This window comes from Schistocerca piceifrons, chromosome 1 (genome assembly GCF_021461385.2).
Source record: "Schistocerca piceifrons isolate TAMUIC-IGC-003096 chromosome 1, iqSchPice1.1, whole genome shotgun sequence".
Lineage (NCBI taxonomy): Eukaryota > Metazoa > Arthropoda > Insecta > Orthoptera > Acrididae > Schistocerca > Schistocerca piceifrons.
Window position 1 is genome coordinate 208,851,080 of NC_060138.1, and position 72,089 is coordinate 208,923,168.

General features: G+C 41.2%; 1 non-coding gene across 1 annotated transcript; it reads left to right on the plus strand.

The window, feature by feature from the left end:
* Positions 1–44,627: 44,627 nt before the first annotated feature.
* Positions 44,628–44,700, plus strand: Trnat-agu. Its single transcript has one exon. It is a non-coding gene; the product is annotated as a tRNA-Thr (tRNA).
* The last annotated feature ends 27,389 nt before the right edge of the window (positions 44,701–72,089 follow it).

Below are 72,089 nucleotides of genomic sequence, written 5' to 3' on the forward strand. Positions count from 1 at the left end.
TTTTATTTCATCTGTAGATACAACTAGGTTATTGTGAGGAAGTGTATCCCAAGTATGAAAAATGCGAACGTTAAACTACCACAACGGTACATACTCCCTGAATCGGACAAAGCTATTTCGGTTTTCCTTCAACAGGAGAATATATAGAAATCAGGACATAAATGGGATGAAAATAACGTGAACATCGTAGAAAACGTCAAGCTCCTTGAAAACACAGTTACGGAAGCGAAAGACAGATCATTTGTTCCAAGAAATACATTACGTGATGTACGAAGAGCACAATAAGCAATGCGACAGGTTTTTTTGCTGAAAGCAGAATCGTTTTATTCAAGATTTCAATACATCATATTATTCCCCATACTTTTGGCTACAAAACACCAGTTTTCAACAAAATCTTCGTTCAGTGCGACGGAAATTACACCACCTTATTAGGACGACCTTTATGGCCGCAATAAATGATAATTAATTGAAGCCCTTAGCTGCCGTCAGGCGTTGTTGACATACCTTGATGGGACAGCTGGAAATGTGTGACCCGATCGGGAAAGAACCCGGGATATCCTGCTTACATGGCAGACGCTCCATCCATCTGAGCCATCGAAGACAGATGAACAGTACGACTGCAGAGACTTACCCCTTGCACGCTTCCCGTGAGACGCACATTCCCAGCTGTCCACAATCTACATACGTAATGCTACTAATAGATACTTTGCCCATCCACTCATTATTCGCGCCCACTAAGGTGACGATTCCCGTAAGAGCACAGATAGATATAGGTCAATCACCGGTTAGTCATTTAGCTATATATGAAGATAGTAACTGTTCTCGAAAGAACAGATACCATTGATGACCGTGCAGTTTCTCTAGAATAAATGATAATTAATTGAAACTCTCAGCTGCCTACAGGTGTTGTTGACATACCTTGAGGGGGACAGCTGAAAATGTGTGCCCCGACCGGGACCCGAAACAGGGATCTCCTGCTTACATGGCAGACGCTCTGTCTGTCTGAGCCACCGAGGACACAAATGAACAGCGCGACTGCAGGGAATTATCCCTTGCACGCTTCCCGCATGTTACTACTCTGCTGGTCGACGTCGGAGCCATTGTCTTATTGCATCAGTAACCTCCCCATGATCCACGTATTGCTACCCGTGGAACGCATACTTCATTAGGCCCAACAGATGGAAGTCAAAAGGTAACGCGGGAAGTTCACTGGCATTTTTGTGGCGACGAACACACAGTAGACGTTTCTTCAATTCTCTGACGACGGAATAATACACTTCCGAGACGATCGTTGCACCATGACGGAGGACTTCAAACAGAATTAGCAATGCTTCATCATTTGTGACGATGTCCGACCAAAATTGTCACGGTCAGCCATGTAATGTGCAAGCAATTCCGCACAAATGGTTCTTCGTTGCTCTTTATGATCTCCCGTTAGGTGGCGAGGAACCCAGTTTGCGCAGTCCTTTGAGTACACCTAACTGGTGGATGAGTGCGTCAGCTGTTCCAACAGAGACTTTCAGTTGAGCAGCGAGGCGTTTTATTGTAATCTGTCGATCATCTCGGATGAGACTGTCCACACTTTCGAACATTGCAGGAGTCGCTCGCTGCTGCTTCAAAGCGGCCGGCACGCCCTAGATAGGACAGGTTAGTGCGACCTTGTCGCGTTGATAGAAGCCTCGGCCAACAACTCATCGTGCTTTTGTTCACTGCCAGGTCTCCTTAGACATTCCGCAAGCGCATATGAATATCTGCGATGCAATGATTTTCCGAGAAAAGAAACTCAACGACAGCTCTGTGCTTGGAACGCACTCCGTCAAGAGCGCCTTTCTGAACGTTACACCGGTGCCGGCATCTATCGGAACATTCTGAAACTACAGGGGCTGAAGTCGGAATATTGCACTATGTCCCACTACAAATTTAGCATTTTTTAACATAAACTGTCCAAAAAAATGTGTTTCATTACTTATTGTACTCGCCCCGTACTCCAAGCTTAGTGAAAAAACGCAAAGGTGACGGTAAAACCTGTTTTAAGAAATAAGTTTCCTTTCCGAGAAAATTCAGTCATGAACAGGAAACAATTCTGGACAAGCAGTGAAGTCTACGAAGAATGCTGAATTCAATGGCAGACATGTGAGGGTTGAGGCTATGCGAATTATGCCCGTATTGAGCTGAACAGTATTTACTGTCCGTATATAGTGTATCATTTGAGGGTACGGATTATACAGAAAAATAAGTTAAGAGTGCACCCTAGGTGCAGCCGTTATATCTCTGCTTTGACAGTCTGCCATCCATATAACCTATATTATATTGGTTTAATGCGTTAATAAAATTAACCGTCATATGATTCAAAGCCCCACTTTGTCGATGATGTTTTACTGAAGTTGATGGAAGATCACGTACGATGTGTGTTAATTACAATACAATAAAACCAGTCATTGAATGCATTCATCTTCCTTAAGTATTTTGTAACGAAATCTTGACCTGTAGTACAATTAAAAATACAGAAAATCACGCAATGTGCAAAGTTATATGAAGACCATTCAGCTCTCTTGAGAGAATAGCACTGCAATATGTTCTGCATCGTAATCATTCCTGATGGATTTTTCACGCAATAAAATATAATTCTCTGATTATAGAAAGTGCAGGTTTTGACTAGTATCGATGATTATTTACTTCTCTGACGCTTCAGCGACACTATTTACAACCTGAACTTAGTATACTGATCTGATAGCCAAGATTACGTTTATTGTCATTGAAATTCAGATTTTATACATGCGATTAATGCGAGATAGTACTGATGGCGTATGGGCATACTACTTATGATAAATGATTCATTAAAGGATAAACTAATATTTTGATTTAGGTTTAGTCTTTTACAAAATTTCATAACCGGATTATAAATTTTCCTTTATGAGGGTCAAGGTTTATCCTACGTGGAAGCTTAGTACTAACATGTGTAACTTGCAAGTACCTCAATTTAATGTTTATAAGAAATAGTGAAAATTAATTTTTTTAGAAATTAAAATTTCTTAAGAGATACAATCGCACAAAAATATAAACGACCGATTTGGAAAGGGCGTGAATACCAAAAGAACTTCAAACATAGATTCTTATTATTTAAATTTTTATTATTTAAATTATTATTTAAATTATTTATTATTTGAATTAAAGAGACCTTTGGAGAAAAGAGAGCCACTTGTATGAATATCAAGAGCTCAGATGGAAACCCAGTTCTAAGCAAAGAAGGGAAAGCAGAAAGGTGGAAGGAGTATATAGAGGGTCTATACAAGGGCGATGTTCTTGAGGACAATATTATGGAAATGCAAGAGGATGTAGATGAAGATGAAATGGGAGATATGATACTGCGTGAAGAGTTTGACAGAGCACTGAAAGACCTAACTCGAAGCAAGGCCCCAGGAGTAGACAACATTCCATTAGAACTACTGACAGCCTTGGGAGAGCCAGTCCTGACAAAACTCGACCATCTGGTGAGCAAGATGTATGAGACAGGCGAAATACCCTCAGACTTCAAGAAGAATATAATAATTCCAATCCCAAAGAAAGCAGGTGTTGACAGATGTGAAAATTACCGAACTATCAGTTTAATAAGTCACAGCTGCAAAACACTAACACGAATTCTTTACAGACGAATGGAAAAACTGGTAGAAGCCAACCTCGGGGAAGATCAGTTTGGATTCCGCAGAAATGTTTGAACACGTGAGGTAATACTGATCTTACGACTTATCTTAGAAGAAAGATTAAGGAAAGGCAAACCTACATTTATAGCATTTGTGGACTTAGAGAAAGCTTTTGGCAATGTTGACTGGAATAATCTCTTTCAAATTCTAAAAGCGGCAGAGGTAAAATGCAGGGAGCGAAAGGCTATTTACAATTTATGCGGAAATCAGATGGCAGTCATACGAGTCGAGGGGCATGAAAGGTAAGCAGTGGTCGGGAAGGGGGTGAGACAGGGTTGTAGCCTATCCCCGATGTTATTCAATCTGTATATTGAGTAAACAGTAAAGGAAACAAAAGAAAAATTCGGAGTAGGAATTAAAATCCATGGAGAAGAAATAAAAACTTTGATGTTCGCGATGACACAGTAGTTCTGTCACAGATAGCAAAGGACCTGGAAGAGCAGCTGAACGGAATGGACAGTGTCTTGAAGGGAGGATATAAGATGAACATCAACAAAAGCGAAACGAGGATAATGGAATGTAGTCGAATTAAGTCGGGTGATGCTGAGGGAATTAGATTAGGAAATGAGACACTTAAAGTAGTAAAGGAGTTTTGCTATTTGGGGAGCAAAATAACTGATGATGGTCGAAGTAGAGAGGATATAAAATGTAGACTGGCAATGGCAAGGAAAGCGTTTGTGAAGAAGAGAAATTTGTTCAAATGCTCTGAGCACTATGGGACTTAATATCTATGGTCATCAGTCCCCTAGAACTTAGAACTACTTAAACCTAACTAACCTAAGGACATCACACAACACCCAGTCAACACGAGGCAGAGAAAATCCCTGAACCCGCCGGGAATCGAACCCGGGAACCCGGGCGTGGGAAGCGAGACCGCTACCGCACGAACACGAGCTGCGGTCGAGAAATTTGTTAACATCGAGTATAGATTTAAGTGTCAGGGAGTCGTTTCTGAAAGTATCTGTATGGAGTGTAGCCACGTATGGAAGTGAAACATGGACGATAAATAGTTTGGACAAGAAGAGAACAGAAGCTTTCGAAATGTGGTGCCACAGAAAAATGCTGAAGATTAGATGGGTAGATCGCATAACTAAGGAGGAGGTATTGAATGGAGTTTGTGGCACAACGTGACAAGAAGAAGGGACCGGTTGGTAGGACATATTCTGAGGCATCAAGTGATCACAAATGTAGCATTGGAGGGCAGCGTGGAGGGTAAAAACGGTAGAGGGAGACCAAGAGATGAATACACTAAGCAGATTCAGAAGGATGTAGCTTGCAGTAAGTACTGGAAGATGAAGAAGCTAGCACAGGATAGAGAAGCATGGAGAGCTGCATCTAACCAGTCTCAGGACTGAAGACAACAACAACAACATATTCTTATGTCATCGAATTTAATAATTCCGTTAAGTAACGTATCACAGAATTGTTTGATGCGAAGAATGTTCCAGTACAACCTTTAGAAATAATTATTGTATGGAGGAAAAAATAACTTTTCGAAAACTACCTGACCTTTCTCTGCATATGCGCACTAAGACAAAAAAAAAAGGAAGCAAAACCACGCACAGTGAAGGAATTATCCGAATGGGTGGAAATCGGTAAATGGGATGTACATATGTAGAGACAAACAAATGATTACGATTTCAGAGGGATTGGATAATTTATTCAGGTCCTTATGCAAGTAATTATTCGGCTTAGCATTGATTTATAGAGATTTTATGTCCTCCAGAGGTATATAGTGCCAAAATCTGTCCAATTGGCGTACTAGATCATTAAAATCCCGATATAATTGGGGGGCCCTGCCCATAGCGCACCAAACGATCTCAGCTGCGGAGAGATCCGGGGACCGTGCTGGACAAGGTAGAGTTTGGCGCTGATGACCTCGATGTTAAGCGCCCAAAAGCCCCAAGGTAGAGTTTGTCAAGCACGAAAGCACGTAAACAAGAAGTCGATGTACTTGGTGTGTGTGTGTGTGTGTGTGTGTGTGTGTGTGTGTGTGTGTGTGTGTGTGTGGGCAGGCATTATCTTGCTGAAATTAAGCCCAGGATGGCTTGCCATGAAGGGCAACAAAAAGGGGCGTAGAAAATCGTCAACGTATCGATGTGTTAGAAGTGTGCTGCGGATAACAACCAAATGGCGCAGCGGTTCATCGTTCCTGGTTGATGGGCGGCATGGCGGTCTAGTCACTGGAGCTCAGTTCGAAGAGGTATTCATCAATGAAGTTCATCCTACTACAGTCAGTGAGATTCCAGATCGAAGAAGTCTCCGTAGTAATTCCGGATGTTGTTGGTGTACCAAGCCGATTGTCGCCCGCCATACGGCGCTATAACCAGGAGTGGTGGATTGGGTGGCCGTTTCATTTCATTGTAGGACCTCTTTGGTTGTCATCAAGAACAACCTTACAGCACAGCCGTACGTCGACAACCTTCTAACCTTTATTTTGTTGTGTCTCATGGTAAGTCATGTGGGCTTACGTTTCAGCAACATTATGACAGCCCAAAGAACTGCTCGTCTTCGTGCTTTCTAAACTCTCACTTGGCCAGCAAGGTCGGTAGATCTCCCTGTAACTGAGAACGTTTGGTGCATTATGGGTAGTTCCCTCCAAACACCTCGGAATTTTGACGACCTAACATGCCAATTGGAGAGAATTTGCCACGATAGCCATCAGAAAGATATCGAAAAACTCTGTGAATCTACGCTGAATAACTGTTTGTATAAGTTCCAGAGGCGAATCAAGATGTTATTGAATTGCACGTTCTCCGAAACTCTTCCTGATGAATAAATAATCCAATTTTTCTGAAATTGTAATCATTTGTTTGTACATGTACATCACTTCTGTCGATTTACACCACATTCGGATAATTCCTTCGTGGTGTATGGTTTTTCTTATCTCAGACTTCACTATTTTGGGTAAAACAAGGTATTAATTGGGTCAGAGCAGGTTAGGGGGCGTCGAAACGAACAACATTTTCCGGATATTCACAGGTGAGAAATGCACCGTTGTGAGCTTGAGCCACTGATCGCCAAGTGTACAAAAGCGTGTTTGGTAAGCGAACGTGTTTGAGTGTGTCTAGCAGTGTGGTTTTGTCCGGCTAAACAGCTGCTATGATACCCGTTGCATTGTGTTACAATTAGCATATATGATTTGATAGACAAACCTTAACAAATAAACAACTGATACAATGCACGACTAACGTAACCTGTCGTAGATAGGTTTGCACAGCTCTGGGTGGTAAGTGTACGAGGGAGAGCTGAAGAGTAATGACTGTAAGGCTTTTATGTGAAATTTCTTACAGCTTTAAAAATAAAACAAACGTTCGTAACATTTTAATTCTTTATTCTTCATGTCTGTATATTTGTACCCTCTTCTTTAGCATGACAATGCCAGATAACACACTAGAGCTGAGACATCTTCAACAATACGACACATTCGGTTCGCTGTCTTCGATGATCCTCCATACAGTCTCGACTTGCCCCCACTCGACTTTCATCTGTTTCCAAATCTTAAAGAACACCTTCGAGTACTTTGATAGAGACGAATCGGTACCAACAGACGTGTGCTTGTGGCTTCATTAACAAAGTCGAACGTTTTACAGTGACTGTACCAACAAACTGCCGAACCAAGGCAGAAGAAGCAGAAGATATTCCACCAAAATTATTAATATCCTTAGTACGATCGGTAATGACAGAATCGTTTCATCTGGCGTGTGTGGCATATGAGACAGGCGATATATCATAAGACTTTAAGAGGTATACAATAATCCCAGTACTAAAGAACGCACTACTGACCAATTTCCATGGATATATTGATAAAAATGATAAACACAAATTTTAATATTAAATTTTCAAATTTTTAATTCTTTAAAAAAATTGAAGTGTTACAAACTATTTATGATTACGCGTGTGTTTTGTGGAGTTATTACATAGGTCTGCTTATATCTTCATTTAATATCTTCGGTGATTTGGAGTGCAATGTGATATAGCAAAATGTTATAAATAATATTAGTGGTTTGGATTGTATAGAACTGGTTTTGCTCATGCTATCAAAAATTTTTATATGAAATTTAGTAACTGTTAATGTAGTGTAGGCTAATATACAAGTAAAATTGCCCGACATGTGTTGTTAGTACATACGCTATCGAAATGATGTCTCGCAGTTTGTGAACAGTAATCGTAAGAGAGGCTGGATTGCGTTTGTAAGAGATTGTTTAATACTGCACACAATCTCTGGTCTTGTCAGTGTGCGTCACAATTCACGGAAATCTGAAAAGAGTGTGTAATGAAATTTTGATTTATACTGTACGACTGAACTGAACAGGTTTCACTGTCAACAAAAGACCTGGGGACTGTTAAGTACATGGAGACGGACGAAGGACAAAATCCACTCTGCGTCATAATACGAACTCCGGTAACTTCATTAGACACAGTAGTTCAGTTTTACGCTCTACCGTAAAGATTAATCAGCTGGTGAGCAGCTCATTCATAGCTCATTTATAGCCCAGTATCCTTGGCCGCCACATCAAAATCGTATCGTTCCCTCCTTGCATATGTGCACCGATAAACTTGTGCGAGACATAAATATGTGTAATAACTGCAGTATGCACCTTTCTTATCGGAAATGTAACCATCTCATCAAACCCTTAATGTTATCCTTCACAATGGCGATGTGCTATTGTCAGCAATCGTAGTAAGCATTCTGAAAAGATCTTTCAAGTGCCTCAAGTACCTGACAATATTTCATACCTCGTTATTTCGATATCCGCCTGAAAACCTACAGTAACTTTAGACGTAAGCAATAGCCATAACGTACTCACACAACTATTCATTGGAACAAATGACACTTTTCTTTACTTAAAATAGTAAAAGCAAGATCACATGAAAACGTATTTTTTATCAGCTTATCACATAGGCATGGAAATAATGAGGTCTCATTTTGGTATCATTAGGTGAATATGTTCATTGTATGACACGCTTAACGCCGTTCATCATGCAAACATTATGTCAGCTTGTAACCTCCCCACCGAAATTTTAGAAGAAATGTAAAGACAATAAAACTGATAATCGCAATCTGACTCAAATATAAATCCTTCAAAAAAAATTAAAGTCCATTCAGTGACAAGAAAATTCAATTAAACCGAAATATCGGTCTTTGGCCCTGTGTAAAACAATCAGAATTAAAGTCTTACCTCAGAATAAATGGATGTCACATATCTGCTCTTGTTGTTGCGCACCGCTTGGAGGAACTGCATTGCAAATAATAATATTCTCTTTTTTTGTGATTTTAGTGGAATTTTTCTTCAAAAGAAGTGGAATGAAATGGGAAGTGCAACGAAATCTTGAGTTCAATAAAAAATTAAATTTTTGAGAAAATGCTTTTGAAATAAAAAAATTATTATTGGGAGACTTGTTGGAGAATAATTACAATAAATAAAATTTTTCATTATCTAATGATTATATTAATTAACAGTATACCTTATTCCTCATCTTGACCAGTGTTGCCGACCGCCTACATCACACAACCGCACTGGGCTGCTACTACTGACCGACCGCTCTGCATGACGACTACAGACTGAGTACTGCTCTCAACTAGACAGAGCTACAGACTCGCAACGACTGACTGACTGCTACTGACAGACTCGCAACGCTCGCGCGGTCAAGCGCAAACTCTCTGGTCACAGATGCTACAATGCCTCGCCATCGCTGCTGCGTTACATACGTGTTTCATAACCCTCCACTGGGGGGGCAAAAATTTGGCAGCGATGGTGAGTCATTTGGACTTGCCAAGCGCGGCAAAATTTTTCTTTAATTAACAAAATTCTACAACTTACAGAATATTTAAATGTTGTGCACACGCACTAAGTACAAAATATATCAGACAAAGACAAAATGTGAATACTAAACATAGTAGCAAATCAGAAAAAAGTATATACAAATTATTTGACAGATAATAAAGTGCACATGCACTGAAAAAATTCTTTAGCATATGCAGAACAAATAAACAGACTGGCAAGAATAATTAGATGTAGTACATAAAGTAAATGTTGTGCACACGCACTAAGTACAAAATATATCAGACAAAGACAAAATGTGAGTACAAAACATAGTAGCAAATCAGAAAAGTATATACAAATTTTTTTGACAGATAAAGTGCACAGGCACTGAAAAAATTCTTTAGCATATTCAGAACAAATAAACAGACTGGCAAAAAATATTATGTTGACAGGTGACATAAGTGTACTCGCATTGGAGTTCAGCGAATCGAAAAATGTATAACCTATGAACATAAATGATGTTACCAAAAATTTTTTTTTTCTTTTTTTATGTGACAAGAATCAGGATAGGAAAGGGAAGGATTGCATCATGGTTGTAGCACTTTAGATTGCACACAGCTGCTCTGAAAGTCCATATCTTTCCACAGAAGTACAACACCAAGTGACACAACTTGAAGTTCTTTTCCCATCAGAATTTATCAGTGTAGCCAAGACACTGAACTGTCGTAGTAATGTTCCATGTTTTCATTTTGGCAGTACATTAGGTACACCAAACAGTGGGACCATAATAATGTCTTCATCGCTCATGGTGGTGGACAGCATGTCGTGTCAACACCACACTCTTACAAGGCACACCAACGTAGAATTAGTGCAAAACCAAAGATAGTGCTCCATGATCACTAGGATAAACAGGACAAATGGACATTGCAGTAATTCAGGGTAGTCAGCTTATGAGGTGAAGGACATCAAGTCACATAATATTGATAATTACAGACTTAATTAGTAGTTTGTGGCAGTCATAGCCCAGTTATTGAACATTTCTGTACCAAGTATGTAGTATTACAGAAAAATGTTCATTGATTGTTTTACATAGAATCAGTAGCCTTCTTTTCCTGGTTACAAAGCATTATGAAATAATCGCATTCTTTTCATTTACAGAGTATAATTAAGAATCATTAACCTTCTCCTAATTACAGTTAATTAATCATTTGTCATTCCAATAATCATTAGCCTTTTCCTAATTACAGTTAATTAATCATTTGTCGTTAATTAATCATTTGTCTAATTACAGTTAATTAATCATTTGTTTAATTCCAGTTAATTAATCATTTGTCGTTAATTAATCATTTGTCTAATTACAGTTAATTAATTAATCATTTGTCGTTAATTAATCATTTGTCGTTCTAATATAGTAAGAATCATTAGTATTCTCCTAATTACAAAGCATTATTAAACAGTACCATAGTTAATTAATTATGTGTCATTCCAACGTAGTAAGAATTATTACCCTTCTCCTAATTACAAAGCATTATTTAATAGTCACATTCATTTCAAATTACAAAGTATGAACATAGAAAACAAGAACTAATTAATGGCATAATTAATAACAATTCATCAAGTGACATTAATTATTGGCACTCAGTGGCCATCAAGTATTGAATAGAATAAAACATAGTTCATCATTCAGTATTATTCAGATCATTACAAAGTCATTATTAAAAAATCAGTTAATTACAGTCAAATCATTAATAATCACAGGCATTATAAGTGGTAACATTACAATAAACAGTGTTCCTCCTTCAGTAGTATTCAGACCATTACAAAGTCATTATTAAAATCAGTTAATTACAGTCAAATCATTAATAATCACAGGCATTATACGTAGTATCATTATAATAGACAGTGGCAGTTATTAGCTAGTGACAAAGCATTATTTTGAATATAGTCTCATTAAGAGGTCATTACTCAAGTGACATGCTATTCAGAGTTGATCAGTATTATTCAGAATTTTCTCAAACTGGTATCACTATTTGGGACTGTTAATACATTTTATTTTTTTTTTTTTTTTTTTTTTTTTTTGTTAGCAATGCATTGCGTTGGGATCGATAATTAATTGCTGAAACATAACACTATTTGTTTTTGACCTATTGCTGCAAATGAGGATAGGTAACGTCATTCGTCATGAGTCAGCTGTAGCAAGGTTATGTAACAAGGCAGTACATGTGATCACATTTATAACCGATAGACACAAATGGGTAAAAAATAAAAATGCAAGTACTAGAACAGGTATAATAACTAACAGGTTTAGTAAGTATCATGAAAAGCTTCTCCTGGAAAAAATACAAAAACGGATTATTGACCTGAAAGAAGAAACGCACACTATGCTGAAAAGTAGTGAACTTCGAATTAACAGGTAGTGAAATGTGTATAAAAATGTGTTTCATAGCTATCCTTTCCAAAACTTTCAGTCATCCTACTATGCAATGTAACACCTGCTGTCAAAGCAAACTGCAACAAATACTTAAATAACTACGTAGCATAAATACATTACTTCAACATTATCCTCATCTGTAAAGAAAAAAAAACTTCATTATCCATATCATCATAACTTCACCATTATCATCACCTGTAAAGAAAAACTTCATTATTCATAATACCATTTCCTTCATCATTATTCATCAGTATTCACTATCATCTGCAAAAAATCACTTCATTACTCATTACATAACTATTCCTTATCTCTAGCATATTTCATCACTAAAACTAAGATGTGTAGTTCTCTCTGACAGCCTGCATCAATCACCTTGTATTCTGAAAGAAAAAATTAGTTAAGACTGCTATTCTGCGATGAGTATAGTATATTCTTGTTAATGTTTGTTAATCCTGATCCATTTACTCTTCCTCATGAAGTTATTGCATCTCCTTTCGTTTATTCCGTAGGTGAAATTCCCATTTATGTTAAATTTATTTCTTAGAATCATCATTCCTTTCTGAAATTGATGAGCAGAGATTAATGTCTTGCATTTAAATCATATACCCACTAAATAATGACTGGTTTATGGTGACACAATTAACCATACAGCATAACATGACAGAAAACGTAATATGTCAAAAACATTGACAGTGTTCAAAAACAAAGATATACACAGAATAATACAATGCAGCAGCAAAAAAATGTGAAACAGTCACGATGTTGAGATGTCATAAGGCAAAAAAATGTCAAAGTCGACTGGTGTGTGTTATATCTTAACTATTTCATAGTCCATACAAACAAAACTGGAGTACAGTCATATACACAAAAAAATGGAAAATGTGCACGGTCTGATGTGTAACGACAAGAAAAGCGACCTGCTAACCTCACCTTGCCGGGCACTTGCCAAGAAAAAATACGATAATCATCAATAAGTAGTCACATAAGTATAATTGCAGAAATAGTCATAAATGTGTAAATTCATCTGGAAAAATATGCATGGTCTGATGTGTAACGACAAGAAGAGCGACCTGCTAACCTTACCTTGCCGGGCACTTGCCAAGAAAAAATACGATAATCATCAGTAATTAGTCACGTGAAATAATTGCATTAGTAAATGGCATCATAGTGTGTTGAATCATACAGTGGTTTCACTCAATAAACGGTTTAATGTTTGATATATGGTGATTGCCTTTCGATTTTCTAGTTCTCAAAGTTTCGACATGTACAACATTGGGGTGAGGGATGCTGCGAATCCGATATGGACCTGCGTATAGAAGTTCAAATTTACTGCACTTACCTTTTAATTTACTGGATAAATAATGTGTACGTACTAATATTTTCTGTCCAACGTGAAAGTCTCGGCGTCTACAAACCTGTTTTTGCTGTCTTCTCCGGCGCTCTGCGGCACTTTTGATGTTGTTCAGCGCAATGTTAATTATTTCGTGGTGTCGTAGGCGACGACTTTTGGGAAATTCTATTAATTCTTTAATTTTGTTCGGTGGTTCAACGTTTTTCAGTATAACAGACGGAGATAGCATAGTGGATTCATTTGGAATGGAATTAATTACATCTTGGAATGAGAGTATGTGTGTATCCCAATCAATATGTCTTTTGTGGCAGTATATTCTACACAGTTTACCAATTTCCTTCATTAATCTTTCACAGGGGTTCGAAGAAGCGTGGTACTTGGATATATAGATCGGAGAAATGTTTCTAGCTCGTAACATGCGTGACCATACGCTACTACGAAATTGAGATCCATTGTCAGAAATTACTTTCATTACATGCCCTACATGAAATAGAAAATGTTTTACAAATGCTTTCGAAACAGTTTTAGCAGTAGCTTTACGTAACGGAGTGAAAGTAACAAATTTTGAAGTGAGTTCAACAGCGACAAAGATGTAGCAAAAACCTCTGTTAGTTCTCGGAATCGGACCAAAAATGTCTACTGCGGCCATGTGTCTTAATTTCACAGGTATAATGGGATATAAAGGAGGAATATGTGAAGTGGTGTCTGATTTAGCTTTCTGGCAAATTTTACAAGACGCTAAAACTCGTCGTATACGTTTCTCCATGTTGGCAAAATAACAGTTCTGTCTCAGTATAAGAAAACATTTTCGTGCTCCGTAATGTGCGTAACTTAAATGAGTGTACCAAATTAATTTGTTAACCAGTTCGTCAGGAATGCATAATAACCAATTGTTGCTGTCAGGATGAGAGCGGCGAAACAGAATGTCATTGCGTACAGTGTAGTGGTTTCTAATCGTAACATTATTCTTATCTAGCCAAAGCTGTTTAATTTCTTTCCACACATTGTCTTTGTTTTGTTCTTGTGCTATGTCCTGTAATGACGATGAAATAAAGTTTTCAAATGCAACTTGCTGAATGTACATGACACTGAAATTTGTTTTGCAGAAGTTGGTTGCTACGTCTTGCTGATTGTTGCCGAGAGAACGCGATAGTGCGTCTGCTATAACATTTTGTGTGCCGGGAATGTGAACAATCGTAAAATTAAATTCCTGTAAATATAGTTTCCATCTGCTTAACCTGTCGTGAGTGAATTTAGCTGAAAGTAAAAATTGTATCGCTCTGTGGTCTGTGTAAACGGTGGTATGTCTGCCATAAAGAAAGTGCCTAAATCTCGTAAAAGCCCATACAACACATAATGTTTCTAATTCTGTAACGGAATAATTTCGTTCAGCGGGTGACAAAATGCGACTTGTAAATGCGATGTTTTTAATTACTGTAGAGCCATCTTCTTCAATTTCCTGAAAAATGTGTACGCCTAAAGCGGTATTGGAACTGTCGGTGGCAATGGAAAAATTTCTAGTAAGATCTGGGTGCGATAAAAGTGGAGCATTCAACAAAGCATGTTTCAGGTTCATGAATTCAGAGTGTGCTTGCTTATCCCAAGACCAAATAGTGTTTTTACCCGTTAATTGGCATAGTCTAGGTGTGTCTAAAGCAGAATGGTGAATAAATTTACGAAAAAAGTTAATTAACCCCAAAAAACTGCGTAATTGTTTCTTCGTCGTAGGAACACTAATGTCACGTAGAGCTTGAAGTTTTTCCGGATCAGGTGCAATGCCTTCTGCTGAAATTACGTGTCCAAGAAATTTTATAGAAGTTTTGCCAAAATGCGATTTACTGAGGTTAACTGTAAGTCCTTGTGCATAAAAGGTTTGTAACAGTTGTTCAAGAACCAGATTGTGTTCAGACCAATTAGCTTCTGCTATAAGAATGTCGTCTACATACGTCGTGATTCTGTCCTTAAGTTCTGTCGGAAGTATTGTGTTCAAACCGCGAATAAAAGCTGCAGAAGAAATAGTTAAGCCGAACGGTAATTTGCAAAATTGATAACAGTCGCCGAAACAGAGAAAAGCTGTATATTTTCTACAATTCGGATGAAGTTGAATTTGCCAAAATCCCGATTTCAAATCTAATGTGGAATAAATAGCAGTGCCGTGAAATTTCTGTAAAAGTTCCTCTAATGTCTGTGGTCGATCTGTTTCATTAATAATAATGTCATTAATGTGACGTGAATCAAGTACAAGGCGAAGTGACCCATCTTTTTTCTTAACAATATGTAGCGGGTTTATGTACGGACTAACTGCTGGTTCAATAATTCCTTGATCAAGCATATCCTGCAATTCTTTTTTAACTTGTTCTCTATGAATATACGGGATAGGATAATGCTTAGCTTTAAATGTGTCGTGCTGTTTCACTTGAAATTCATACATAAATCCGGACATAGTACCAGGAATGTTGTCAAAAACTGGAGCTTGCTGTAAAAGAATCTTGTGTAACTGCGTTCGCTCGTCGTCTGTAGTTGCACTGCTCTCTTTAACCTTATCAGAAATCAATTGCATTACGTCGAAGTCAGCTTCGTCTGGAGTATTATAGTTGTGTACGTACGTATCCGTGAACAATGTAGGATTACAGTCTATGTCACGTGTTGCGGAAATGACCTCTGTGCAGTTAATTGTTTGCTCTTCCGCAGATAGTGAGTGCTGAAATTCTAAAGCTAATTGTACGTTTTCATCCTTTAACATTAAATAAGAATTCTGAAAATCGATAACTGCGTCGTGTTGTACCAGAAAATTCGTGCCTAAAATAATGTCTGTTGTCAATAAAGGCACAATCCAAAAATTAGAGTGAAAAGTATAACCTCCAATACAAAATGATAAATGCGTCTGTAATTTAACGTCTACACCTTTACTCGATACTGCTCCTTTTACTTTCGTCTTGCCTAAAGGTAATGTCGGATACGCATTCTCTTTGTTGCACTCGTTGAAAGTCTCCTCATTTATTACTGATATAGGTGATCCGGAATCGATTACTGCTGAAAATTTCGATGAACCAATTTTAATTTCGATAACAGGATGTGAAATGGTTTTCTGAATAACTGGTCTTTCCTGTAAAAGAGTGTCTCTGATGTCGTCAAAAGTAATTACATTTTCGTGAACAACATTTTGCGTGTCTAAGGTAGTGCTTGTGCTATTAGAAGATGCGTCCTGTGCAGTATTTAGTCAGATTCTATCTGACGTGTTATTATTATTAGGAGGATTCTGTGGCATTTCGACTATTTGAACTGTCCTATTACTTCTTCCAGGCGTGTTACGCTCTGGATGGTACCTACTGTCGGGTTCATTCATGAGAATATGTTCTTGCGTATGATTTTGCTGTTGGTATGACCGACTGTTGTTAGATGTTCGCTGAAAATTGTCCTCATTATTTTTACGTCTGTCGTAATAGTCATTCCTATACGGTGCATTACGATAGGAATTGAAATACTGTCTTCTTTGTACGTAGTTGTTTCCTTGCTGACGTACGTTACTATTTGTTGGACCAGGGGCTATACGTCCACGCGGCGAAACATTAAAGCCTGGTTGACCTTGTGTATTCCATTGTTGGTTAGGTATGCTAACCGGCTGGTTTTGATGTTGTTGTTGTGAAACACCTCTATTGTTACTAAAGTGTTGTTCCTGTTGCTGAAAATTTTGACGGTATTGATAATTAGAATTTTGCCTGTTATTAAAGTTTTGGTAGTTGTCGTTCCTAAAACGTCTGTTATCTTTCCGATTGGAATTACGTCCCTGATCATAATTGCAGTACTGTTGTTGACCTTGGTTGTTACTCGAAAAGTTTTTGTTTACAAAAGAATAATCGGATTGCTGTACTTCCAAGAGCTGTAAAAGATCTCTGAATGCTGAAATGTTTTCTTTTTGCTGGCCCGTTAGAAGTGACACTCGTAATGACCGTGGTAATTTAGAGATGCATAGTTGTATAAGTGCGGATTCACTGTACGGTTCACTTAGGTACTGGTTTTGTTGTACCATATGCTCAAAAAATTGCGTTACACTGGGAAAATTTGAGTTTTCATAGTTTGGCAAACTAATTAGTTGGTCTTTAATTCCGCGCTGTGTCGTCTTCGACCAGTACGCTGACAGAAAAGCATTCTGAAATTCCTCTACCGAGTAACACTGTCTCGCGATCGGTCTCATACGAGTTGCCGGTTCGCCTTCCAAAAAACTGCAAATAAATTCAAGTTTATGTGTTACAGGCCAAGTCGGTGGAAGAGCAAAACTAAACTGTTGAATCCAATCCAGTGGGTGAATCTGCGTTCTATCGTTTTTGAAAACCTTAAACTTTCTCACTGACAGAAAATGTTTGTAGTCGAAGTTATCATCTCTGCATGATGGAACAGGTTCAGGATCGTAAGAGTATCTATTGAACTGTGGTTGATCAGAATCTAAGTCCCGCACTCTCTGTAGATTACCCAAATTATACGCGCTGCGTGAGTCTGACACATGTTCATAAAGTGGCGTCTGTTGCGGTATGTTATTAACTGAAATGTTTTTCATCTCTGTTACTTCTTGTTGTAAATTTGACAACTTCCTACGTAACGTGTTGTTAGATGAATCGATCTCATTAATTGTCTGCTGTAAATTTTGAAATTCAGGCGTTTGGATAAATGAAACCGGTGCAGTATCGTCTGATTTATTGTCATTAGTATTTTCGATAGCATCAATACGACTGGCCAATTCATCACATTTTTCAGTCAGTATTTTAACCTGATCATCGGTTTTAGAATCGGACGCATTAATCTGTTTTTGCAACTTGCGCGTAGTTTCGCTCAGTTTTTTAACATCACCTTTGATAACATCGCAATCCTGTGTTAGATCTAGTTGTTCGAATCTATCTGTCACTGTTTGAATATTTACTGTGTGTGTATCTGTTTTTGCTTTAAGATCAGAAATTTCATCCCGTAATTCCGCGTTCAGTTGTTCTATGGTATTAATTTTGTCGGACACTGTAGTAATATTATTGTCTACATACGTTTTCGCTTTCGCGAATATTTTACGTTTGTCCTCTTGTCTTTGTGCAGTGATTGTTTCCATGACTTGTCGTTTTACTTTGTTTTGATCCTGAATAAATCTGCGGAAACGCGTATCACTGTTCTGTATGTGCTGATTAAAGCGCTCGTTAATCTGAGTGTTCTGCTGTTCGAATCTCGCGTCTATCTTTGCGTCCATAGTGCGCGAAAGTTCTATCGTCATTGCTCTAAACTCGTCCCGTAATTGTGCAGCTTTTTCAGAGCATTGTTTAGCGACTCCGCTAATTTCGTCTCTGAGTGTATCTGTTGCGGCTGTTTGCATTTCCCTTAATTCTTGTGCAACAGACTTTATTTCTTCGCTATTTTTTCGTGAACAAGCCTCAATTTCCACGCGCAACTGTTCCTTAGTGTCATGGCACTGCGCGGCAACGGCTGTAATTTGTTCACTAAGTTGTTTGAAATTTTCGTCATTATTGTCAAGTTTTTCATTTAAGTGTTTGTTATCTTCCCTAAGTTGTTTGACCTGTTCATTGAGTTGTTGTTTGAGATTTTCGTTATCTTGTTTGTTCTGTTCCCTAAGTTGTTTGAAATTCTCTTTAAATTGTTTGTTATCTACACTATTTTCATTAAGTTGTTTACTCATTTGTCGCAACAAAGCCATAATTGGATTCGACTCAAGGTCAGCATTTCTATTCTCTGTGCTGTTCAATAGTGGATCTGGAATTGTTTCACTTTCTGTAACCATTTGGTCATTTTGAGATTTACAAAAAGGTTTGTCAGTCAAATGTATACTATCAGTCATTGTTTCGGAATTAAATAAATCTGTCCTACTTTGTGTGATCTGTTCATTTTCATTAGACAAATTTGTCTGTACATTACTTAAGTTTTCCGAATCGGGTGTGTTAAGCTGGGCAGCGCTCATTACAATAGAGCGTTCTGCGTCATCAATTGTCAAATTAACAGACGAGACAATTGAGTTCGTTTGTTCATCATTAAGGTAAAAGTCATCATTAGTGGTTGGAATGCACTGATTGTTAGTGAACGCAGGATTGTCATCATTACGCTGCGTATCACAATTACTATCGGTCACGTTGTTTAAGTCGGTAATTTCATTCACAATACTTCGCGATACACTATTCACAGTCTTTCGCGGCATTTTTGCAATAGTCACAATTATTCACAAAACAAATAAGCACAATGCAAAAGCAACACACAAATACAACAAAGCAGCAAATTGCCGTTGACCTGTAGAAAGAAAGTCACAATATTATTAAAAGCTTTGCGCCAAATCCTAATTATCTAAGCAAATAAGAGCAGATATCTGACTGTCGCTCAAAAGACTCTCAACGAAATTCGATCCTGGACTGGGTGTCGCCAAGTGTAACCTCCCCACCGAAATTTTAGAAGAAAGAAAAATGAAAAGACAATACCTAATAGAAATGGGAGCCAAGTGTAACCTCCCCACAAAAATTTTAAAAGAAAAGGACGATACTAATTAGAAATGCTGATGGACATGGCTCTATGCGTAACCTGCCCACAATGAAATGTACTGACAATGGCAACAAAAACGTGAAATTCGCAATCTGACTCAAATATAAATCCTTCAAAATTAAAGTCCATTCAGTGACAAGAAATTTCAATTAAACCGAAATATCGGTCTTTGGCCCTGTGTAAAACAATCAGAATTAAAGTCTTACCTCAGAATAAATGGATGTCACATATCTGCTCTTGTTGTTGCGCACCGCTTGGAGGAACTGCATTGCAAATAATAATATTCTCTTTTTTTGTGATTTTAGTGGAATTTTTCTTCAAAAGAAGTGGAATGAAATGGGAAGTGCAACGAAATCTTGAGTTCAATAAAAAATTAAATTTTTGAGAAAATGCTTTTGAAATAAAAAAATTATTATTGGGAGACTTGTTGGAGAATAATTACAATAAATAAAATTTTTCATTATCTAATGATTATATTAATTAACAGTATACCTTATTCCTCATCTTGACCAGTGTTGCCGACCGCCTACATCACACAACCGCACTGGGCTGCTACTACTGACCGACCGCTCTGCATGACGACTACAGACTGAGTACTGCTCTCAACTAGACAGAGCTACAGACTCGCAACGACTGACTGACTGCTACTGACAGACTCGCAACGCTCGCGCGGTCAAGCGCAAACTCTCTGGTCACAGATGCTACAATGCCTCGCCATCGCTGCTGCGTTACATACGTGTTTCAAGCTTTATAGCATAGACGTTAGACACTCTCCTACTTGTTCGTGCTAGTCGTCACCGGAAGATGATTTCATTGACATGTTCTTTTTCTGAAAGTGGCAAAACGATCAGCAAATGACTTCATGCAAGAGAAAAAGTATATTAAAACGTCATACCTGCTAATATCGACATTAGCCTCTCAACGGAAAATGCAGAAACTTACAAAATAATCATTGAAGTTGAAGATATTGTAAACAACACATTAATGTGACTATTGCCAACGTTCGACGCCAACGTGCAATAACCACTCATGTTCATAAATTAAGGATAGTGCTGATACATGGTGAAACAACGCTCTGGTGGGCCATTTGCGGGTTTAAATCACCTCGGGGTATGACCATGCGGTGCATTTGACCTGCGGTCGTCGCACGGTGGCGCTGGCAGCAGTCCGCATACGCAGAGGTGTGTTGGTGCATGTCAGAGTACGGTGCAGCGAGTAAGTGTGGAGACGTTTTCAGACGTTCTAATGGTGACTGTATGTTGAAAATGGCTCAAAGAACACATATTTATGACGTTATGAGGGGTACTAGAGCGACTGGAGGCAAGTCAAACACAGCAGGTCGTAGCACGGGCCCTCCGTGTGCCACCATGTGTGATCTCACGATTGTGGCAACTATTTCAGCAGACAGGAAATGTATCCAGGCGCTACAGTACGGGACGTCCACAGCGTACAATACCACAAGAAGACCGATATCTCACCATCAGTGCCCGCAGACGGCCACCGAGTACTGCAGGTAGCTTTGCTCGGGACCTTACCGCAGCCACTGGAAGAGTTGTCTCCAGACACACGGTCTACAGACGACTGATGGTTTCTTCGCCCGGAGACCTAAAACGTGCATTCCACCAACCCTGGTCACAGGAGAGCCCCTAAAGCCTGGTGCCAAGAACACTGTACATGGTCATTGAAACAGTGGTCCCAGGTTATGTTCACGGACGAGTGCAGGTATAGTCTGAACTGGGATTCTCGCTGGGTTTTCTTCTGACGTTAACCAGGAACCAGTTACCAACCCCTTAATGTCCTGAATGGAGGTCGTGGTTTGATGGTGTGGGGTGGGATTATGATTGGTGCACGTACACACCTGCATGTCTTTGACAGGGGAACTGTAACACGTAAGGTGTATCGGGACGTCATTTTGCACCAGTATGTCAGCCTTTTCAGGGGTGCAGTGGGTCCCACCTTCCTCCTGATGGATGATAACGCACGGCCCCACCGAGCTGCCATCGTGGAGGAGTACCTTGAAACAGAAGATATCAGGCGAATGGAGTGACCTGCCAGTTCTCCAGACCTAAACCCCAACGAGCACGTCTGGGATGCTCTCGGTCGACGTATCTCTGCACGTCTTCAAACCACTAGGACAATTCAGCAGCTCCGACAGGCACTGGTGCAAGAATGGGAGGCTATACCCCAGCAGCTGCTCGACCACCTGATCCAGAGAATGCCAACCCGTTGTGCGGCCTGTGTACGTGTGCATGGCGGTCATATCCCATATTGATGTCGGGGTACATGCGCAGGAAACTGTGGCGTTTTGTAGCACATCTGTTGCGGGACGTTTTTCTCAACTTATCACCAATAACATGGACTTACAGATCTGCGTCGTGTGTGTTCCCTATGTGCCTATGCTATTAGCGCCAGTTTTGTGTACTGCTACGGTGTGTGGCACCACATTCTGCAATTATCCTTAATTTGTGAGCATGAGTGTAAAGAGTGCCGAGAGAAAGCGGACAAAAGTGCAGTCGTTGTCGTAATGTGGAAACTGAGAGATTTGTCTGATTCCCAAAAGGGAATGACCACTGGCTTTGGCGCCAAGGATGGAAGCAAATCGTAAACCGTTCGCGTGCCGCTGTGGTTAACGTACACCGTTCGTGTCAAAAATGGCACCATCCAAAACCAACGCCGAGGCATCTGTGGTGAACCACGGCCCGTAGATGTCAGAGGTGAACGACAGCTGCAGAGACGTGTATGGGCCAGTACACGTGCTGGTCTCCTAGATGATCTAAGGGTTACTAACGGTGTCTCCTCAACCACCGTTCAGTGAACGTCGCTGTATATAGGTCTCCGCACCTGGTGTCTGGTTCATGCACCCATGCTGATTGCTGTTCATCGGCGATGAAGGCTGGAATCTACATGTCAATACCGCAACTGGACGTCCACTTGAGTAGCAACAGGTGGCTTTTCCAGATTATCTTGTTTTATGCTCCATCATATAGATGGCCGTTAGCGTATAAGGTGTGAAACACCTGAAAATAAGCACCTCTGGATAATGTTTTCGTAGCATTCTATTAGTGATCTTGTCATTCTGGGGGGCACAATGGACCAACCGAAGTAGTAATCTGTCCTTGGGGACCAATTCCATCCGTCCATGCAGTTAGGTTTTCCTCGGCATGATGGCATCTACCAGCAGGACAATGCAACGTGTCACTCAGATCGCAGTGTATGTGCTTCGTTCGAAGAGCACCGGGATAAGTTTCTCGTACTTACCAAATCGGTAATGCGTGGGACTACCTCGATCAGGTATTTCGCGCCGTGGATCCTCCAACCAAGAAATTTAGAGCGGCTGGCAAGGGCACTGAAGTTGGCGTGGCTACAAATCCCTGTCGGTACCTCCCAGAAGCTTATTAGCTCTCTTCCTGCACGTCTTGCAGCGGTCCACGCAGCGAAAGGTAGTTATTCAGGTTTCCACACGTGGTCACATTAACGTGTCTGGACAATCTGTTATCATGTACACTGGCCTTGTATATCGAACTGTAAACTGGTTGCAACGATCATATGAGTGCTAACTTGATCGTCGCTGCCTACATATTAACGGCACGAAACGCCATTACATTTATAATAAAGAAAGAGGAGGGACACAGATAAAGAATAGAAATCGAACGTGTTCTTTTCACAAAAACTATCCAGAATCGACTATAATCGGCGTAGGAAATCACCGAAAACAAAATTTATTTCGATGGATGTTATTCAGCCCCCAGCCTCTAGATTGTCCGCAGCTAGTGGTCTCGCGGTAGCGTTCTCGCTTCCCGAGTATGGGGTCCCGGGTTAGATTCCCGGCGTGGTCAGGGATTTTCACATGCCTCGAGATGGCTGGGTGTTGTGCCGTCATCACCATTTATCCTCATTACGGTCGGAGGAAGACAATGCAAACCACCTCCTCTAGGATCTTCCCTAGTACGGCGGTGCGGGTCTCCCGCATCGTCCCCTACGCTCTGTCATGGAGTATGGGACCTCCTCCTCCTCCTCGTCCTCATCAACATCATCATCATCATCATCATCATCATCATCATCATCATCTAGATTGCGACCCTACCCCATAACAACTGCCTCTTTCCGCTTCATTTTATTACGATCCCGTTCGCAGCAAACTCCTTGTATTCTCTTCAAGCCGTGGTAAGGCACCTGAAAGGGGTTAGAAAAACAAACGAACGAATGAAAAGGACAGCGGACGGTAAAACTCCGAAATGGCGCAGGGGAACTCCTACGACCCACTACACAATTATCGTAGCGCTTAACGAGTTTGTTGTAGTCACTAAAAATACATATGGTTTCGAGTCTCATTAGCACGCTTCTAATTAAAGCCGCCAGAAAACACACAAACGGCTCCGGGGCTTAAAGGTGCGGCAGATGCGCAGACGTATTGATTCGATTATAATGAAACAAATTTATATTTCAATTAATGACGAAGCAACATAACGACTGTGACACATATTTCATTTGCAGGACAAATTATTCGACATTATTAAGTGTTATTGAATTTACGTGTTTACCACCAATTATCAGAATATTTACCATTGAGTTCGCAATCGCGAAAACACTAGCAAAGCCCGGTAATTTGCTTAGTTTCGCAAATTAGGTAAACGAACTTTCTGCCAGCAACCATGTGGAATAGTGTTCTAAATTCATGCATTTTGACATCGTCAAACACTTCGAATTGGTGCCGGCCAGTTTTGCAAGTGCATTGGTAGATCGATGTATAAAAATTCGGCCATGTAAACTGTATGAAGGAAGTCTGAATTGCAGTCAGTGTGGCTGAAGCCTCTTGTGATTAATTACGCCCCAAGTCTGTCAAATGCGGGAGTGAAGGTAATCGTCATATGTACATTGCTTCGATATACATTTTCGTATCGGGCATCGTGGCTGTTAAAATCCCAGTGGGGGAATGATGACCTCAGATGTTAAGTCCCATACTGCTCAGAGCCATTTGAACCATTTTTGAAAATCCCAGTGGAATCATCCAGGTCTCGGTTTTCTATCATTTCTCTGAAACTCTTAAGTCAAGAAACGGAATTATACTTAGAAAGGCTAAAACAGATTTCCTACCCTGCCCATCTCCGAATGTAAGCTTAGACACCGTTTCTGACGACAATCGTCGTTGACATGAGTTAAATTAAACGTCCTGTCCGTTTTCTCTCTTCTTTCCATTCGTACCCGCTGGGCTGCATTTTGCCGGCCGCGGTGGCCATGCGGTTCTAGGCGCTGTAGTCCGGAGCCGCGCGACTGCTACGGTCGCAGGTTCAAATCCTGCCTCGGGCATGGATGTGTGTAATGTCCTTAGGTTAGTTAGGTTTAAGTAGTTCTAAGTTCTAGGGGACTGATGAGCTTAGAAGTTAAGTCTCATAGTGCTCAGAGCCATTTGAACCATTTGTACTTCAATGGCTCACCATCATTTCCGGGTACAAACTAACAAAATTATATTTCTTTCGGTTAATGAGGAGCGAAAACGACTTCATACGTCAACGGGCCAAGTAATGAACAGATTATGTGTAGAGAAATAAGTATAAATAAGATGAGGCAGACTGCTAATTGTCGTACGTTATGAAATCTTAGTTCAATCTGGTTATAATTAATTAGCTGAATATGACTATTTATTAAAGAAATTAGTCAGAGTGAACTAGACAATTGTATTGAACTAGTAACCACCCTCCCACACCTTCAACTCTTCAAAGAATCGAACTCCTGTGTATAAAACTCTTTTTCACTCATTTCAATGTTTAAGACGACATACCTCGTGATCCATGTGTCCCACAGTGATATAATTTTGCATGTCCAATCACTGCTGTATGTGGATACCGTCTGCGAAATGTGTTGCGATTAGGTTTGGGAGTACATAAGTAATAAATTATGACATCCTACCTGATCCTGAAGTTTTACTGCATGAATAACGAAAATGCGGTAAACGATAAACCTGTGTGCTTCTGTTATCATACGGGGGGAGTAGGCGAGCAAAAGTGTGGAACAGGTTTGAAATTATGTGTGAAGATTGCTCGATGTCGCCAAGTAGTCTCTTCCTCACATACTGGATGAGATTAGTCTGGGTAATTTGCGCGTCGTGAGTTATGATATCTCAAGGAACATACACACATTATAATTTCAATAACTGACTTATTGTCTTAAACCCTTAACGTAAGATTATACAGGGTGTTCGGTAATTCCCATTACAAACTTCTAGGACTTTTAGAGGGGGGCGAGTAGACAATGTTTTGAATAGGAAGCTATGTACGGAAACATACCGTTTCGGTTCTAGGATGTTTTCAGTTTAGATGTGTAACGTGTCCACGTCCATTGCGGGAAAGAGAAAAGTCTCGGAGCTGCTTGACCTGGTATGCAGTAGGGTAGACTGGATGACATTTAGAACGTTTGTAACGACGTTGTGGTCTCCACATGAAGCCGCTGTTGTAAGGCATCGGTGCTATTCTGTACGCATAATAAGTAGTGTTCTTTTTTGTTTGGAACAATGTAGACACATAATGTTTAACTGTTAAGCAAATGTAGTTAAGTGATAAATGGACGTTTCGTTATGTTTCCTTTCAAATACTTGCCCTATAATTCTACTGCGTCACGCCTAATTCACTTCCTCAAGCAGAAGTGGAAGAGTTAAACACCTGAAATGAAACCGTTGTAGAAGAAATAGTACATTTCCGGATATGGGTTCCTACCGAAAATATTATAAAATCATTCCCATCTACTATTCCTGGAAGTCTGTAATGAGAATTTCCGCATACCCTGTACCTCTTTGTGAGTATCTTACGACAGTAAATTATATTGTAAATTCATAGAACAATTATACGAAAAATTAAAAATCCTATTTATGTTAGCCTGAAGGCTGTTCGATAGGCAACCTTCAACTGATACTGAGTGACAATATTAGCCGTTTCGTAACCCAGATACGGATGGAGGCACCTCCTTCCTTAGCCTGAATTTACCTTAAACAGGCCTATAGTGTGTAGTGAACGGTTTTATCTGTTACAACTAGTTGAAAAACGAAACAAAAAAAAATGTCGCTGCAACTTATGCGAAGTGTAAAAGCTGTTATTCAGTAAATCCCGAACATATAAAAATTTGATAGACTGTTCCAGGCTGATATAACTTATTTCAGTATGAAATATAGCATCAAGTACCTGTCAGAAGGATTACGTCGGGACAAGGGTACTGAGAATTTTTTGGGACTGCCATGGCGTGGTGCCAACATTATACTCGAAAGGGACAAACCGTTACAGCGGCGTACTACCGAAACCTCGTGATGAGAATACGGAAGAAAGCCAAGACAAAGCTTAGGGAAAAACTGTCCAAGGACTTTTTCCTTTTTTTTTTTTTTTTTTTAAATCATTCTGCACAGGACATTCATGCATGCTGCTTCTCTGGGATATCAAATTTCCTCTCACTCCGCAGATTCTCCTGGCACGGCACCCAGCGTATACTTTCCCTTTCCGCTGGTGAATTAAGCACTACGTAGCAGCTATTTTCAGGTAAAAAACGAAGTGATTTTCTTCGAGGTTGAACGTATGCTCAACTATCGAAATGTAGTCTTCTGTAACCAATGTCTCTGTCAAGTCACATGTCGTTCGGAAATAGAAAGATGTGGCACTGAAGGATGAATATGTAGAGAAGGGCTAATGCCGTTTTCGAGTATTATGGTCGTAGCTTTAATTTTCGAGCTAATTATTAACAGTTTGTAACACCTCCGTTTTTATCCCGACCTGATCTGACCGAATAGCAGCCCAATATTTATTATTAACATGACCGTGAACCTAATGGGGCTTGTAATCGGAATTGACTGCTACGGAAGTTGTTACTTTCCAGTTCGTCCTGTTCAATACTATATTACTGAATGTATGGTAATAAGGAACTCCAACATAGTTTTACTAATTACGAACTTATATTCTTCTCAAAACACAAAAAGGAGACAGCCACTGCCTTCGTAATACATATCTAATTACGGATAATCTCAGCACAGGCTTTCTTCATTTGCCATTACCGTCACACGCTAATCCATCACTGCATCCAACACTGCAATCCAAGGTTAGGCCGGCGCGGTCGACGCGAAACTAAATATCGGCACTAGTAACGTCACTGATCACTTTTATAAAGATACTTCATCACTTTCCCGGTATTTATTTATTATTTAGGGGTCTAACCACGGCGATGGTGACAGCCTTCTCGGTTAAAAACCCTGTATTCCAATAATGGCCTCCACACACATACCATTCCCGCCAAACACTCTGGCGCATCTCGACACTCGCTCTCGCAACGTCACAATCGATTGTTCGCCCTATCAACCTGTGCCGAGTACAAAGTTACAGTAAGGGCATACGGACCCCTTACAAGTTTATTGCTACCATTCGTATGCAGAGTAACGGTAGAATAGTTCATTCAAATATACTGAAAGATGTACTCCTATTACCATTTAAGAACTCGCGAAGCGTCGTAGACGATGCAAAGACAAGTAATTTAACGTAAGACATATGGGGCCGCAAATGTTGGAAAATACCCGAAAAGTGGATGACAAATGTTGAAGATGTGACGTCACCAGATGACGTACTTCGCCCCATGCCCATCGGTTGCGCTTGTCGATCCCAAACTCGAAGGTAGGGGGCAGTGACAAACATCGCTCGGTTACCTTTTGTAAATGTGATGTGTTATAAACGTAGAAATTAGAAAATTATTGGACTCGCTGTAACCAGGCAATTTCTATTCAAATTTTCCGTTTCTTTCCTTTTGTCCCTTCCACAAGCACCATTTTTAAGGCACTGTTTAGTCAAGGAAAGGTAGGTCATTTACTGCTACCGACACGGCTTGGAATCTTATACTACTTTACTTTTGACGCAATACTACTATAGATTTTTCTTATACTGTACTTTACAATAAATTAGCGGGGACCGCGAGACCGGCAAGTGAAATAATAAATATTACCTCACTGTAAACACATAACTGTCCAACTCAATAAAAAAATCCTAAGCCTTACGCACTACAGTCGTGTACGTAGGCTCACAGCCACAGTAACGTGGTTACTTGACATGGTTGCAATGATCCGGTGCAACGGACCAGTAAGCTCAACTGCTGCACGTGAGGTGAGGTACGTCATCTGGTGAAGTCACATGTTCAACATTTGTAATCCAATTCTTCGGGTATTTCCCGACATTTGCTGCCTCATATGTCTTATGTTAAATAACTTGTCTCTGCATCGTCTACGTCGCTTCTGGGGTTTTAAGTGTTAGTAAGAATCTCCCTGTGTAAGCATGAGAAACAGCTGTGCGTTTGGTATGTTTTACACTGCGAGCATATTTGCATAACCAAATTCGAGGTGACACCTATTCTTTGGCTACCAAAGTTGTGTTATTGAATAGAGCTCAGGCGAGTGAGTGAATTAGTTGGTTGTAGAGAGAGAGAGAGAGAGAGAGAGAGAGAGAGAGAGAGAGAGAGAGAGAGAGATGTGTGTGTGTATTGAGTAGTCACTGAGTGAGGACCTTTGATGGCGGTCGTGCCTTCCAGGGAATATTATTTTATGCTCTTTATGTATGACTGAGGCTAAAGGATTATTTTTGAGAGTATTTTATAGAGGGTCGGATCGTTTGGAAAGAAAAATGTGCACTGAATTTAGTTACTACCGAGTTATAATTGTAGTATAAAGAGTTAATAATGTTTCACAATATCTACTTGTTGGTATCGAGTATAAATGATCAGTCATGCGTTCAGTATTCTCGTTACCTTTGCCCCTCCACTCTTAGTTAAAGTTACTTCATTAAGAGAAGCCGAGAGTAAATCTTACGTAATTTAAATATTGTGTGCAAAAGTAAATTTCATGGCGTATGCCAATGCTGAGGAAAAGTTTTAGTTCATATTAGTACGAGTCTCTTCTGTGTTATTAAAAAGATGTAATTTAATTTCAAAATACCCTTTCATTCATTCATGTGCAAACATTGCACTGAAACACACTCATTGTTAAACGAAAAGTAAACGCGGTAAAAATTCTACTCTCGTGTCTTTCACTACAACGTAGAGAGTGAGCTGTATTTTTTAGAAAGTGAACAGTTTTATTTACGTAAACATCTTGAAATGAAGTACGATAAGGCAGTTTGTCCAGCAGCCATTAGTTTCGCGTCACGCAGCTTAGCACTTCATATTTTAGCAATACTCAGACAGCGTAGAGCCAAGTCATCCATTGCCAAGGTACAAAGTATTTGTAGGGCCTAAATGTACTTTAACAGATGAAATTAGGAACAGTATTCAATACGCAACACTTAGTCATTATGTGTGACAGTTTCATGACAAATCCATATCGCGTATTATTGATAACTATTCCTTGCATTCAATTCCAATAACAGATAGTCAGAATCAGTTTAGATTGATTAGTATCACACACCTCAGAAGTAATTTAAACAGTTAATCTTCGTGGTTTGAAGTCGGGTGTATTTGTAATTTTATTGTGATTTTTCTGCTGTATGATTTTACCTCTTCTATCCATACGTGGAACGTGCTCACTAGACATTTCATGAACTTGATCTGCATGCAAACCGAACTGATAATTCAAGAGGGACTCTCATTTTTACTGTCATGCAGTGAATCTGGCACAAAAATGGGCTTTCAGTCCAATTTGAAATTGCATAAATATAATTCGAACAAATACACAAGATTTGACAAGACATCAGCCTCACTGAAGCGGAAAGCATCGATTCGTCTGACACAAAGAGGGGAGACTGAGACTTCAGATGGGACTGTATTTTCATCTTAATTAATACTTGCGCTTGTGGTTAAGACAATAAACGAAAATTTCGTAAAATTGTTTTCGTTATACAATCCACACTATTACCTCAGACATCAAATGAATACGTGGCTCTGTAACTCTTGACAAGAAATTAACGAAGCTAAGTATGTACACGGAAAATGTGCATTTGGATGTTTACTTATTTACATTTGTGGGAGACCGTTTACTTGTCGAAAATAAACGACGGTAGACCTCAGAAAGTTCTAACGTCAACTGGCGTCTATGCTGCAACTGTATAGAATACTGAGTAAGATCATCAAGCAGAGGATTAGTTAGAAAACTACAGTCCCTCACTGGCAGAAAACACGAAGAGATTCTAGTCGTATGTAAAGTACAACAGGGGCAAGATTCAATCAATACTTTCAAAATGGTTCAAATGGCTCTGAGCACTATGGGACTCAACTGCTGAGGTCATTAGTCCCCTAGAACTTAGAACTAGTTAAACCTAACTAACCTAAGGACATCACAAACATCCATGCCCGAGGCAGGATTCGAGCCTGCGACCGTAGCGGTCTTGCGGTTCCAGACTGCAGTGCCTTTAACCGCACGGCCACTTCGGCCGGCTCAATACCTTCACTGAGCGATAACAAAGGTGATATTATTGAAGACAATGCCGCTAAATCAGAAGTACCTAACACAGTATTTCAAAATTCCTTCACAAAAGATGACAAAGTAAATATTCAAGAATTTGAATCAAGAGCAAATGCCCACATGAGTAACTTAAAAGCTGATATCCTCGATGCAGCGACCCAGCTTAAAATACTTAAGAAAGGCAAGGTTCCTCAGAGTATGCTGATAAGGTACAATAGCTCCATACGTAACAGTCGTATAGAACTGATTGCACGTAAAAACATGTGTATCCAAAGACCGGAAAGTAGCGCAAGTCACACCAACACCCAAGAAAGAAAATAGAAGTAATCCGGTAAACTACAGACCCATTTTACTAACCTCGATTTGCAGTAGCTTTCTGGCACATATACTGTGTTCAAACACTATGAATCACCTCGAAGAAAACGATTTATTGACAAATAGGCAATTTGGATTCAGAAAATATTGTATATGCAAAATGCGAATAGTGTTTATTCTCACGAAGTAATGAGTGCTATCGACAGGGATCGTCCAACTGATTCCATATTTTTAGATTTGAAGACGGCTTTTTACACCGTTCCTCACAAGCGACTTCTAATTAAATTGCGTGCCTGTGGAGTATCGTATCAGTTGTGTAACTGGAATAGTGATTTTCTGTCATAAAGTTCACAGTTCGTAATAACTGACAAACTCGCCATGTGAAACAGAAGTAATATCTTCACTTCACTTTTAATTCAGAGTTCTGCATCTTAATTATACGTAATTAGCAGGGAGTCCGCTTCTAGCTACTGCGACGGTCTGCGTGGTGTGTGAACGGGTGGTAAATCAGTTGTGCTTAAGAAATGAAATTGCATAATTAAATGATTTTCTAAAAACAACAAAGAAAGTGCTGCAGATTCTACTTAACACGTGTGTCCATCACACATCTCCACAACTTGAGTAGACTTAAACATTTCAGCATGGACCTTGTGGTTCAGGAAAATGAAGAAAAACGTTGGTGACGTACCTGAAATTTAATATGTAATTTTTTAGTCCAATCGTTAACCATCCGTAACATTGTAAGTCATAACAAATGTTCAGAACTCATCCAAAATCGAATGTAATTCTCTCAATTACAAAATTGTTACGATGGCGATTGCGTTCAGTATGTCCAAAGTTCACGAAACTCATTCCATTTTCCAGAGAGGGCATCCCTCTATTGCTATCAGTGACCTGTAGACTATATAAATATCGAACTCAATCTTTCTGAACTAGCCAGAAAAAGATGCTCGCATTTCATTTCTTGCCTAATTACGACGTGGATACCATGACAGGTCACGAGAAAGCAAAATGAAAAGTTTTCTTTCTACTCCCATATCAGCTTATTAAATCGCATGTTGATATGAAGTTGAAAGCCAGTACTAAGTAAAGAATTCCTTATCACATACATACATTATTCTGCGGAACTGAAACATGGCAGGCGACAAAAATCTGCAGGCACGCTGAAGCTCCATACTCTGAGATGAGAGATGTATATCCATGCAATACAGGGATCACAGACAGCAATAATCTACAGTATGTTATCTCTGGTTGCGCGTTGTCACCCTGTGCATCATTACGTAAAGATATTTGTTTGCAACAAAATTCATAGATTCTTTAAACACAAAGAAAAAGATGCAATTAAAATTATTGGGAAAACGGGCCAGAGAATAGGGGGTGCCCTCCTAATGTAGATTTGTGGGGGTTCGATTACTTACCGAAAATAAACAATGTCAGATCTCAGAACATTCTGGACGCCATCTGTCTTAAATCCCGAAACTATACAGAACACTCAGTAAGGTCCTCAAGGAGGCTGGTTTGAAAGCTACAGTCCCTCGCTAGAGATGGTTCCGCTGAAGCGGTTCGCCTTTACTTACTTCGTCCTCAAAAATGACATACCCTGCACATATAAAGGACCTACAGTATAAACTGGACTCCTAACCAAGTTGCAATTTGACGGTTTTCACATGCACAGATCACTGCCGTAAGTGAGAAAAGGAGAGTAAAGAGCGAAAGAACCTGGATCTAGTTAGTACAGAGTCCCATACAATGAGATTACTTTCAGGGGAAACATATATGAGACAGGGACATCAACACGAGAGTATCAACGAAAGTGGATGACCGAGAAGAGTATTCAAATCGTTTTTCCTGGTTAAAATGGTGCAAAAACTGTTCCACAAGGTTTAATATTAAGACAAAAATTACGTAAGTAGTTTCAGAGGGTTCCAGCATGCGAACTGACAAAATATCAAAAGATGGTGGCTGGGAAGTAAAAAGCGATAATACTTGTAAAACATTTACGTGTAGGGGCAAGTACCCCCTTTTCCTAGCAATGATTGAACTCTCCAGGTAGCCTCGACTGTGCCTCGTCTTTGTAGAAAACAGAAATGAGGTCGTACAGTATCTGTCCTTCAGAGCACACAGTTCATTTAGTCCCTGGTTTTCTAAGCGCGCTATGTCACTTATTGACTCACCCTGAACAGCATCGGCGTCATTCGTAACAAGATAATCCAATTTGGGCGCAGGTCGCATAAATCTACACTTTCTGTATACACCGTAAGCCGGTGGCGACGCCATCGAATAGAGTGGCCGCCGCAAATCCTGGGCAGCGTTTATATTAGTTACACACATGTTACCGTACTGACGCGCCGCTGGGATTACGGCGTAGCCGGTGCAACTGCCGCTCCGGAACATTCATAAATTTATGGAACCATTATTCTATCACAATGGATCATTGTGGCGCGGCCAGCGGAGTCCCGTAAAATCGTCCGATTATCCACCAGTGTCTGCAGTTAGACAGACTGCACCCACAGCAACAATATACTGCATCGGCTCGGTTCAGTTATATCTAGTAATAATGACAAATCGCTTATGACTTCCCAAAATACCCACACAGATTACAGGATATGACTGTACTTCAGTACGAAAATAGAGCCATGTAAATACTAAGCAAGAAAGAAGAGGAATAATTATTATATTTCCAAAAAAATTCCTTGTTTATTACAAGTCATCATTCAGGTATCTTACAATAAATTGAACGAAGTGTTCTGTTGCAGCCAATATTAGTTAATTTAGATATCACGTGTCTTTTCCCATCTTCACATGCATAGCTTTCCTGAGGGTGATTATATTTGAGCCCGCCGCCTTATGCCACCCGCCAAACACACACACACACACACACACACACACACACTCACAGAGAGAGAGAGAGACAGAGAGAGAGAGAGAGAGAGAGAGAGAGAGAGCGTACACAAGCACAACGCCACTGAAATCTACAAGTATGCGAATGATATACTTTTTCAGAATTCTGCCTGTGTGTATGGGTTTTTTATTTAATTTTCAGCTTTCTGACTGGTTTGGTGCAACCGTCTATGTTAACCCCCTCTTTTCAGACAATGCCCTCAACTATTTGTTACATGTGTTTCAATCTCTGTCTTAACCATCAATTTTAGTCGCCTACGGCTCCTCCAAGTACCACGGCAGCTACTACCCCGTAGTCTTACCATGTACCCTATAATAGGGTCTCTTCTTCTTCTTCTTCTTGCGTGGAGAATATCTTCAGTGAACATAAACTTGAGCATCTTTCTGTAAAACAGATGCTTCAAAGTACAGAACAGGACTTTAGGAAAAGTGGAACTGAAGGAGTCTGTGCTACTGAAAGCTTCGTAAAGCTGAGTGATAATCTTCTCTGCGGAATCGGCGGGAAAAGATGTATGCAGTTTTTTTATTTATTTTTTATTTATTTATTTATTTTTTTTTTTTTTTTGAGGAACCCTCTCCTTGCCTACCCTTGTCTGCTTCTTACATCCATCTCGCTTCATTCGTCATCCGTTATTTTACCAGAGATCCTTAATTTCGTTTTCCCAATGGCCTTAAATCTGAATTTAAGTTTGTCGCTAATCACATTTTTGCTGATAACATTATTTTCCTCTTTTGTTTCCCTCATTCTCAATCAGTATTCTGCCGTCATTAGACTGATTACTAAGCAGTCATCTACAAATAATTTCATTTCATCTTTGATTTTATTTTCCTTTCCCGCTCCTAAACCTGTCTTCTATTTCCGTCATTCATTCTTCAAAATACATGCTGGACAGTAGAGGAGAAACCAACATCAGTTTTTTCCTGCGCAATGTCAGTGTTAGCTAGCAGGAAGCCACTGTTAAGTGTGCGTACGTCTACAAAAGCTCCGAGCAAAGTTCGCAGTGGTTAGCACACTGGACTCGGATTCGGGATATCGGGATAACAACGGTTCAAACCTGCGTCAGACCATCTTGATTTAAGTTTTCCGTGATTTCCCTAAATCGCTTAAGGCAGGTGCCAGGATGGTTACTTCGAAAGAGCACGGCCGCTATCCTTCCCCATCCCGCCCAAATCCGAGCTTGTGCTCCGATCCTAATAGCCTCACTGTCAATGAGACGTTAAACACGAATCTCCTCTCTCTTCTCCTCCTCCTCCTCCTTCTTCTTCTTCTCTACAAAAGCAGAAGTGAGCAGCCGAGATATCAATCGGTGAAATTTTATATGAAAACAGTCTCTGCCACCTTCATATTTATTGACATGTTAGTCATTTTTAGCGCTGTGTTATATCCAAGTTACAGCACGTAGTGGCCGGAAACAATGTAATAAGGCCTGACATTTTCGTCACTAGCCCGCACCTTCTTCTTCTTCTTCTTCTTCTTCTTCTCCTCCTACGTTCATGGATTAGATGAGTTTCTCTCTTCCGTTGTCTTTCCCCCTCTGTGACGTTCCTCCACGTTTGTAGTCGTGAATTTGTTTCGGATTCTATCCACACATTCCACCATTCTGTACCTGTTTAGATCCATTTTCCTGTGCACTGAACCAACTTGTAACTGATTACTTATGTCTTCATTTCTGAGGCGATATTCTCTGTTCCACCCTTTAACACTACATAAAAACGTCATTCTTTTCCGAGGGAACCCATTTTTCATACCCACAGAGCGTGGCAGGTACTGCAACGACATTACGAAACTTGTCTCTGTCATGACTTATTCGTTAGCGTATTTCTGATTGTTCCACAGACTGCATTAAATTTTAGTATCTTGTTAGTAATTTACCTTCTTTCATTTCCCGGATTCTGAAAGTCGGTTACCTGGTCTAGTATGAGATTATGTATTACAGTATTTTATACGCTACTTTTCCTTGAATGCCATAACCATTACCTTGTTATTGAAGATGTTCGAGTTGTATTTGGAAGCCAACAAATTAAGATGATAAACACCCTTTGAAGAATATGATCATTTTCTTGGATTATTATTTGATGACCGGCATACAGTAGAGTGTTAAACGCTTTTTTAAATTTAATTTACCATTTGAACAAAACTCTGAAGAGGCCACCTTTTGGACAGAAAAAGGTTTTATACAATGAGATTAGGAGGAGGATCCTTTACGAGCATAATGTGATCGTTTCTAGACGAAAGGAGCATATGGAACAGTTCAGCGGCGGGTGACTATATTTCGTAAGGCGAAAGAAACATCCCTGACAGCTGACAGCTCTGTTGTCAGCTTTTACACCGATAAGTTGCAAAAGACTGCGGTCAGTACAGCCTGAAACCCACAGTCGCCTGCAACTATGGCAACAGTGATGAAGGATGAACAAAATCACGTTACGTGACTTGTCGTGGTAGGCTCACGAATCTGCCGCGTGAATCCTACTTCTCTCGCTGTGTCGACTGTAGATGTTATATCACAACCGAATGAGGTGCCACAGAAACGTAGGAATGCGTATTGACGAACATTATAGCGGGAAAGTATTATCGACATACGCAGCAAACCGCCGATGCTGAAATTGTTAACGAAAGCCTATATCTATAAAAGACAGAGACCTGAGAAAGGCTCTGACTGTTTACTTACAATGCCTTAGTAATATTTGAGCCTGATTATGCCAGTAATATTCAAAACTCCTTACACCTTTTGTGCAAAATCGGTATTACCAAATGTACATAAGGATACACGAAGTGTTACTGAAAGTTGAGACGGCAGCGGCTCTCTCACGGGACGTGGAAATACACGTGGATGAGGTGCTGGTGACGTCACAGGCTGGAATTCCACATTCTACTACACTGCGGAACGTGAAGTAAAGAATCTGGCGTGACACATTTTTGTCTCGTGGAGAGGAACGTGACCAATGAGTTGCGACGTCGTTTATCCGTTACAAGCAGAAGTTAGGAGCAGCTACTCAGTGTATGGCTTTAAACGACGTATTTGTTGGACTTTCCTTTTGTCGTAGATTACGTGGTATGAATATAGCCTATTTCAAGCATCAACAAATAGAGGATCCCTCGAGAACACGTCGTTTCAGCTACGATTTGTTAAAATAAAATGACGGGAAACTACATATCGCATTATAAAAGCTTCCTGTAGTTGGTGTTTTTAATTTTATAGCTTGTTCTCTATGAATGTATACGGTTTCAATGCTACTGCACAATAATCTTCTATCAAAAGCTAGTTTTCTGGCACAATTTGCATAATTAATACCAAATATAGATATTTGTGTATACTCCTTAGAAAGTCTACCATATACAGAGAGCTGACTGTCCCGATGAAGCCACGGTGTAGGTCATTGCGTCGTGAACTGTTATGAGAGAGGCAACAGGTTTACACTGACCTCCTTCCAATTTTTCTTTCACCTTTGGTTTTCTGAAAGATTCCACGTCTTTCCTATTAATTTAACACAAGTTTTACCTGTAAAAGTCGATGTTACGTTTACAAATAATTAATTTTTTTGCAATTCCTGTTTCACAGGTCAACACTTTGAACGGCGGACAGAAATTCTAATGTGACTGCGTGTCTATGTCAGAAAGTAAACGCAGGTTACATACTAGATGTTTTTGCTACTTTGAAACTTTCCATAAAGTATGTATACCTGTCTCTTGGTTTTATAGTCTGCCTCATGCCAGTAAGTATCTTTTTCAATTATGGCGAGCAGTTTAGAAAAAAAATCTCCTTTTCCATTAGATTAAATTATCAAACGAGTTTCGATCTTGAAATCTATATAATGAAGTACGTTGCTTCAGAGTAACTGTCGTTAATGTAACATCGAGAACGTGGATATTATTCACGTTCAGATTGACATTACACAGCATAGCATCTGCGTCATAAAATATGTTTCATGTAACTGGCTGGACAAGAGCGTCTAAATTGTCACCTAACATCGAATACCGGATAAATAAATGCCAGGAAAACTATTATCCATGCAACGGTGCGCACGACGCACCGGCAAGGACTACGACAAGGCAAACACCACAGCCATTTGTTGTTTTTAATGAATAGTAATTAACATTGTATCGTAACAAAGTAATTCGTTGCTTTGTATTCAAGCCTGGCAGACAAATACTGGTTGCGCCATGCCAGACATATTGGATTTTACTGCTGTGTACACCACTAAAAGTGGGTTAATACAGCGAGGCGCAATGTTTGTATTTTTTTACGGACAATATATCAGCTGTTTATCTTCATGTCCCTCCTGCATTTTAACGATGAAAAACGTAGGCTTTCAACCTTTACGTTCGTTTCAGAGCGATATAAAATTTTAAAACGAAGATTCATAAGTGCAGCTTACCAGCTGGGACTGTTGTTTGTTCTTTGGAATTTCAAACTTTTAATTCAACAGTTTAATCAGAGACCCCGGCTCACGCCGGAAAATCAACATTATGCTGTCAGGTTAAAAATGTCCTAACTTCTTCTTTACTTTGACTGATTCCGATATACTACTGCAGTCAGTAAAGAATGTTTATTGAAAAGTTGGAAGGACTGTCACTCGGCTACGTGTTGTGTGGCTCTGGCTCTGAGAACTATGGGACTCAACATCTTAGGTCATAAGTCCCCTAGAACTTAGAACTACTTAAACCTAACTAACCTAAGGACATCACACACACCCATGTCCGAGGCAGGATTCGAACCTGCGACCGTAGCAGTCCCGCGGTTCCGGACTGCAGCGCCAGAACCGCTAGACCACCGCGGCCGGCTACGTGTTGTGTAATGGTTTCCATAGTGTCCTACAAGTAAATATCTTCCCCCACCTTGTCAATAATCTTGTAAAATTTGAGAGTGCCTTATTGCACGTAACACGTAAAGGTAGCAGAACACTTACCGAAAAACCTCGTAAACGGTTGGGATTAAAGCACAACACACCTGTCCATTTAATCCAAATCCTAGGCAGTCTATCTTGAATTAGAATGTCTCTGGTATTATCTAGTAGTCAGCGTCTATCACTAAGAAAGATTGACTGAGATCGTAGGTACGGGACATAAGAACCCTTCAGTCAATACAAAACAAATTCTAATAAATAAGACATAAACAGATAAAATTTCTAAAAATATTATTTAGCAGGATGTGCTGTAACAACACATAACTGCAGGTTAATGTTTGCTATTGAAAATGGATATATGGGTAGGCAGTGCAACACTGAATATATAATAAATTTGATGCATACTGGTTTAGTATTAATAACAATTTCAGCTGCTAGAATTCAGAATGTCGCTGGTGGGAAATTTTAATTACTAAGCAATGCAATCAACATACAAGTATATGATAGGTGATTAGAATAAAGCTAATGTGAGCACTGAAAGAATGAAGAAATTACCTGGCTTGATGCAGGTGTAACGGTTTCGACTTCAAGTCTTTGTTAATTTATTGTAAATGCCTCTATTGTTTCACGAGTTGAGTTCACAGCATCAATAGAACAGAACTGTTCAATCTTTATCCTTAGTGTCTTCAAAATATCGTCACTTAAATTAAAACCGTTAGATCAAAACACTTTGGTATGTGATAACTACGTAAGATTTTGACACTGAAATTGCCCTTAACAGCAAAATTGTAATTTTAATTTTAGGTGTTGTTGAAGGAGAGCTGTTAGAAAGTAAACTGAAAACTTTCTTGAACCTATGTCAGACACTTTGCTGAAATTGGGCTATAGGGGATTATTTGTACTGATGCTCCGCATCAATGAAATGTCGGTTGACAGTCGAAAGTATGACTGCAGAGATGTTGTTCGGCAGCTTCCACAGACATACATTATGTATGCCTGTGGCAGCTTCCTGTCTGAGACGACTGCTGCAAGATCCCTACTGTCGACCGATGTCTCTTCGATCGCCGTCCTGTCAGAATACACCATAAATAACCCCCTCACTGGTCTAAAAGCAGAATGGGGCAAGACCAATCGAGTTAGCTTAGTACCAAGATTTTGAAACAAGGGTGGACGGACGCCAAACACCAACGCCAATGCACTGCCCGCCCATTTAGTTTTCACTGCACCAAAATTAAAACGTTGTGGAGTTCGGGCCTCTCACAGATTCCAATTCAGTTTTGAGCATACCAAACTAGACCACAGCTCTCTACCCAAAAGAAAGACAATCCGTTTCACTCCAAATATTCAGCTTAACTCGTAGTTGCAACCCAACAATGCTCACCATCGCGTCTCAACTGTCTCTTCGTAGTATTATTCACAGACACATAATTTTCCTAACGGGCCGAAGATCCTAAAATTACACATAAATATGGCATTAGCATTATACAATAAATAAAAATATTAATTCTGCCTAACACACTACGATGCATCTGTACACCAAAATCATTACAACTCAAGGTTCAAATGGTTCAAATGGCTCTGAGCACTATGGGACTTAACATCTATGGTCATTAGTCCCCTAGAACTTAGAACTACTTAAACCTAACTAACCTAAGGACAGCACACAACACCCAGTCATCACGAGGCAGAGAAAATCCCTGACCCCGCCGGGAATCGAACCCGGGAACCCGGGCGTGGGAAGCGAGAACGCTACCGCACGACCACAAGATGCGGACTACAACTCAAGGGAAACAATGTTGACAGAAAGAAGAGGAAAAAAAAAAAACACAAAAGGAAAATACATACGGTACTGACTTTTACGGAACTATAAACGATTAGTAGTAGTAGGTTTACAACATAGTAACAGTAGCCAAATCCCCCCCCCCCCCCCCCAATTAGAAAATGTTTACGGTGGCAGTAACGTATTTTGTGCTGGTAGTAATAGTTTCTTGTTAGCCGAGCGGTCTAAGGCACTGCAGTCATGGACTGTGCGGCTGGTCCCGGCGGAGGTTCGAGTCCTCCCTCGGGCATGGGTGTGTGTGTTTGTCCTTAGGATAGTTTAAATTAAGTAGTGTGTAAGCTTAGGGACTGATGACCTTAGCAGTTAAGTCCCATAAGTTTTTTTTTAATAAAAATGGTTTCTTGGAAATTTTTTGTCAGGCCCTTAAAAGTGGTGGTACACGCAAGCGTCACTATATAGGCGGATCTAAATTTTATTCCGAATATTGGCGTTTGGGACCACGTACATCTATTGCTTTGAGATGGGCATAAAAGAGAATAATCAGACTGCCCGGTTGAAACCTACCCAGACTGTTCTGCAGCTCTTAGTTAAAGTAAGTTGAAATCCATGCTAAATTTCAGCTACCGACGTGAACAGCACAGAGTACTAGAGGCTGCAGTTTGAGAACATTTCCATACTGGTAGACTAGGAACTTCAGTGATCTGTCCATAAAAACTACTCTGTAGAATATTCTTTAAAATGGCAGCTACTGACGGAAGCATTCTCTGTCTAACGGTTAGTAGACTCGTCGTAAGGAATGGAATATGAAGAATGTCTACTTTTTTGTCAGGATGAACTCTAAATGTGGCAATTAATGATGATGAACGTTTACGACTTGATCAAAAATCTAGAAGGGAAAGGGATTTGTTCCGACAACACGGAAGAGAAGTGTGACGCATGAAAACATAACTTTTCGGTTCCCAAATTTTTTTATTTCATTCTTCGATGAGTCTTCCACGAGACTATCTTCACTGAACATTGATCTTTTCACATGAGGTCGAAAGTTTCCGGTCGACTGTTGATAATAAAAGTATTTCAAAGGTAACAATGAACCGTCCTGACTGGTTACGGACATTATTATGTATGACTGTGTGTGTATTGTCGTAGAATGCTCAGTCACTTCTGGAAGCTTTTCCAATTTGATGGGAAGCGTCCTTCTATTGTGAATTAATTATTCTTAATTGTAATGATCTGTATTGCAAACGCAAGATTCACTAAAAGTAGCCGTCTTATGTTTTCCTTTTGTAATAAAATCATCTACCACTTCAGTACGAATAACTTCTTTTTTCTACCTGTTTCTTCGTATAATTTTTGTTATTTCTTCTGTCGCAACTTTATGAGAATATCTTGAAGCTTCTAAGCCGACAATGAGAAGCTGCATACTCTTTTATGCCTGTACCGTTAGGAATATCTAAAGCTTAGTCACGCAAGACGGTATTGCTAAAACTGAGGTGCTTTTACCTGGCTTTAGAAAAAATAGAGTTGAACCTAATGAGGGTTTAACGCCGCCATTTATATCCGATCAACCCTTACGTCGTTCTGGTTTTGGTTTTTTCACCTATACTAATGGCCAAAACAAAATTTATTTTGTACGGTACTCACTTCCTTATCACTTTCAATAACGCGATACAATACTGCTTTTCCGCTGTCTAACGAGGTAATTATAGTTTGTGTGGCTTTTCTTTCGGAGATAATTAAAAAATAAATGTGGCTCTATTATACAAAAATGATTATAGCTTCATGATGACAGCTTTCTTCGTCTTCTTCGTCGTCACTAGACTTACAGTCTGAAAACAAAGTTTCTAACCATGTGTCTCCACTATTGAAAAGTTCGTCACAACTTTTCAACACCATTTCGCACATCACATAATCTTCACGCTATTTTTTGTTGATGACTTTAGTTTGCTAATTACTCACAGTTCCCCATCGCTAGTGGGGCAAGAATAAATCTACAGTTTTTTTTTTATATCGAGCCAGGGCCGTAAAGATCAGTGACCATATAATTACATTATTGGAAATTAAAATACGGAGCTCCAAAAATTATATATCACTTTCCCTTCTCAGCAAAAGCAATATTCTACTTCAATGGTAAAGCACCGAACATCCACGATAATGTCACGGCGGCTGCCGTAACCACAGCTAGCTAGATCAAGTGGCGGTGGCGACCATCCGTTAGATGCGAGCGAGAAGCAAGAAAAGCCGCAGTTTGTAACTAGCGTTAACTGCGAGAAGCGAGCGAAAAATTATGGCATGTCTGCCCATTCCGTTGGTAGGCAACGGCCACGAAGTCTGCATATACACTGCTTGACAAAGAAAGTGAAACAGCAAGAAGGCGTGGTCGGATGGATGCAACAATGGCGGATATGTGTAAGATTCGAGTCGCAGTTCTGTGTGAACGGTAAACGCATTAATCTTGTTCGTGTTTGCGATAATTCACAGGACAGTATAGCTTTTAGCTGGCGTGAACAGCGTCAGATGTCGCGAGATCACTGTAAAGGACACGGGAGACGTCACGTGCTCGTGTAAGATAGTGTTACCAGCACCCGACAGAAGCTGAAAGAGGTCTCATTGTGTGTCACCATTTTGACTGCTGGTCGAATCCTGTCAATATCCAGATCAGTGGGGCTTTCGAGTGTTGCAGTGGCCCAATGTTGGACTGCATCGGAACTGAAGGGGAGATATACTGGTCATAAAGGATTCGGTCGACGACATTTGAGCACCATAAGATTGTTCACCATGCATTTCGTAGCGCTTTCATGTCTGTGCCTGCCATCCGAGAAGAAGTAATGAACTCCCTAAACATTCTGTGTCATCCCGCATCATTGGACGCAGACCAGAAGGCGCTCAACTAGGCGCCCACCATTCCTTGCGTAGGTTGCCGGTAGCAGCACAAAACAAACAGCTGTCAAATTAAATTTTCTCTGTGGCATTTAAGTCTCTAATTAATCTACGATAACATTGGAAGCTGAAGGAGTGAATTAAAGTTCATGTTGCGGTCGGGACTCGAACCCAACTCTCCTTGCTTACTAGGCAGATAAGCTGACCAATACACCATCACAGCATTACGAACATCAAAGCTGCACGAACTATCCAAGTCAAATACCCTCCCAAACACAAACTCCAATTCACATCTCCCCTTATATTGTCACTATTACCAGGGCTCTCCGACGTTGGAATAGCACCCCAGCACTGGACGTAATAGGGAAGTGCTGTACTACATGTGATCGAATAGGTCTTAAATTAAATTTTCCCTGAGACATTTAAGTCTCTAATTTATCTGCAATAACGTTGGAAGCTGAAGAAGTGAATTAAAATTTGTGCTGCGGCCGGGACTCGAACCCGGTTTTTCTTGCTTACTAGTCAGATATGCTATTACACCACCATAGCATTATGGTCAACCTACCTGCACAAACTACCGAATCCAAATACCCTCCCCAACACAAACTCCAGTTCACATCTGCCCTTATATTGTCACTATTCCAAGAGAGCCCTGGTGATAGTGACAATATAAGGGCAGATGTGAATTGGAGTTTGTGTTCGGAAGGGTATTTGACTTGAGCAGTTCGTGCAGCTGTGGTGGTGTAATGGTCAACATATCTGCCTAGTAAGCAAGAAGACCCGGGTTCGAGTCCCCGCCACAGCGCAAATTTTAATTCACTTCTTCAGCTTCCAAACAGCTGTGTCTGGAGTGGCACCGTGAGCGAGGAGTGTGAACTGCTGTGAGTGATTGAGGGAGTCTGACAGCACACTCTATGTCCCGATTTGCGCCAGCACCTTGGTGTCACTTTTCAAAAGAACAATACTCATTTATACATGGCACATGTCTGTATACGAGGTCTGTTCAAAAAATTGCGGGACGTTCGTAATTTCACGCCCATTATGTGTTGGAGCGTTATGTGGTCTGCATACCTGCACAGAGCTGTTTTTAACGTGTTAAGTGCCAGACGTTTCACTGTTTTATGTCTGCTAGTTATTATTCAGTGCTGTATTGAGTAAAACGTTGTATCTCACGGTTTGCGAATTTCAAAATGGCACAGTTACAGGAGCAACATGTCTGCATTAAATTTTGCGTGAATCTCAAGAAAACCTTTACAAATAAACACCAAATGATGCAGGAGGCCGACGGTGGTTAGTGCTTAGGCCGTATTCGGTGTTAGGGAAGGTTCATACGGCTTAAAAGTGGCCGCACGGAAGTTGGAGGATGACTGTCGTTCAGAACGACTTTCATGTCAGGAATGTTAAGGAAACAGTGCATGTCAATTGAAGACAGACTGTCCGAGAGTTTGCAGAAGAATGTAACATTTCAGTTGGATCTTGTCATGAAAGGCTGTCACAGCATCTCAGAACGCATAGTGTTGCCGACAAGTACGTCACACGGATAACGAGTCAAGACGACAAAGACCTCCACCCCGCAATCTGTGCAGAGCTTTTTCATCACACAAATGTGAACGAAATGGTCCTTAAGAGAAACATACCTGGTGGTGCGACGTGGGTCTACGGTTATGATGTTGAGACCAAGTTTCAATCTTCACAACGGGTAGGGAGATGTTCACCAAGACCAAAAAAAGAAAAAAAAAACGTTCGTCAGCGCAAGTCCAATGTCAAAGCCAAGCTGATAGTTTCCTTTGACTTTGAAGGATTAGTTCAACATGAATTCATGCCGTAAGGGCACACTGTAAATCGATGGCGGACCGGAGTGGCCGAGCGGTTCTAGGCGCTACAGTCTGGAACCGCGCGACCGCGACAGTCGCAGGTTCGAATCCTGCCTCGGGCATGGATGTGTGTGATGTCCTTAGGGTAGTTAGGTTCAAGTAGTTCTAAGTTCTAGGGGACTGATGGCCTCAGAAGTTAAGTCCCATAGTGCTCAGAGCCATTTGAACAATTTTTTTTGTAAGTCGATGGTACCATGGTGACGTGTTGCGACGCCTGCGAGAAAATGTGAGAAGCAAATGGCCTGAAATGTGGCGAGACAAATCATAGCTCTTACCTCACGGTAACGCACCCGCACATTCGTGCCTGTTGCTGCTTGACTATTACACAAAAATCGAAATCACTGTGCTGCCTCATCCTCTCTATTCTCCAGATCTGGCCCCTGTTAACTTTTCTTTATTTCCAAAGATGCAAAGCCCGTTGAAAGGACGAAAATTTGCAACGATAGACGAGATAAAAGAAAATTCATAGATGCCGCTTTGCGAGATCCAGCACGAATCGTACCAAGACTACTTCCGCAAGTGGAAACGGCGTCGAGAGATGTGCTTCAATTGTGGAGGAGAGAATTTCGAAGATCATGCACAACAAGCAAACGATAAGCGCAGAGAAATTTTGTGGAGAAACTGGAAGGAAAATCAGCATTTGCTGTATTTTGTTGTTTTCTTGTCAGCAAAATCGATCTTCGGTCACTTAGTGACCATCCTCAGTGCTGTAATATACGATTAAAATTGGTAGGCATTGGTATCGACCAATAACCACAAGCTTAGAACGATCACATGATCGCTCTAAGCTTGTGGTTATAGCTTGATTCCAGTTCCTACCAATTTTAATTGTATATTACAGCACTGAGGATTGTCACTAAGTGACCGAAAATCGATTTTGCTGACAATAAAACAACAAAATATGGCCAATGCTGATTTTTCTTCCAGTCGTATCCACTATTTAGTCGTGGTGCACACAACACGCCATGGAGTCGCCAATCAATAAAATTTTGTGGAGGAAGTTCCTCAGATTTTTGAAAAGGCCCCATAAACTGTCTGTCGTGATGCTGAGATACTCCCGTGGCCAAGTAGATCCCCAGCTGTCCGTACATATGTGGGACAAGCTCCAACGTACACTCCATCCCAATGTGAGTAGCCAGGCTATCAAGAACCAATTGCAACAGCTGTGTGCAAGCTTGCCTCATGATGGGATACAACGACTTTGACACCCATCACAACTGAAGAAGACCACTCTGGCCAGACATAGTGCAGCGTCATAGTGTTCAATGGGCTCTTACTGCCGAACTCTTTGTTACTTTGCCTCTATTTTGTAATCATTGAAACTGCAATACAGATCCTCTCAACCTGTGAAGTATCATTTAGATTCCTCCTGCCCCTCAGGCTTGTTTACTGCCATTGTCTGACAGTGTAGTAAGGGTTACGTTTTGAGGCACTTAAAGCGTACGACGCCAGCACGCGGCGCAGCGTAACTAGCAAAGTGCGCAGTGTGTTGAAAACCCGCAAGCTGCAGTTGGCACAGCGTGTCCAGCTGATGGGCCGCCGCTGCCATTAGGGGTGCACGGCGGCCGCACATTAGCGTGCCTGGCACATGCCTCGCGAGCCCCCAGCCCGCAGGCCGGCGTGCCAGCCGCTCACACCCGAATCCGTCACGGGCCGCCGGCGCTGCGCTCGGCCAACAATAGGCGCGTGCGGGGGACTACCATCATTCCCGCCCCAACCCGAGCCGAGTATTCTGAGATAAAGGACCAAGGACACTGCGGCCCATCACCGCACTACACGTGGTATCCAAAGCAGCGGTTGTCAAACTGCAGTTATTCACGCGACCCACGTTTCTGAGTCGTATATTACAGGTGCGTCTGAAAAGTCCGGGGAATGGTCTCAGAAAATAAAGCGAACAAAATTTACAAACAAGTTACCTGTAGTGGCCTTCAAGATTATCATCATTATTTACAACACACTTCTGATATCGAGTCTCTGTATGTCCGTCTTTTCAGAAATTGTTCGGGCTCTTTGCTGTTCACCATATGATGTCAAATCAAACACCTCTCAGCTGTCTAATTTTCCAAATTGTGATTTTATTTGACTGCCAGTTTCGGCAATATATTACATCATCTTCAGGCTCCCTGACCGCCGTGTAGGAAGATTCCAAACTCGGTTTCGTTCAAAATAGGGGCCAGCATTCAATAACTGGTATCTGTAGATTTTTGAGACAGTGATCACTTCGAACTTCACCTGCCAGTTTTTATACAGCCATCACTTCGAACGTCACCTGTCGTCAGGTGATACTGGAAGTGATCACTGCCTCAAAAATCTGCAGACACCAGTGTTTAAGCCGGCCGGGGTTGCCGAACGGTTCTAGGCGCTTCATTCTGGAACCACGCGACCGCTATGGTCGCAGGTTGGAATCCTGTCCCGGGCATGGATGAGTTTGATGTCCTTAGGTTAGTTAGGTTTAAGTAGTTCTAAGTTCTAGGGGACTGATGACCTCAACAGTTAAGTCCCATAGTGCTTGGGGCCATTTGAACCATTTTTGTACTTGAATACGAGTTCCTATACCAGTTTCTTTGCCGCTTCACTGTATTTATTAGTTTTTACCTGTATGTAGGCACTTGCAAAGGTGGTGTTTCTTTTTTAATCATAATTAGATACTTTAAGAAATGCGGTTGTTTTATTGTACAGAGGTGAATTGAACTATGGGTGAAATCAAATTTAGAATTTGTTCACACAGACCTATAACGCAAAACAAAGCCAACTTTAAATTTTGTGGAATTCATATTGTTATTAAATGAGTTTAAAAGTAAGACAGAAACTTTGTAGCTTGTTTAGGTGTGGTCAAAACTTTATTATTTCGAGGTTATGTTACTTGTTTAGGTTCCCTCACAATGACACAAGAAATACATGGCATGTACAGCGCGACCGCTAAGGTCGCAGGTTCGAATCCTGCCTCGGCCATGAATGTGTGTGGTGTCCTTAGGTTAGTTAGGTTTAAGTAGTTCTAAGTTCAAGGGGACTGATGACCTCAGATGTTAAGTCCCATAGTGATCAGAGCCATTTGAACCAACCAGTGGAACTGGTAGCCCAACAAAATAACAATTTTGAAAGCTACGTCATGCCATGAACTATGAAGAAACCAAGTTTCTAGCACAAACGCCCGGCTTTTGGGACAGTGTTATAAGGGAGTCTATAGAGATAAAAGTGACCAATAATCTCATGAACCGCGACACGGGGTACCAGCTAAGTATAGCCTGGGATCTTGCTCTGGAATTGTTGATGAAGCAACGGGGACAGCTGCAGCACTCCACAAATAGAAGAACTGAAAGGGTCAACACGGAGAACGATTCCCATACAGAGTTACAGGCGCACCAGACCGAAGATGGAACGCCCAGGGTCGTATCTGATGGGCGCGGACCGCAGAGGGAACATCTAGAACTGCAGTGGACTGAAAATGGAACGCCAACGCTCCAGCAGATCATAGTGAGCTGACGCTGCCGCTATACATACGGGCCTAGTCCTTGGCCCGAGGTTTGGAGTCTAAGCTGTGGACAGATGTTTGTCCAAGATCCTTACGGGTTGGAACAGTGTTGCCTCTCGTTGTAGATGGTCCTTCCGTGTTATTGGTGCTAAATCCTGGTTGCCAGCATGCAGGCATGCAAGCGGTGACGTTGGCTGTTCATGTTGTACTAGTTCTTCTTCCCCTCGTGCGCGATGTTGTTCAGTGCAGACTCCAGCTCGGATGAGAGCTGCTTCTCTCCAACACGGACTTCTTTCTTCAGCCGCGCGACCGCATCCTCCAAGATGAAGCCCCAGTCGCGCGGCGTGAAGACTGGGTTCGAGTTGATGGTGTGGAGGTCCTTCTTCGTGACGAATTCGAGCATAATTGCCCGATATCCGCCACGAAGCTCGAACGGCCGGTTTGGAATTGGTGGCTTCCGTTTCCCTTCCGCTTGCGCGAAAAGGTAGGGTTTTCTTTGGACGTCGTACCGCCCATCTCGCACCATGGTTGCGATCTTCTTGAGTGCCGCTGGCAGGTTGGTGACGTCCGGGAAAAATATGACTTCAGAGTGCATCCCTCCTCCCTCTTGATCTTGTTTGTCCTGCTTCGTCTTCTTCCCTACAGGTCCTGACGACGTGCCCGATCTTCTGGCAGGGGTAGCACTGCCTCTTGTGCTGCGGTCGGCTGCGCTTCTTCTTATTGCTGCCGCGGCCATCTCCTGCCAGCGTGAGCAGAAGCTTGGCCACAGCAGCAAGTTTGCCTCCCTTTCCGCGTCCCGACATGGCGTTGGGCTAGTGGCGTTGGCGTGCGCGAGCGACGGTAACGAAGTGAGGCGCAGCGAGTCGAGCAGCAGAGTGCGTGCGTGTGTCGTGCGTGCGTGAGCGGGAGAGGACCACAGGGAGAATGCTTGGTACCACAGACGGGATTCCAAACGCACCAGACCGAAGATGGAACACCCAGGAGCGTGTCTGGTGGGCTCGGACCGCAAAGAGAATACCAAGGAAGCGGACGGAAAAGGGAACGGCAATGCTCCAGAAGATCGCATTGAGCGGGCGCGGACCGCAGAGGGAGCGCCTGGTGAAGGGGGAAGGCCACAGGCATAAATACTGGACCACTTCCACTCGAGTGGTAGTCTCAGGTCGCACCTGATGAAGGTAACGAGCTACGTTACCGAAATATCGTACAAGAACGACGCTGATATCCGGCAGAACACCCGACAACCCAAGATGTCAATAATTTCGAAATTTCGACGGCTGAAAGACGTTTGATTTGATATTCTGCACTTCTGACATCAGTTGCAAACCTGTTGGAAACTGTCAGCACACGCTTCTTGCGGAATCGCTCGAAGCGCCGTGGTCACGTGTGCCCAGGGCTATTTTAAGGGGGGCGGGGGGGGGGGGAAACAAAAAGAGGCCTGCTGGCGCCATATCAGAAGAATAAAGAGGGCGCTGGAGAACTTTCATCTACCGCTGAGCGAGAAAGTTGTGAGCGCAGTCTTGTGGATATCCAACGCGAGGCAACGGTGCTGCGAACGATTTCACATGAACAGTTTGCTGACAGTTACTAGCAGCTTTACAAGCGACAGAAGTGTTCCTCAGCTAATCGTGATGACTTTGAAGGCTAGTAACAAACAAAAATAGAGGGGTAGTAATAGTTTAAGATATGTTCAACTGTAACTGACGCTGATGACTTTGGTCGCGAGATAAGTAAAGTTGGCAGCTTACCTCTAGGGCAACAGGGGTAAGTAGCGGTCCTACTGCATGGTTAGAGCTTGTGAAAAGGGGACTTCTACTGTTTGTCCTCCAGTATGGACAATTCACGGCCTTGCGTGACTTGTACCCATCAACTGCTATGGTAAAAATTTTCGCAGGAGCTAACGTAAATTTGTGAACAGGCACTACAGAGACCACCATCTTAAAATTGATATACATTTGCCGCAAGGAACACAAAATTAAATTGTTTAGCAATACAACAAAATGAGCATAAAAATGACGGTCAAGACATTTAGTAAACATTTGTGATCAGTCTCATATTGCATAATGCACATAAATAGAAATGCAGTTACTGTTATCAGCAAATCGTACGCTCGCACAGACAACACAATAAGACTTCGTCAGACAAATGCAGTGGACTGGGATCGCCAAAGGTGGCAGCAATCCGAAAGAGAATAGTCAAAAAATGGTTCAAATGGCTCTGAGCACTATGCGACTTAACTTCTGAGGTCATCAGTCGCCTAGACTTAGAACTACTTAAACCCAACTAACCTAAGGACATCACACACATCCATGCCCGAGGCAGGATTCGAACCTGCGACCGTAGCGATCGCTCGGCTCCAGACTGTAGCCGGTAGAGAATAGTCGATAGGAAGTGTCTCGAATGGTGCATACTTTTAACGATTATTGTTGGGGGTTGGCGGCCAACTTTTCGCGCCCATACTGCCGCTAGTCTGCCGGGGGATCATAATATACCGATTTATATAGGTTATCAATTGATGATAAGATTGGTACATATGCAGGCCAAGGTGTCACCACATAATGTCGGCAGCGGCTCCCAAGCAATAAAATTTGAAGACCTCTGATCTAAAGGCTGCGAGTAAACAAACTTCCTGACAGATTAAGGCTGCGTGCCACACCGGGTCTCGAACCTCAAACCTTTGCCTTTCGTGGACAAATGCTCTGCCGACGAGCTGTCCATGCACGACTCACAACGCGTGCTCATAGCTTTACTTCCCCCAGTGCCTTATCTCCTAATTTCGACATTTCAGAGAAGTTCTCCTGCATACCTTGCGGGACTAGCTACGATTAGCTAGGACTTGCCTACGACTGGTCTACATGTTCAATGACACGACGAGATTGGAGGAAGTCAGTCCAGTCAATTAACGTGGAGATGGCCGATTGGAAGTTTGAAAGAATTATGGCACTTTGTCGGGAAATAATACAACAAAGACAATATCTGAATAGCTAAAACCTCTAATTGCTCGTCTGAGCATGAATTGGATAATGACTTGAATGAAAGTACGCTATTCCTGACTGCTGAATCCCATGGAGAGAGGTACGTGGCTAAGTATGGGTGCGAGCATAACCAGACGGAACACAAAGTCCAGGCCCAGGGCCCGACTTACACAGATATCCCTCCTAAACCGCTGCCTGTACTGTCTCTTTCGGACGCTGCCGCCTCCGCCTTTACGCTATGCAGTAGGCCACGCCGCCCCTTCCACATTGGCGCTTCTGTCCTCAATGTGCAAGGTCTCGTGTGACAATGTACGGTCATTGCCTACGCACTGCCACGCCTCGCGGCTCTCCACCTGAGCTACGTGATACCTTGTGAATCAACGTAACATTTCCGGCAAACACACAAGCCCACATCCTTCCTGTGGCGTCTCTTTTGTACTCTGAGTACTTTCTCGAAAACTGGCTGCTGTCCTGTTGCCCTTCAGGCACTTCGTTTTTGAAATATGCGAGTTAGTACTCCTTATAGTAAACCGTCTATGAACGGCAGAAAGACACCGTTAGAACTCATAAGAACCACTCACATCTAGGGATGGGAAAAATCGACCAATTACAATCCATAATGGTTTTTCGATATTTGTGTGGTCTCAGTTACAACAGTTTTTTAATTATCTACTACTAAGTGGGTAAAGGAACTGGAATATAAATTTTCCATAATTTAGAAGTTTTTGGTAAGGTCTTATGGGACCAAACTGCTGAGGTCATCGGTCCCTAGGCTTACACACTACTTAAACTAAGTTACGCTAAGGGCAACACACACCACACACCCATGCCCGAGGGGTGGGGAGGGGGGGGGGGGCTTCACATCGTGCGGCTACCCAGCTCGGATTGTCGTAAAATGATCCAAATTTTGAATTTGTATTTTAAACTATTTTAAAAAGCGGATACTTTTTATTTCCTTTGTTCTGATATATTCAGGTACTATAGAAAACTGGGAAAGCGATCAGTGTTATTTTAATAACATCTCCAACAGTTAGAAACAAGCAATTACGATGTGACGTAGGAACCATACTACGTAGCTGAGACGGTAATGTATGTACTGCAATGTGGAGCAGCCTATTACACGACGTGCGTACACATGCAGCGTTCAAGAGTTGCCCCCACGTGATCTTTACAAGTGTCCTGCTGTCGCCGCCAGATGCCACCATTCCTAGTCTGGAAATGTTTTATGACGTTGGTTACGAATCAATTACATTGCTCCATACGCTTTATAAAACTGGATAATAAATGTTGAGTAGTGGATGAATTCGTAATCGACATTTTAACTTACGTAATATAACTGTCGTTGGCAAATATTTTATCTTTCCTACTACCTAAACTGGTCATTTGAAATTTTGAGAGAGTATTTTAATTTAAAATCAGTTGTATTCTAATTCCTGTTAAAAGTAAATAAATATAAGCTTATTGCCAAGAAGCAGCAGTTATCGCTCATTTAATGGTTGCCAGAAATCCAATGTGCAATTGGATCGCACTTGCTTCACTCTTGTGCAGAATGGTGTGCAGTCTACTGCTGCCATCATTATCAATAAGCTACCACAAAAATTAAGAATCCAAATATCTTAGCAGTAATTCACTCGCTTTCAAACCGAAACTGAAGAGTTTTTTCATGGGTCACTTCTTCTATTCTGTCGAGGAGTTCCTTGAAAAATCAAGCTGATTCTAATGTTGTACTGTCGATTGCGTTCACTTACGGCTTGTCTTTCATACACATTTTATTTTATCTTTTATTACTTTTATGTTGTAATTTCATGTACTGACACGTTCCATTACCTTGGAGATTTGCTCCTCATATTGGTTCTACGGAACTATAGGTCTCAAAAGAAGTGAAATAAAATAAAAATACAATAAAATAAAGTACGGGATACAAGATTTTTTTTTCTCGAAATAACTGTTGGAAAAGAACGCTACAAATAGTACACAAAGGCTTATCACTGGTCTGCCATTTCCGCAAAAAAATAAAAGAGAAAGAATAATGTCGCAACAGCGATAAATTGAATACTGAACAATTCACACATGGTTTAGAACAAAAATAAAAAACAGATGATCGTATGCACGTTATATGCACCCCTTGGAAATGGACAATTTTCGGTAAAAAATTATTTTATAACCTCAAAAAAATGGTTCAAATGGCTCTGAGCACTATGGGACTTAACTGCTGAGGTCATAAGTCCCCTAGAACTTAGAACTACTTAAACCTAACTAACCTAAGGACATCACATACATCCATGCCCGAGGCAGGATTCGAACCTACGACTGTAGTGGTCGCGCGGTTTCAGACTGTAGCGCCTAGAACCTCTCGGCCACATCGTCCGGCTTTGCAACCTCATTTAGATCCTTTACCACCGACTATTTTTAATCCCCAATTACTGCAATGATCCTCGATTTCAACACGATTTTTGAGCAGAGTTTCAAAAAATTAAAATCAATAGGAGAATACTGGCAAGTTTTTGTGGTTCAATTAGTCCTGACTTTCCGAGAAAAGCAGAAAACGGTGGAATGTAAAACGTAACAATCCCAGCTCATGAAACCATTTAAAACGTAACCAGGTCCAGAAGCCCAGCTCCAACGTCAAACCTAACGTAACTTTTCATACCAGCCCCATTCACCAAATCTAACGTAGCAATCCCATCAATTCAGGTTTAACATAGTACAGCTGATCATACCATGTTCTACATTTTTGTAGGTGATAACTTCGCTGCAGAAAGTCTTGGGTCACTACCAGACGTACACCATTTAATCTGTTGACAACACTTGTTTATTTACACAAATTTACAGGAACCGGAACGCACCAGATATTACTCCAACCGCACTGCCCAAAGGCTTCGGACAAGATGTATTTATACATCATTTAACAATTACGTACTTTGACATTATAGTGTTAATTCATGTTTGATGTTACAATTGCAATTAGTAAATCCAGCAAAACTGACATTACAGTGTTTTAGTAGAAATTAAAACGAGTACAATGATAATGTATGCTTCCTAAAGTAACGGTCTTTTACAAGTGCAATTTTGAAACATACATACAGTTAACAACTAAGTTCTTCTTATTCAGTCCAGAACATTCTCTAATATCTTTACGTAATTTAATTTACTATGCGATTTTATGAAACAATTTTGAGTGAGTAATATTTCTACAATATTAAAATTACAATTAAAACGTTCAAAATTACTTTTTACAATATCTGAAGGCTAAAATGCGGAATAATTACGTACATCATAAGCTATTTAAATCGTGTTATAAAAAATTAATGAATCGTTCTTCTAACATTATTTACGGTACAAATTATCTTTGTAAATGAGGTTATGTCTCCAGTTAAAACGAATATTCACTAGTTTTCGTAATATGTGAATATTGCACTGAATTTCATTATAGAATGTTCTAGAAACATTATTTATAAGTTTACTTACAGATTTTTAGTTGGTGATTTCCGTAAGAATATGTTGTCCTGATTTGCAAAGATACATAATGTGAAGCTTTTCTAAAATTAATGTTTTACACAATTAATTTGCGTTATGGTAAACAATAAGTTTTACTAATTGAATTAAAATTACAAACCTGAAGGAAAAAGGTTAATAACATTTATACACTATTAACACTGATTCTAGAACTTTTTCATTCTCTTCAAAACATTCCGAAATTCATATCAAAAAGGTAATGATTTATCCTAACTGTACATTACTTTACTTGATTTAGAGCGTACATTAACTGGTCTGTGACACAGTTCAACATTTTCGTTACAACTATTTCACACTGTTGCACTAAGTGACCCTGTTCACCAAGTGTCCCTATACACCAGCCACATCTCGCTACGGTCGCAGGTTCGAATCCTGCCTCGGGCATGGATGTGTGTGATGTCCTTAGGTTAGTTAGGTTTAACTAGTTCTAAGTTCTAGGGGACTGATAACCTTAGAAGTTAAGTTCCATAGTGCTCAGAGCCAACCAGCCACATCTGTTTTAGCGCGTATCCCATACGACATCTGATTCTACGTTTCTTGGTTTATATAATGCAAAAGTCTGAGGAGGTCTTAGAAATTTTCAATATTTGTTCGATGTTTATGTTTATTATTGCAAATATTAATGATAGCACTAAAAATCTAAAATCCTCTATTTCAGAAACCGCTTACTTTGAAGGGGTTATATTAAAGATGAAAAAATTATAATCTAAAACGGCTTGTTTCAGCGATAGACGCCATCCATATTCAAGACACGACCTTACAGTCTTTCACCATTATCTCATCTCTTACCTTCCAAACTTCAGAGAAGTTCTCTCCATTCCATGTGGAACTAGCACTACCCCGAGTAAACATTTCATGAAGGTCAGACAACGTTAGAACTCATAACATCTACGATAAATATTAATCAGCCTTCCGGACGTTCAAGAGCGCAGCAACTACCTTAATCAAAGTGACTGAAGATATCAAACATGCGTTGCACCGATGTGAAGCGACAGTTTTAACACCTCTGATTTTCAGCAAGATTCTTGACAATGTTGACATCGACATACAGAGTGATCATAAAGTCTTGTGAACCACCTCCCCGGCCGTTGTGACCTCGCGGTTCTAGGCGCTTCAGCCCGGAACCTCGCGCCTGCTACAGCTGCATGTTCGAATCCTGCCTCAGGCATGGATGACTGTGATGTCCTTAGGTTAGTTAGGTTTAAGTAGTTCTAAGTCTAGGGTAATGATGGCCTCAGATGTTAAGTCACATCTTGCTTAGAGCCATTTGAACCATTCTCATCCACTTCTAAGAAACAGTGGATAAGATTACGTAATCATTATAACCTGTTTCTGTGATAACGTTTGCCTAATACGGTTTTGGGGTTAATTAATAAGAATGCTTACAATAACAAGAAGTGTGGCTGTTGTTGTGCGACTGCGTGATATTTCTCATCTGCAAGTGCAAAAGGAGTTCATTTGGAAGTTTTGTAAGCCAGCACTGACAAGAGCAAGCATCTGGGTATCTGTATAAAATCGAAATAACTGGAAACTTCGGCAGTGAATCAGGTGCACCTACACCAAAAGAGGGTGTTCAGTGGAGCAGAGCAGCAGTCGAAAGAAGTATGCCTGCAGCAGCTTGTGAACAACAAGTTAGACGTTCCAAAATTAATAAATATGAAAGTTTTACAATTTACACTAAAGAAAAAAGTCAGGTGCTTCACAAATTAGAGCGCAAAAGTTACGCAACTCGGAAAGCTGCGTGTTATGATTTGATGTGACCTGCGCGCAACACGCAACTTATGGTTGGGTTGATTTTGGGGGAGGAGACCAAACTGCGAGGTCATCAGTCTCATCAGATTAGTGAAGGATGGGAAAGGAAGTCCGCCGTGCCCTTTCAAAGGAACCATCCCGGCATTTGCATAAGGCGATTTAGGGAAATCACGGAAAACCTAAATCAGGATGGCCGGACGCAGTTCCGAACCGTCGTCCTCCCGAATACGAATCCAGTGTGCTGACCACTGGGCCACCTCGCTCGGTATGCACCTTATGCATCACGTTACTGATGAAGGCACGTAACTGCCTCATATGGTAACGAACCACCTCAGGCTATCTATGAACGTCATAGATCAATTCCTGGAACAACAGCTTCAGCAAGATCGCATTGCTGACACTGTTGTGTTACATCAGGATGGAACGCCCACTAATTTTTCCCTCACAGTAAAAGCGTCTCTATACCTAAGATTCACCTACAGATGGGTAGCTGTAATTCAGCAAGAATGTGGCCAACACGATCACCTGATTTGACGCCGTTACATGTTTTTAAGTGAGGATACATAAAGTAAAGGACGCAGAAAACAAAGGAAAGGGAATACCAGGATCTAAGTGGTCGAATCCAGGTTCGCAGCATCGGCTGTTTCATAAGATATGCTTCAGAATTTATGCAACAACGCGACTAATGTTCGAAATGTCTGGAGGCCATGCTGAAGCGCTATGTATACATACATTGATAATTAAAATACTTGCATTTCATGTAAATGCATACATTATTTTTTGGAAATGGATCGAGATTTTACAACCATCGCATATTAATTAGGAACATTAAGCAGCTAAATGTCTCAAAGAGTACAATACTGTCGTCCGGGAGCTACCTCAGAAACAAATATCAACGGGTCATCCAGGATCGAAGAGGTCATTAAGCCGTCTCCCAGAGTCCATTTCTGTTCTCATTGTCCATCAGAGACATTTCATGTGTTATATTCGTGTTACTACCTCTCACACGTTTATCACATTAAGCTTTATCTAATCGCCAGACCTATGAAGTTCACTGCTGGCTTATCGTAAGCGGGGGGATTGTGGGAGGTATGCGGATACAGATGGAAGGTAGGGGGGAATGGCCTTACATTGTGTGTAAAATTAATTCACATGCATCGAGAATAATTGTATGCGTTATCCCTTGCAGAATCAATTCTGATTTCTTTGCCTCCTTGCAGGAAAAGTTTGTGTCCAGTTATTTTGTTGATAGTGATTCCTTGTGTACTTAACTTCCCCACCGCTAAAACAGTGAAAAATAATGTTTATTTGAGAATCATCATCTTTTCTTGTGCTTCTTTCCCCACAGTTACAGGATATACAAGGTTAGTAAAGGATTTGGTATGATGGTCTGCAAAATGTGTAGCTGTGGCATTATTTGGGCACCAGCACTTTGTTCACCCAGTGAGGTGTGGAAAACAACTAAAGACCACATCCAGGATAGTAAACAATCTGTTCCATGTAGATGATTCGGCAAGCGAATTCGATCCAGGGCCGGCGAATCTGTTCATTCCGGAAACGGACCTTTAACTCACATTGCTATTTCGGTGGGTTATAAGACAACAAATGATAGGAATCTATTGATGCCTTTACCAGTAAGAACAGTTGAAATCGGCCCACCAGAAATGTTTTGATTACACTGAAGATAACATTCAAATGCAGGAAAGGACGACTACGGAGGCCCACGCAATTGCGCTGGTAATAAAAGCAGTAGGGGGGGGGGTAAGGTGGGGGGGGGGGTAGCTTGAATCTTATTGGTACAGAGAGGAGGAGTTGACCTTCATTTTCCCGCAAATTTTATGTCATGCAGTTTCTCAACGCATGGGCGTGATATTGGGTTACATCATGAGCTTGGCGGCAACATACACATGCGCTGGCCGCCCACGTGACCATTATCAGCATAAGTCGTGACCCTGAGTGTACCACATCTCCGGTGTGTGGATAGGGCGGGGGTTCTCCTGGCTCAGCTTAATATAACTCGCCCGATTGCCTCAGGTGTAACATGATAGCGGAAGTGACACACATTTATCAGTGGATTAAGCTGATTATAACTGGTTTGGGGGTTGAATTACCACTGCACAACTACCAACACTTAACCTTCCACAGTGTCACTCCTGAAGTGAAATTAATTGAAACTCGAAAGCCTCCTGCCTCTAGTTATTCACCAGCGTATTTTTCGGCGCCAGTTAATTGACCTGACAGTAGTTATCGTTTGTTAATAAAGTGGTTTTATGAATAAAAATCAACTTGAGAAAACCGCGCCCATATATTGCACAAGCTGAGTAGTGTCAATGAAAGACGGCGTGAAGAGATGCGGTAGAGGGGAAGGTATTCCGTCACGTGGAGCCTGTGTCCGGCTCTGCTGGGAAAGCGCACACAACCAGAATTCATGCGCCGCGTCCGGCGCAGAGGCTCGTTAACAAAACAAATACTGCGACGGGCGATACTTCACAGCTGGCGGATTATACGCGAAATTGAAATGTACTGTGTCCGCGAGACTCGACTCATCTCCGCCACGCAGCAGCAGCTGCACAAGGTGCTGTGATGGAGACGGCATAATTGGAACGACCGATTCAATTAGAGCGCGGTAATCGCCCTGGGAAATGAAGTAAGTACAGGAAATGAAAGACAACAAATGAAGAAAGGAACAGGCCCTCAGTTTGCTCCAATTTCTGGCAGGAACATGATACTTATATTCTTATTAAAGAACAGATCTTTAGAAGTGCAATTTGCTGAAGCACATCTGAGATTCAGTACTAATACAATGTAGGAGATTAGACACTATATTTTGGTGGTGAGATGGTGTCTTAGTTTCATAAGAATACTGGAAGATCCGATGCTGCGAAATCGATTGGGTGTGACCACCTCAGAGTAAAAATTCTCTGTTAACGATATGCTTTCAGTAAGCGAAAGCTTTCATTAACGAACTACCTGATTACACGGTTGAACTGGTAGTTTTAATGTTCCCTCAATGGAATTTCTCTCTTTGCAGGAGTAGTTACCCCAGGTAACACACAATTAATATTTTTTTAAAGTCAGTACCGCCATTAGACTGTTGTTTATTTACAGTGTTACATTTACACTTACACAATCATGGCATAATGTCGTATTAAAATACGACAGTATGCGATCTTAGGCAATTTACAACACTCAAAACACTTGATAATGGCACTTTGAAGCCGAAATCATGACTCTGTAAGAGTACGAGGGGCGTTTAAAAAGTCCGTGCAAAGTTCGAGAGATGGCACCACCGGCACGTATCAAGGTCATGTTTAGTTAGTAGCATCTTTGGAAAGAACGCACATCAAGTTTCTGCCACATTGATCTATTTCTTTGTGTTTGGCATTGTTGGGAATCAAGGAAGTCGAGAGATTGTCAAAAAATGGACGAAAAAGAATTTCGTGTGGTGATTAAACATTACTTTATGAAAGGCAGAAAGCCTCAGGAGACTAAAGAGAAGCTTGATAAACATTACAGTGAATCTGAACCTTCGATCAGAACAGTGTATAAGTGGTTTCAAAATTTTCGGAGAGGACATATGGGCACAAGTGATGCTGAACGTTCTGGACGCCCAGAGGAGGTTATGACTCCAGAAATCATTGATAAAATCCATGATATGGTGATGGATGACAGAAGAGTTAAGGTGCGTGAGACTGCTAGTGCTGTGGGAATTTCGAATGAACGGGTACATAATATTTTGCATAAACATTTGGACATGAAAAAGCTATCCGCAAGATGGGTTCCGCTATTGCTCACACCTAACCAAAAAAGCAATCGTGCGAAGTGTTGCAAGGATGGTTTGCAGCTGTTCAGGAAGAATCCGCAGGACTTTAAGCATCGTTTCCTCACTGTGGATGAGACATTGATACCTTAGTATACTCCTGAGACCAAACAACAATCTAAACAATTGGTTACCAAGGAAGAATCTGCACCAAAAAAGACGAAGACCATTTCTTCAACAGGAAAGGTTATAGCGACTGTCTTTTAGGATTCGCAAGGGATAATCCTCATCGACTATCTACAAAAGGGTGAAACTATTACAGGTGCATATTATTCATCATTATTGGACAGTTTGAAAACCGTGCTGCAAGAAAAACGCCGACGATTGGACCGCAAAAAAGTCCTTTTCGATCACGACAGTGCACCAGGACACACCTCAGCAGTCGTGGTCGCAAAATTATTGGAAATAGGATTCCAATTCGTTTCACATCCCCCCTATTCTCCAGACTTGGCTTCCTCGGACAACTGTTTGTTCTGCAATTTGAAGAAATGGCTGATGGGACAAAGATTTTATTCAAACGAGGAGGTGATTGCAGTAACTAATAGCTATTTTGCAGACTTGGACAATTACTATTATTCGGAAGGGATCATCAAATTAGAACAGCGTTAGGCGAAGTGTATAAGTCTAAAAGGAGACTATGTCGAAAAATAAATAAGGTTTGCCCCAAACACATATGTAGTTTTTATTTTTGCACGAACTTTTCGAAGGCCCCTCGTAAAGCTAACACTGTAAATAAACAACAGTCTAATTGCGGTACTGACTTTACAGAAATACATTATGACTGTGGTCCTGCATTATGAAAAAACTATTACACAATTTATAGTTTAATCCTGTGAAGACCTGCCTCTAAGTTGAACATTTGGTGGTCGATTTAAGAAGTTCATTGTAACAATACTTCCTTCAGAGCAACTTTACTACCTACCGAAACAATTAATTTTTCCCTACGCAGATCCTGTGCAGCACATCCACCCTTGACAGTGCTCGACCATACAGACGTGGCTCGTATAAGGAACACTGCCTCTTTAAAGATGAGTCATGACTTCACTGGATGATCAAAGAAGTCGCAAGTGTTTTCCTGATGTTCGGAGAATCACGGTCAGTGTACGTCGCATCTCTGTTATCGACCTTTTCCCACCCAACACTTGAGCTACAGATAGTTAGTCACTCCACCATTCATTAGGCTCAGTACTAAGACAGTTTTTCAATTTTTTTGCTACATTCATCGTGTACTTTTTAAGCACACAAAACGTGTATTTTTCTCGTCTCAGTGACTTGTCGTTCATTATTGTCTATTGGATCATACATTAAGTCGTCGGATAGCGATATGCACATGTAAAGATGACGGTAGTGTCAAGTAAACAAGACGTAAAAGTGCAGTTCATTGGTGGAGGCGTCATTTGTACGCAGGTGATTCATGTGAATAGGTTTCCGACGTGATGATGACCGCACGACGCGGATTTCCTGACTTCGAACGCGGAATGGTAGTTGGAGCTAGACGAATGAGACATTTAGTTACGGAAATCGATAGGGTAATCAAAATTTGGAGATCCGCAGTGTCAAGTGAGTGGGAGAACGTCAAATTTCAAGCATTATCTCTTACTTCGGACAATGCAGTGGCCGAAGACCTTCACTTAACGACCGAGTGAAGCGCAGACTTGTCAGTGCTAACAGACAAGCAATATTGTGTGAAATAACCGCAAAAGTCAGGGTGGGTCTTACGAGGAACATATGCGTTACCGTTAGGACACCGCGGTGAAGTGTGGCTTTAATGGGCTACGGTAAAAGACGACCGACGCGAGTGCCTTTGCTAACAGCACGACATCGCCTGCAGCGCCTCTCATTGAGTCGTGGCCATATCGTTTGCACCGTAAACTACTGGAAAACCGTCTCCAGGATCAGATGAGTCCCGATTTCAGCTAGTAAGAGCTGACAGTAGAGTTCGAATGTGGCGAAGGCCCCACCAAACCATGGAAACGGGCTGTCAACAAGCATTCTGTAAACTGGTTGTGGCACCGCAATGGTGTGAGCTGTGTTTACATGGAATGTACTGGGTCTTCTGGTCCAGCTGAAGTACTCACTGATTGGAAATGGTTACGTTCCGCTACTTGGAGACGATCTGGACCCATTCATGGACTTCATGTTCCCAAACAAAGATGACAATGCGCGGCATGTCATCGGCCATAGTTATTCGCGACCGGTTTGAAGAACATTCTGGACAATTCAAACGGATGATTTAGCCACCCATCGAATATTTATCGGACATAACCGAGAGAAAATTCGCGCACAAGGTCCTGAAGAGCCAACACTTTTGCAGTTATCGACGGCTAAAGATGCAGCATGGTTCAGTATTTCTTCTAGGGGCTTTCAACGATTTCCATACCACGTGGAGCTGCTGCACTATGCCGGGCGGAATGAGAAGCAACACGGTATCAGGCGGTATCCCATGACTTTCACCACGTCAGTGCAATGTGATAGGTTTTGTTGGCTTACAGATCAATGTGGGACATCAAAATCAAACTACGACAGCGTTCTTGAGTATATCACCATCTATGCTCTGCGAACTAGCGTTCAGTGCATAGCAAAGGATACAACCATTCCATTTCGTATGGAGCACAGTAAGAACACTAGCTCAAACACTGGCGATATTCGTATAATTTTGTTTACTATCCGTACAAGGGCGATAGACGGGGGTTTTAATATCGTCCTAGATTCATACTTTAGTACACTTCTGGAAACTTAATGAGTATTATTTCACAACATAGTTAGATTCCATCTTGAAGCTTCTGTACGTCCAGGTTCTCAGTTTTTCATTGACTTCAACATGCACTGTTGGTCCCATTAGGTATAATTTCATAATTCCATACATCTAGGCTATCTGAGCATGTGATTTGTAGTTATCTCTTTTGTAGACTCTTTTCATTTTCCCATTATCTTACCTATTAACCGAACTGCTCCAGGTACTTCATTTACGATTAAGCTTATATGATCAATCGACACCAATTCCTACAAATTACCAACCTAATTATTTGTAGTATTTTACTGATTGACATTGTGACTCACGTAAGTTTAAATAGAGTGCTACGATTTTTCGTTTTCTGAAGTGCAAAGTATTTCATTTCAGAACGATGAAAGCAAGCAGTCAGCCCTTGCATCACTTTGAATCATATCAGGCTCTCACTGAATATCTGTGCAACTATAGTGGACAGCATATCTTCATTGATAACTGCACCGTTGCGAAAACTGTGCTGTTAACATCAATGGATACACATACAAAACGATGTGCCATGCTAAGACGTTAAAGAAGACGGGATAAAGACGGGTTTCTCCGGGTCTCATACCTGGTTTCTGTTGGTGATAGGAATGTAGGGTCAAGTGTTTTGAATAGCCTTTGGCAAGGGACCATTTGTATATCCAGCAGAAAGAGCGTCTTAGTGTTGGTATCCCACAGCACACCGTCATTGTATGAATATTACACACTTCTCCCTGCGTAAGCAAATGGAGCAAATCGTTTGGTTCCTTTGAATTTGATGTGATCTACGGTGTGCCTTACAGGGGAGTGTGGAGACACTATTAGTACATGAGCAGTTCCTTAGAAAACCCTCAAACTGTTTTAAAAAAATCTTTTTCGTACCAAAACCGCGTCGCGGATTTCAAGACGGTCATGCGCTGCAAGTTGCTGAAATTTTTACGATATATTCGACCCAGACCCAGATCTCTAACAACTTTGAAACTTGTCTTGACACCTATGTCCGTTTCCGAGGTACAGAGGTTCAAAGTCACTTTACTTCTATACGTAAAATATGGCATGAAGTGTAGCCTAAATAACGAATAACCTCAGCAAATTCCTCCACTTTTAACGGTATATTCTATAGCTATTTATCTATATATGCCATCTTCCCTTCAAAACTTAGTGCGTGGACGGTTCCTTAGAAAAAACCCCAAATTGCGTTATTTCTCGCGCTTTCTTCGTACCAAAACAGAGCCGCTGATTCCAGGTTGACTAAGGTGTGTAAGTGGCTGAAATTTTTACGATTTATTCCTAACGTGACGCTCTCGAACAGCCTTGAAAATTTTCCTTTACGTTTTTATCCATTGCCCGGGTATAGATGTTCAGACTTACACTTCACGTAAACTATAAATTAAACACACAAAATCTGGTGTGAGGCGAAATCCAAGTAACCAACAGCGCCAGAATTGCTAAAGTTTTAACGTTATTAGAAGTACCATCTTACCATTCTCAAAATCATTACCGTTATCGAGAATAACCCCAACAAAACGGTTTTTGGGTATCAAAGCCGAGCCGCAAATTCTAAGGCGGCTATGCACGGCAAATACGTGTAATTTTTTACGACATATTCGTCACATCCTGATCTCTAACATCATAAAAATTTTTCTTGATATCTTGATCCGTTTCCGATACACAAAGTTCCAAAATTAACCTACTCGTACGCCTAAAACAGACACATAAAATCCGGTATGAGACGAAAACGTAGTTTATGACGTGACGTAGCAAGGAGAAATATGCTGTAAAGTGCTTCCATCATCATAAGGTTTCTGCGAAGCTTATGTTATAGTACTGCAGCACATTAATTTTTTTGTTCACGTGAAATTCGGTCGGAGGTGTAAAATTAGTTTTATGTTTTTAGATTTCACTGAAATAAACTAACAAAATTTTACTGACGCATAAAGTTCTATTTATATGAGCGCCATGTCCCGCTATGGCGGGTAATAGAAGGAACCAGCAGAAAAATGCTGTTGTCTGAGCACAAAAAATACGAATTTGCTCATGTTTATTTCAAAGATCCTGACTGAAAAGTGGTGTACCAGCTGCCTCACTCTAGCTTCCTCAGCATCTTTAAAAATCTTCCAAACAATTTTGACAGTCGAACATGTTTTCGCTTTTTTTATACTGAGAGAGGAGTCAGTGGCAGTGGGAAGGAGCATGATAGTAGACAGCATTTGTGATATACAAAGGGCGAAGGAGAAAATGGCAGACTGAGGAAACAGAGGAACACAGTGGCAGTGGAGCATAGCTGACAGATACAAAACAGCGCTAGGAAAAGAGCGAAGGAGACAGTGCCAAAGGGACAGGAATGAAGAGAAGGAAAATGCGGAAGAGAGTCAGTGATAATGATAGACAGAGCCTATAACAATTACAACTAGACAGAGGAAGTGTGTGGTGAGGGAGAGGGAGAGGGGAGAGGGGGGGAGGGGGGGGGGAGAGAGAGAGAGAGAGAGAGAGAGAGAGAGAGAGAGAGAGAGAGAGAGAGAGAGAGAGAGAGAGAGAGGGAGGGAGAGAGGGAGGGAGGGAGAGTGACAGAGAGAGAGGGAGGGAGAGAGAGGGAGGGAGAAAGAGGGAGGGAGGGAGAGGGAGGGAGGGAGGGAGGGAGGGAGGAGAGAGGGAGGGAGGGAGGGAGAGAGAGAGAGGGAGGGAGGGAGAGAGAGGGAGGGAAGGAGAGAGAGGGGGAGGGAGAGAGAGGGGGGAGGGAGAGAGAGGGGGGAAGGAGAGAGAGGGGGGAAGGAGAGAGAGGGGGGGAAGGAGAAAGGGGGGGAGGGAGAGAGAGGGGGGAGGGAGAGAGAGGGGAGGGAGAGAGAGGGGGAGGAGAGAGAGGGGGGAGGAGAGAGAGGGGGGAGGGAGAGAGAGGGGGGAGGGAGAGAGAGGGGGGAGACTTAGTACAGTGAGAATAGATGGCAGCAGTGGGGCAAACTAAATGACATATCTGGAGCAAGAGGGACGCAGTGATAGTGAGAGGAAACAGTGACAATCAGAGAGACACAATGAAATAATAGCAATGAGTTGGGCTGAATAGTGAGTGAGAACGGGCAAGGGGGAATGGATAGGTACGAGCAACTTACAGCGATGGACCAGTGAGCGTGAGCAAGTTACACGTAGTTAAGTTTGTGTGACAGAGGTGAGTTGCTTGTTAAAAAGAGTACGAATATGTTCGCTTGCCGAATTTCTTTGAGCTCCTAAGAAGGTAGAATGAAGCGGCTTGGATGCCACTTTTGAGTGAGAGACTTTTAAATAGGAGCATATTTGCCTTTTTTGTGGGAGGACTTGTCGACTACTAGCTACTGACAGATAATTAATATAGAACACCATCAGCAGTGGTTCCAATACACCTCCCTCCAATACGCGTGAAATTATTTCTACATCTATTTATGACACAATTTCCAAAATAATATGCTGCGTCCTCCCAGAGATATCCTCAATCAAGTTAAGTATTTCGTTTGACACTCCATATTTTGGTACTTTCGACAGTAAGAGATTCTTCGGAACATTTCGACAATAAAGTTAAAAATAAGTTTTTGAATGGTAGCTGATTTATTTACCTTACTGAGGTTTTCAACGTAGCTCACCATAATACACTGCGTATCGATTTAAACTAATCGATGCAGACATTTTTGTTTGTGGTCTAAATATAGTGGCCATTCACTTAATATACAATTGATATGACCTACTTTAGAGTGGAGGCTGCGACATCAGGTGTAACAGGGGTGTTCCAGTTACTTTTCAATTGTCAAATACTAACCCGAAAACGCTACGACTGTTACGGAATTGTATTAGCAGAGAAACAAATTTCGTTATCAGTATTCTATGGAAACATCTGTTTTCGACTGAACCATCGTTCGATTCGCAAGTCTTATTTTGATGTAAACGTGATACCGACCGTTCCGGGAAATTATTGCAAGGCTTAAAGCCGACAACAGGAGCAGCGTTTTAAAATTAATGTCGCCTCATTAAATGCAGCTCGTTCGTGTTTTAACGAGGATTTCGTGTGTCTGTCTCTGATAGCACAAGCACAACCCTTACGTGTGAAACGTAACAGTAAAATTTTCACAGACACACTCATCTTCGTAGCGCAAAACAGTACGCTAGGAACAGAAAATAATCAAAAGCATACTCAGAATGTTGTAAATTTTATGTGGTACAATTCATTCAGCAGTGAGTAGCGCAAATCGGATGCTCAGGAGCAGTCTTTTGTTATTAATTATTTTACGCTTTTCACACATTCTTATTTCCCTAGAATGAGTTAAAAAGCGAGTTTTATTATAATCTATAACAACGGTGTCCAAAAGAAGTTTCTTTGTCTTTTACCAACATTACAATACTACTGCAAGGAACAAAAAACTGTCACCTCGAAAATACAAAGGTACGTAATAGTACTGACATCAGGTTTCAGCAAAATTTTGAAACATATACTGTGTTCGAACACTACGAAATATCTTTAAGAACACCATTTGCTATATGTAATCACACGATTCATAAACTATCATTCTTGCGAAACACAACTAGCCCTTTATTCATATGAAGTAAGAAGTGCCACCGACAGGAGATCTAAAGTTGATTCTATATTCTTGGAAAGCTTATGAAACCGTTTCTCGCAAGCAGCATTTAATCAAATGGGGTGCCTATGCAGTATAGTCTCAGTAATGCGACTGGATTAGTGATTTCCTGGCAGAAAGAACTCAGTTCCTAGTAACCGATGGAACGAAAGTGATATTGGGCGTTTCCAAAGGAAGTATTAGAGGCCCTGTGCTGTTTTTGAAATCTATGCGCGAGTTTAAAAAAAGTATTCCCTATTTTGAGAGGTGATAGTATGTACAAAAACAAGAGAAAATGTTCCGTAAACATGGCCTCTAAGCAGCATGACATAAGACCTTTGAGCGCTTGTTCATCTTCGCTACTGTGGAAAAAATCTTACCAGGTGTACGAAGTATGAAACCGGAATTTGGCTGGATTAATTACAGGTATGTATTTTGAAACTGAAACAATATTTCATTCAAAATAATCTCTATTGCTATTTATACTTTTCTCCCACTTCTCTGGCAGCCTTATCTTTTGAAGCGAACCAATCAGCGAGCCATTTTCGTACATTTTCACACGAATTGAAGCGTTGTTCAGCGAAAGTGTGTCCCAGTGATGCAAACAGATTGTAACCGGGAGGGGCCAAGTCTGGAGAATAAGCCGCATGCCCTAGTATTTCCCAGCCGAACGCCTCGATCGTTTCCGTGACCCGTTTTGCTCTGTGTGATGGGGCGCTATCATGGAGCAATATGACTTTGTGAGGCATTTTTCCATATTCCGACCGTTTTTCACGTAATGCTCGATTCAAATCGAGCGATCAGTGTTAACGGTTTCATCAGGGCTTAGCAGCTCATAACAGATGACACACTTCTGATCCCACGAAACACAAAGTATTGTCTTCTTTCCAAAGCGATTTGGTCTTGCACTGGATGTCGATGGCTTGCCTGGATTCACCCATTATTTACGGCGTTTAAGATCCTCAAAATATATCCATTTTTCATCACCTGTCATATTTCAAGGAGAAACGACTTTCTTTTGTATTTGGAGAGCAGCATTTCACAAGTGTTCTTTCGATTTCTTTACCGTCTTTCCTTCAATTCATGCGGAGCCCACTTTCTGCATCTTTCCCGTAGCTTTCAACCGATGAGAAACGGCTTTCTGCGTCACATTCAATTGTTCCGCGAGTTCCTGTTGAGTTCGAGTATCATCTTCATCCAATAAAGCCGGCAATTCGTTATCTTCGACCTCTTTCGGCGGTTTCCCGCGTTCGTCTTCTCTCACATCAAAATCACCACTTCTGAATTTTTTGAACAGTTCCAAACATTGTGTTTTACCAAGAGCATGTTAGCCGAAAGCTTCGACATGCTTTCGATGAGGTAGTTTTCTTCAAACGCTAACAGAAAACCAATGCCGTCCGCAAATCTTAATTCGTAGGCAAAAAATCTCGACATGTTTACGGGTCTGAAACAGATACCATATATGGAACTTTCGTTACTGTGTGTTGACATTCTTCGTCAGCCGTTACAGGAAGCAGATGGCGATGCAGAAGCGGTCTCACGGGCCCTACACTGACGGCTAGCACCTTATATAGCTAAAGTCCGGTTTCATACTTCTACACCTGGTATACCGCTACCATTAGGAACGACCTACAGAATGCAGTAAAATATTCGAATACGCTATTGTTTTGGGGTGGAATACTGGAGCTTCTAACGTAACCTGCTTGCTATTACTTACAAACTGTACTTGTGGGTCATGTTAAAACAGCTGCTCAATATGGTGACCATTCCCCATTTTGGGTAACAAGCTTCCGTCATGATGGTTCATGCAAAAATAGAACTGCAATGCAAAAGCACTTCAAAAACTTATCAAACCACAAACTGGTTCCATTATAAGTAATATATGCGCTGAGCTTACCCATAACTGTGTATATGGTTTACAGTAACATCACTAACAGACGTAAAACACATGCTGTATTCATGCAATAACGATAAAAGAGAAATGTGACTTCATTTGTTTACTCCATTCTGTAGGTTGTTCCTAACAGCAAACAGTTGCAGTAGATGTTAAAAAAATATATCGGCTCAACCACTTGTTTATAGTGTAAAACACTAAGATTGACGCGTTTCGGAAATCAAGCTTCCATCATCAGAATAATAAAAAGTAAAAGTAAAAGAACCTTTTAAAACTCGCTAAAATGGAACATGCACCAGGCACAATAAAACTGATAGTAAAATAATTAAATTAAAACATCGTGGCTACTTCCCTTGTTGCAGCCGTGTCTTCCAAGGTGCATCTTCACATAGTCGTCAAAATATAAAAAGCTCTAAAATGGTGTCTCCTATGGTGTTCAACATCTAACCACATGGCTCTCTCCTCTATCGTCGTAAACCGTCCGTGCGACTTCGTTGATACCACACGCCACGTGGTATGACCATCACAGTAAGAGAAATCAGAACTCGGAAGGAAAGATTGGGGTCATGATTTTTCGCATGTGCTATTCGAGAATGGAACGATCGCTAAATAATCAGATAGTGGTTCTATGAACGAACTGCCAAGTACTAGGAAGTGAATTGCAGAGCAATCATGTAGATGTAGATGAATTAATGTTTTGTTTCTTTGCAGATACATGGCTACTGTCCATATACAAATTGAAATCCCCGTGGCACAGTACCATAGCACGCCACTATAGGAGACAAAGGAGAACGGCACAGCGCACTAGTGGAGTGCGATATCGCGTGTTGACTCTTGTCCCGGCAAGAGCGTAGATTTTGCTTCTGCGTCAGGCTAACCAGAGACCCACGGGAAGTACCAGCTCTGCAACGAAATTGTGACGTCACACTAACTGCCTTGCCTCACATATATCACGAACGTCCAGATACGTCTGAGTTCAGGTGGAAAATCAGTATGTTAACAAAACGGTAGCCAATAAAGTCCTTAATTTTGTCCCATGTTATCGAGATCGTGAGTTTATTTAATGGGGAGGTACGAACTGCTAAACTGGTCTGAAATAGTAGCTCGCTTCCCGCAGAAGATGGTCGCTGCAACTGTTAATACTTGTAGTGTCACGTGCTGTAATGTATGGCACAGGGAATATATACTACGTTGGCCCTGATCCATTCAAGTGATTGCTTGACGTATTCCAATCTCTGTCTTCCTCTACAGTTTTTGCCCTATACAGCTCCCTCTAATACCATGAAAGTCATTCCCTCATGTCTTAGCAGATGTCCTATCATCCTGTCCCTTCGCCTTATCAGTGTTTTCCACACATTCCTTTCCTCTCCGATTCTGCATAGAACCTCCTCATTCCTTACCTTATCAGTCCACCTAATTTTCAACATTCGTCTATAGCACCACATCTCAAATGCTTCGATTCTATTCTCTTCCGGTTTTCCCACAGTCCATGTTTCACTACCATACAATGCTGTACTCCAGACGTACATCCTCAGAAATTTCTTCCTCAAATTAAGCCCGGTATTTGA